This window comes from Leiobunum rupestre, chromosome 3, assembly GCF_980474605.1.
Source record: "Leiobunum rupestre chromosome 3, qqLeiRupe1.1.hap1, whole genome shotgun sequence".
Taxonomy (NCBI): Eukaryota; Metazoa; Arthropoda; class Arachnida; order Opiliones; family Sclerosomatidae; genus Leiobunum; species Leiobunum rupestre.
This window is the reverse complement of record NC_143386.1, coordinates 43,526,275-43,587,222: the sequence shown is the minus strand read 5'-3', so window position 1 is coordinate 43,587,222 and position 60,948 is coordinate 43,526,275. Positions and strand designations below refer to the sequence as shown.

The following is a 60,948-nucleotide window of genomic DNA, read 5'->3' as shown; positions in this document are numbered from 1 at the left end:
TCGTGAGACTAATGGCCGTGGAAGGCGGGACTCCCAGGATGACTCGGAAGAGCCATGTTCTGAACCTTGTCGAGCTTGGCAAGCGTAGTGGAGGAGGCCGACGCGTAGAGAGAGAGCGGAATAGAGGGGTGTAGAGCAGCCTAAGTACTGCATGGTCTGTTCCCCAGTGCCTTTCAGAAAATTCCCTCAAAAGATCGTCTATAATGGCTTCTAGATATCTGTATGACTTGACCCTAGACAGGACAGTGCGACCTAGTTTGAGAGCTAGAGCGTTCGGGATCAGATTAACCTTGGAAATAACCAAGTAATGGAACTTTAACGGCTGGAAGTCAGGCTCCATGATCCCATCGTACGCCATAGTTAGAGATGTTGGCCAGGGTGACCAGCATAGTCGAAAAGAGGTGCCTCATGTCCCGCTTGAAAAGAGTGAGAATGACTCCAAGGATTATCACTTGGTTCGAGGGTTTCCCGTTAGCTGCCATTTTGAGAAGAATGAATTACCATTTCACAGTTTTTTCTCACGGGGAGACAAATTCTTCCGAAGAACCATGGAAGAACTAGTTCTTAGAATTTTGACACACCACGGCAGCTAGGAGTAACAAACACAAGGAGAACGCAGCTAGCCTATAAACACGCTAACGCAGTGTTGTGTACAAATTTCATTGAACGAGCCTTTACGCTGCACGTTTTACGGGCGGGGGGGGGGGGAGATAATTTCCGAATTTTCCCCTTCCGACGGCAGCAGGCGCTAAATCGTCTAACCAATGAAGAATGTACACAATAAAATCTTGGAAGATAAAAGTGTTTCTGGAGGGGAAAATACGATACCTTTAGCATAGGCGGTAATATAAGCAAGCGCGGGACAGGGGGAGTGGCCTATTTGGTCGAACGTACGTTTTTAATGACATCTAGTGGTGTGGAAATTTATTTGGAATCGTCTGCTTTTATATATTTTTAAGTTGACACCGGTTGTAAGAGTTAGTCGCGTACGGGTAACGGTTATTAAGGCTTAGAATGATTTTTAGATTTTAAAATTTAACGTTTAATTAAATATTATGTGAAAATATCGTTGTTACGATAAATGTAAAAGTGATTCGCGATATCACAAAAACATAACTTTTTATCCGGTACCTAAGCCTGGGAAGAGAAATGTTAATTTAGAACTCACTCAAAAATGGATTTCAACTGTGTTCATTATAAATAGATTCCAAAAATATTTCGTAAATTTATCTCATTAATTTGGTGTAAAAACCAAGAAAACAGGTTATCTAGTTCTAAATTTGTTTTGGTAGTGGCAGCACTAAACGACGTTCGACCAAAATGAAACTGAGCGTCCCGAGCTGGGGAACCGAAATTTTCCCCTCCAGAAACACTTTTATCCTCCTAGATAAAATCCACGACTTTTGACGCGTTGCGTTCTCCTTGGGTGGGGTGCTGTGTTTGATGCTCCTAAACGGCAGCAACCGATTTTTCGGAGGCCACGTGCCGGAAGTGGGTAATCGCTTCATTTCAAAACTTTCAATCCGAAAGCTGCTCGCAGAATGAGCAATAATATCGGCTGTAAACCACGCCCGTTTCTTTGGGAATCATCATAGCCTTCTTTCAACATTCTAATAGCGTTTTCAATTTGATTGCTCGAGTTTCACTTCGAATTCGTCTCTGAAGTCATAGATCTCGCCCCGATCAACTAGGGTACGTTCAGTAACGCTCATCAAAAACATCGCTAAGTAATCGATGCCAACATTTTGTTACTGTACGATTTTTCACTTTTCCGATTTGACGTCATGATAGGCATCCTATGCTCATCAAAAAACCATATCGGCGAGAAGGTTTTTTTGATGACTTGACGTCAAACGCGTCGGGGTTAACATTTATAGCCGCCGTCTTTAAAAACAGCGTTGACTAAAATAACACCGTTCAGTAACTTCCTACGTCACTATGACGATGAGCGGTCATCAAGCAAACATCAAGGCCGCGTTCAGTGACGCTCAACGGAAAGGAAATTGTGATCTCCGTTGGCAATCGTGACGCCACGTCTGTTGAACGCTTTTTTACGATTGTTGTAAATTTTATAAAATTCGTCTGTCGTGTCGTCTGCAAACTAGCCTTCCCGCGTGCTGTGACGTCACGATTGCGTTTATCAACAAAATAAGCGGCTCTCCCAGCCGCTTATTTCGTTGACTCTCCGTTTGCAAACGAACGTGACGTCAATCCCGGAAGTGAAAAAGGTCGTACAGTAGCGAATGCGCATTCAACGGTCCAACCGTGTGCTCATGTAGGTGGTGGTGGTGGTGGTGAAGCTGAATAATACAGTGTAAGCTAGGATACAGTACAGGCTATAACTCCGTATAGGACCCCGCGAAACGACGAATGCTCTTCAACGGCACTCGATATAAATTTAATTCAGGCGTCATTCGATTGGTATAAGTTCTCTCTATCTAACTATGCCAGTGGTGAGTCGCGGTTTTTCATCTAAGGGGGATATCCCCCCCCCCCGATTGGAAATTACGGCGTATAGGTCCCCGGGAATCGACGAATTCTCTTCAACGTCACTCCATGTACATTTATTTAAGGCGCCATTCGATTGGTATTAGTTATCTCTATCTAACTATGCCAATGCTGAGCCGCGGTTTTTAATCAAAGAGTGCTAGGAGGAAGTGGCTACTATTGTGGCTGTGCCATATTGTTTGTTTTTAGTCGTGTCGCATAAATTGACTCACAAGGAGACCCGAGGTGGTTATCACCGATTTTGTTGAAACTCGGGGGTTAGGTAGACCTTATGGTAGTATGAAAATTGCCAAAGGGAAAAGTTGCAATGGGCAAACGAAAATGTTTTTTACCTCTATTTAAAAAAGCATGGGATTTTCTGGGTTACCCAAATTTTGTAAAAATTTACCCACAATTGATCAATTTTACCCAAAATCCTTGATAAATTTTACCCAAAATCATTGATCAATTTTACCCAAAATATATGAAATTCACCTTTTTGGGTAAGTTTTGAAAATTTCATTTTTTCAAATTTTTTAAATAAGTACCCTGTGAAACCGCGAAAATCCCATGCTTTTTAAAATGGAGTTTTTTTTGTTTTGAGAGGAAAAAAACATTTTCGGTTACCATGGGAAAACTAAAGCCCATTGCAGCTTTTTCGTTGGGCAATTTTCATACTACCATCTTGTCTACCTTTTGAGAAAACTCGCTAGCTCTCTTTCTACCGCGCGAGTGACGTAGCTGGTTGATGGTTTTCCCGTAGACACGGAGTGTAGGGTGTCTTATAAGTACCGTGTAGTTTGTCTGTCATGGGTAAAACAAATCTGTGCAAAAATGTGGTGAAATTGCATAATCTTGGGAGAATGTGAAAGAATATAAATACGTTGGAATTATATTTGGGTTTTTCAATTATTATAAAACTTTTATTAAAATAAAAAATAGGAACATTTTAATATTGAAAAGGCACATTTTGAAATTCATTAAAAAATTATTATATTCTTCCGTTTAAATCTGTCAACTGAACAAAAAGTCAGCTTATTTTTTAAACTTCACTACTTATTTTTTTAGTTTTCTTATCTTTTTTTCCTGTCTTGGGTCTCAGTAATACTTTTTGAATTTAAATATTTATTTCTAGATCTCATTTTTAAATAACAAAAAACAATCTCTCTTGGATATTTTGAAAATTATGGCATACGTTCATTAGTTAGGTTATTGATAAAAATTTAAATCTTAATTTCCTTTACAATTTCACTATTAATTTATAATAATATTAGGCCTAGGCCCTATGCTATAAGCTTATAAAAGTTCTGGGTTTAATGTCAGCTAATACTGGAAGTTTTAATAATTTAGAGAATATAATACTTACAGAAATTTATATGAAGTGCCAAAAACAAGTGTAAAATTGAAGGGAAAACGACCGCACGTATTTATTTTGTATACCGCATTTTTTCTGGTTTCTTTTATTAGGAATTCGACTGATTTCTCTAGTCTCTCCTCTCTTCGCGCTCCACTACCCTCCCCGCGGCTTGTTTCTGGTTTCCTGTCAACCAGCGACGTCACTGAAAGTGGGCCGGTAGTTGCCAAACCCCCCAACGTACCCGCTGAAGCGCTTCTCTACAGACCCCGTCGAAAGAGCTAACCTTATTATACGCAGTATTTTACCAACCTTGCCTTGTCAGTGTCTCGTCCTTGTAAGCCTTGGACTGCCATTTTGGCCAAAAATCTAAAAGGAACAAGCAAAAATTTGCTCCGATCTCGATCCGTTGAAATCGGCAGATCGGTTTTGGGCAATCTCAGAGCACCCAAGAGCGGGAAATGGAAGCCAGAAGCGCAGGACAACGCAAGTGTCCATGTAAAAGTGAACAGTTTCCATTATTTCAACAAGCACTATATAAACAGTAACTTTCAGGTCCTGGTTCTTGGAAATATTACTTCTTGGCGATTTCCTTGTTTTATTGAATAACTAGCTGGGTAGCCCGTCCTCCGGCCGGGCCCCAGCTAGAACTAAAATCCCGTGAAGACTGTTTTGGCCGGGCCCCAGCTAGAATTAAAATCCCGTGAAGATTGTTTCGGCCGGGCCCCAGCTAGAGCTAAAATCCCGTGAAGACTGTTTCGGCCGGGCCCCAGCTAGAGCTAAAATCCCGTGAAGACTGTTTCGGCCGGGCCCCAGCTAGAATTAAAATCCCGTGAAGATTGTTTCGGCCGGGCCCCAGCTAGAGCTAAAATCCCGTGAAGACTGTTTCGGCCGGGCCCCAGCTAGAGCTAAAATCCCGTGAAGACTGTTTCGGCCGGGCCCCAGCTAGAGCTAAAATCCCGTGAAGACTGTTTCGGCCGGGCCCCAGCTAGAACTAAAATCCCGTGAAGACTGTTTCGGCCGGGCCCCAGCTAGAACTAAAATCCCGTGAAGACTGTTTCGGCCGGGCCCCAGCTAGAACTAAAATCCCGTGAAGACTGTTTCGGCCGGGCCCCAGCTAGAGCTAAAATCCCGTGAAGACTGTTTCGGCCGGGCCCCAGCTAGAATTAAAATCCCGTGAAGACTGTTTCGGCCGGGCCCCAGCTAGAGCTAAAATCCCGTGAAGACTGTTTCGGCCGGGCCCCAGCTAGAACTAAAATCCCGTGAAGACTGTTTCGGCCGGGCCCCAGCTAGAACTAAAATCCCGTGAAGACTGTTTCGGCCGGGCCCCAGCTAGAACTAAAATCCCGTGAAGACTGTTTCGGCCGGGCCCCAGCTAGAACTAAAATCCCGTGAAGACTGTTTCGGCCGGGCCCCAGCTAGAACTAAAATCCCGTGAAGACTGTTTCGGCCGGGCCCCAGCTAGAACTAAAATCCCGTGAAGACTGTTTCGGCCGGGCCCCAGCTAGAACTAAAATCCCGTGAAGACTGAGTCATAAACTAAACCTTTCCCCACACCCCAGCGCAGCAACTAAATTGACAGGGCAGAAAAATATTGGTTGTATAGGTGTGTGTAGGTTGCAGGATTCACGGCTCCTTTCCAGGAGCAAAAATACATTATTTAATAAATTAACTTAATTGGAAATCGATGAAAATAGCGCGACTCGCTGGCTTTGCGCCATAAGAATAGCTTAACTCGTTGTTTTACCAGAAATATGGAAGTACATACTGCCTTTAAAGGGAATATAACCTCTCGTATTTCTGTCGCCCTCCGAGGGTTCCAATATTGTCCGCTGCCTCCCATGGCTTTTCACACCTGCGGCGCTGATAATCGCTGATTGTGAAGGGAATAAAGGAAATTGATGGGGTCTTCCATAAAGAACGTGTTGGAGGTTCTATTCCCTTTAAAGGAATATGAAGAATTTAAAGCTTACTCTTTGGTCTTTGGTACACTAAATGTTACAATGGGGAGGGGTCTCTTAAATGTTACGTTACATTACCCCCCCCCCCTCCCAGTCTCCATTCAACCAAGTGACGATGACGCAGCCGCGAAATTGACTGAGGCAAAAAAATATTGGCTGTATAGGTGTATGTAGGTTGCAGGATTCACGGCACCTTTCCAGGGGCAAAAATACACGATTTAATTACTTAACTTAATTGGAAATCGATGAAAATAGCGCGACTCGCTACCTTTGCGCCATAAGAATAGCTGTGCGAAATTTGGCGGTCCTAGGTTGAACGGCTCGGACGTCTATAGAGAAACAGACGCGAGACAGAAGACACTTAGGAATATAGTATAGACGAAATTTGGCGGTCCTAGGTTGAACGGCTCGGACGTCTATAGAGAAACAGACGCGAGACAGAAGACACTTAGGAATATAGTATAGACGAAATTTGGCGGTCCTAGGTTGAACGGCTCGGACGTCTATAGAGAAACAGACGCGAGACAGAAGACACTTAGGAATATAGTATAGACGAAATTTGGCGGTCCTAGGTTGAACGGCTCGGACGTCTATAGAGAAACAGACGCGAGACAGAAGACACTTAGGAATATAGTATAGATATAGATTGAAGCTTCTAGTGGCATATAAAATGTCAATCAGAGCGATTTAAAGTGTATACATTTATAATTTCCAGCTTATGTGCAAAAGTGACATATTATGTTAGGTGGTTATGGCATTTTTTTTTAATAATTCATAGAATTCCAATTATAAGTTATAATATGGATTTCTGATACAGTTCATTACTGTTTCTATGTTATCAGTTTTAATTGTTATATGCGGAAATTTGAAACCGGTCAGGAGAATATCTATCAAAAACAATTCAATCATTTTGAATTATGGAAATCTTACTCAGACTTTTGAACATATGAGGTTAATTAAGAAACGAGTTTATTGTTATTATTACAATAAAATGTATCTATAGTAAAAAATATAAAAGTGAAAGGAATTAAGGGGCCAGAAAAATATTATTCTTCATTTGTCCCAAATCACAATTTTGAAAATGTTGGGGGTTCCTTGGATTTTGATAGAGCACTCCCAGCTGCCTTAAGTATATCTTCACTTTGAAGCATAATCATATTCCAATGGGACTAAGAAAAAGGCATTAACATTATCCACTAAACTAAACAAATAATGTAATTTACCATAAACTGAAGTCCATCTTGTACTGTTCTGTCTCTCGAATAATTAAGACTGATTTTGGACCCTTGGACGGCAACGGGACTTTTAGTGGCAATTAATTTTGCCAACGCTAAGGCACCTTCATTTAAGGCTTCTTGGTTGGGAAAAATACGACTGACCAACCCAAGCTGCGAAATCAGAAATTATCAATATTAAATCGTACATTTGTATTTCTTATTTCAATCATAAACACCATTACCTCTTTGGCCTCATCCGATTTCACTTTTCTGGCAGTATAGACCAATTCACGAACTAAACTGCCGTTACCTGTTATTTTTGGCAATCTTTGTAAAGTACCTAAATCGGCTGCCAATCCAATATCTACTTCCTAGTAATCAATGAAATTAGTACCATAGGTAATGGTAAAGATAACAAAGTTTTCTTGCCTTAATTGAAAACCAAGCGTCTTGAGTGCAATACCTTATATCGCAAGAAGTAATTAAATCCACACCAGCCCCAACACAACCACCGTGAATTGCTGCAATGACTGGTTTATTGCACTAAATAGCAAATATAAAATTATCAATTAATCCAACACTTGCATATATTTATTAGAACATACTTTTTCAATGGCATTAAAAGTTTCTTGGTAAAATGTCACCATGGCTTGTAAAAATTTGGCTTTCCTTGCTACGTCATCATCGTTAGTTACTTGTGAAGCAAGGTCCGACATATCATTATAATCCAGTCCTATTTAAGTACATGCATTAGAATTCCATCCTTCAAATTTTAATTATAGACACCAAAAATTTTTCTAACCTGATGTAAAGAATTTGCCAGCCGCAGTAATAGTTACTGCCCTACAGTTTGTATCATGTTGAATTTCTCTGAAGCATCCGAACAGTTCCCTATAAATTCACAACACTTTTAAATTTTGTATTGGGCTAAATATGGTGCAGTAGCGAGGTTGGCAAATCATATACAAAAACTACTATTACCTCCAAAATTCCTTGTTCATTGAGTTGTACGTTTCAGGTCGATTTAATTCTACGTTGATTATATGCTCAGCAGGTGATCTGACTGATAATGTTTCATAATCATACGTCCCTTTAGTTGGTCTATTTGGTAACATTTTCGAGGATGAAATAGTTAGAGTGCGACAGTTGGTTAATACTGTTCTCCCTAAAGGAAATAAACCATAATCAAGTTCAGGGTTTTGGCCCCATGGGATCATAAAAGATGTCCTTGAAAAGTTGAGAGAGCTAAAGCTGTGTTAAATTGACAGAGAGGAGGTTTGGATTGGGTGTTTTGAACCCACAAACAACCTAGAACAGAAGACTAACAACCAAGAACAATTTAGCCAGTACATTCATAATTTTCAATTATAATTGTTACTGACACTTACATAAAAAATTAAAATACCTAAGTGCAACGCTCCTCTTCCCAGCAGTGAGCACATAATTGGGGTTTTCCTTCAAGGTTTGAAAAAGACTAGTCTAGTGACATGAAACGTTTCGCCTTTATAAAGTATTCTAAATTTGTACCTGTACCCAATCACGTAGGATCACAAAATTTAAAACAAAATTACCAGGAAAATAAACGAAATGAAAGCAGTCTACGGACGAGCTATCACGAACTAAAACTACTAAAGCCGCGTAACTAGACAGTTTTTGCTTTTTCTCCTTTTGTGTTCAAACGATAAAAATTTTAGATAATTTACAAGTAACATAAGTAGATAATAAATTAAACTGTGCCTCTGTATATTCACGGCCAACTTAGATCCACTGTGGTATATTGGAGGCACCGAATAAACACGTGTTTTTTAAAGCCCAATCCGGATCAACACCCACTACCAAAAACAAAATCATTTTTATGATCAATGGTGCTTGATTTGTAGATTTTTTCGCAGAAGAGTCCATTACGTCCAATCAAAATCGTAGCCAAAATCGGGAGCCCGGGGATTTAAAGATGGCGCGTATCCTATGGTTGTCCGTTCCGGTTGTTGTTGCAGTTGGATTAGCATTATTCAGACAATATCGCGTTTATAAATGGGGAAAATGCAGGAGCAAGAAGTCTATGAGAGGGAAAATTGTAATTATAACAGGTGGGAATTCCGGAATCGGAAAAGCTACTGCAATTGAGATGGCTAAACGCGATGCTAGAATCATCCTAGCTTGCAGGGACTTTACCAAAGTCACCTCAACCGTGGAAGAAATTCGCAAAATCACTAACAAAGGAGAATTAGTACCCCGTAGACTAGATCTAGCTTCTATGAAATCAATCAAAAATTTTGCGGAAGATTTCATTAAAACCGAAGGGAAATTGCACATTCTGATAAACAACGCTGGAGTTTTCCAATGCCCTTACACCAAAACAGAAGACGGTTTCGAAATGCAAATGGGAGTTAATCATCTGGGGCACTACCTACTTACTTCATTACTTCTGGAGACACTGAAAAAATCTGCTCCCAGTCGAGTAATTGTAATAACGTCTATGCTGAGCAAACGAGGAAAAATTGATTTAAAAAACCTCAACCCTGTTGAGAAAAATTATGATAAAGGGGCAGCTTATTGCAACAGCAAATTGGCCAACTGCCTTTTTGCTTGGGAATTACATAAGAAAATAGAAGGCACAGGAGTTAATATCTACACAGTCTCCCCTGGTCACGTGTGGACTAATCTTGGACGACATTTGAAGATATCATACCTGACGATGGCTTTATTACTACCAGCAGCTTATTTCTTTGTTCGAACACCTAGTCAAGGATGTCAAACTATTCTTAATTGCGCTATTGAGGAGGAATTGGAGAAAGAATCAGGAAAATTTTATCGCGATTGCAAAGAACAACCATGGCCGCACACGGTTCTATTAAATTGTCACAATTCTCCTAAACTATGGGAAACTAGTCAAATTTTGACTAATGCTCCTAACATTTAAAACATGCACTTCAGACTTTATAAAGCTCAAGCTCTTTTAGTCTCAGGATTTTAGCCAAATTCATAAATTCTAATCTTGTCTGTGATTTTCTGAGCATAATATTGTAGATTTAATAGGAATATAATCTCTAATATTTTTGGCACCCCCAAAGGGTTCCAATAGTGGCTGCTACCTCCTAAGGCTTTTGACATTTTTAGAGCTGCTTAGTGGTTTGTTGCAGAGGTAATTCCTAAAATTGTTGTAAAAATGCATTGGAGATTATATTCCCTATATTTCAGGGTTGCGAAACACAAATTTTGAAATTTCTTTCTAATATGGAATACATTGTCTGTTAATCTTATTGGCAACACCGTAGTTTGTAGAAAAGGAACTGCACATGTGAAAATTGTTTCACCCACAAACCTTTAATAATACATTTTTTATCTTAACATCTATTTCTCAAAATATTATACGTTAACAGTACTGTATAGATTTTAACAAACATTTAAGGGATTCATGTGTTTGTAGACCAAAATTTGATCCAAAGATTTTCAATAATTTAACATTTTTTTCATACATTGTAAGGTGTAAATAAATGGGTGAAATCATTAAAAAATCTTCCTAAACAAATTTGTTGAGCAGCTTATATATTTTGTACAAGGCCTATTAATTCCAAAAGAAAAGCAATGAAAATTGATAAAATATTTTCTTTTGGGATTGTCGTTTATAGGCCTATTCCTTATTTTGGAGGGTTTTCCATTATTTCTATTTATTTGTGCTTTTAAGTACATAAGTAATTTTTTTTAATACGCATTGGAATGCTTGGTATCTAAAAAAAATAAAAGTAAAAAACTATAAAAACTTCTATAAAGCTTTGCTGCTATGATATTGTTTTAAAAGATTTTTAATTTTTAAAAGTCCAACTTGGAGTGATTGTTTAGTTAATAATTTTATAATTTTTTTTATATAGTTTCAAGTTTAAAATATTTTTGTGAATATTTGAGCCAAATTTTTTTTTATAAGGGTTAAGTTTATCTAGTTATTTTTGAAAATAAAGTTTCTAAAATAAAGTAATTTTAAACAAAAAATTGACTTTTAAATAAAAATAAATTATGAAGACTAGAGAATGTACAACTATAACTATTTTCTCTCTAAATGATCACAGGATTATTTATATGGAAGAACACTTATGGTACTTATTTGAAAATGGGTTACTTATTCCTTAACTAATTACTTTTACGGAACTAGTGATAGGATCATAGAGAAAGGGTCAACATGGTTTCTTCATATTAAACATTCAAAAATACAGACACAAAATAATTATAAATCACATTCTCTGTAAAAGTATCTGGCTTTTTTTAATGAGATAAACCATATCGCATAAGCATTAAGATTGCAATTGGTACGTGTTTATTCCTAAACTTGCCAGATACTTTCACTATTATTGTTTGAATAATATGTACACGCATTTACGGTAAAATTATGAAAAACTAGCCTAAAATAACTACACATAAATGAATATTCATCAAGTTAATTTTGTGGTCCCTAAAAACAACTTGTCAGAATTTTACCGTAAGTTTATATATAAAATTAAAAGCAAGCATACCTTAAAGAGCTAGCACAACATATCACAACTTCATTTTTTTGCATCATTTGACCCTGTGTTTTGAAATAACCTTTCTCTACGATCACTAACATGGACTGGGTTTCACTATAAAGTTAAAATGAGCACTGCCTAACGCGGTGTAGGCTAAAATGTGTTTAACTATCACAAGTGCACGTGTTTATTTTTAACAATGCACTTTTCCACGAACCTTTTTAGTGCAAGTTTGATACAGCAGTGATTTAAATTTTAAAAATAACCTTCAGAGTCTATTTAAATTTATGGCACCCGTCTTTAAATATCCCCTTTTAAAGTTACGATGAAAACGTTAAAAAATTGGCAATTTTCAAGATTGAAAAATAAAATATAAAAAAGCAGGCCAAAAACGCTATAGTAAGAATGGATTAAGTTAGGTTTTTCCTTGCATGAGGAAGTACCATATTTCAGCGAAAAAGCAGTAACCATAAAAAGTAGGGTACTTATTTACATAAAATATATTAAAAAATTTCTTCTTTAGGAGCTTTTTTCTGTAGACTAGTTAAGTACCCCTTTATTAGTGTTACTAGTTTTTTGCAAAATTTCACCTTTTACACACAAAATTATATAAATAATTTAATCATTCTTTGATAATTTTTAGGATATATTTTAAAATATAAGGACTAGAAATGAGTAGAAACGTTTGATTCTTGTAACGAATTAAGGGTATTTGTTGAGGGTTTCGCATGATTTAAGAGGGTCTCTTTAGATTCTCGATGAACAACTTTGCTATCCATGGCCCATATTTGAGACCCATCAACCCCAACTGAATCTTTCTTGCTTGATCTTTTACAGTCCCTTTTAGGAAAGCACTTTTCTGGAACTGTAATAGCGAGCCTCCAGAGAACGAGTACTAATATAACAGAGTACGTTGTTAGTATTCCTAACAACGTGGCTACATAGCCATAGGAAAGCAAATAAGCAATGGCACACAGAGATTGCCAGATTACTAGCAAAATTAAAGCAATGTGACGCCACGCATAAATTGCAAAACTGCAAGTAGGGGCGCCTCCTTCTTGTAGGAGCCAGTAATGCCGATGAAGACAACTTGCAATAGTGCACAAGAGAGGTAGATAAAATGTCAAAAGCTGTCAAACAAAGAAAAAAACCTTTTATAAATTTTAAACTAGTATAATACTGCTTATTTTCAAGGGTTAAGTCCTATATTTCAGGGACACCGGCTTGTGGTCCATGGGGAAACATTTAAATCTAATGGTCTAACCTACAGGAAACACTGAAATTTTCAGTTTGAAAGCCAGTGTTGTGATAAATGACGAAAAATAAATTGACTTACATGAACAATCCCAACTACAAATGTAAGACCTCCTGGTATGATAGTACCCTTTACAACAATACCCCAAACGAAAAGAGCTCCCATGTACCCATCGATTAACTCTCCAATAAACCATGGACCTAAAGAAAATAAATTAGTTATTAAAAATCAAATTTACAATTAAATACATATATCCATCGGGTTTAAAATTCCCTCACCAGTAGCGATGTAAAGTAACACTAAAATTAAGGGCCAAAACATCCGATCAACAGTAGCTACTAAGTAAAATTTGAAGATTTGCCTTCTTAACCAATTGTTTCTAGCCTTTCTTCGAATCATTTTATCTAAATGATTAGTTACTCATTAGTATACATTAAAAAATACTGAATTAAAATATCATATTCATTACCTTTTTTAAGATGATATAGAATTCGCAAAATAATCAAGGGCAAACCAAGAGCTACTAATAAACACCCAAACACAACTTGAGCCTAAAAACAAAAATTATTAAAATCGGACGTATTTTCGGATAATTTAGGTGTAATAATACCCCATTAATGTGTCCCATCAAAATAAATCTAGCTAATAATGGAAAAGATGGCCGAGTTCCGTCCAAAGCAAACTGGTGTTTGATAATTGTTTCTGATCCATTTTTTGCCTAAAAAATTAGTTACTTAGTTTTGAGCCAAATAATGAGGGTTGGAAAATTATTACCGTAACGGAAACTTCAATTTTATGTAGACCTGATAAGTATAAATTTGGATCCCAAGGTAAAACATAGAGAGGAGCTTTCACTAAACTCATGTCACTCCATAAACCTTCGTTTATGCGGAGCTTAACAGAATGAACAGGTTGTAGATGATAAACCAAAACTCTAATATGAGTAGAATTTTTAATCCGATGTAATGGTTCCACAGCTGGCATTGTGAATAAAGCATTTTTGGGGTTCGTTACGATCACAATTGGCCAAGTTTTATAAACTAAGTCGGCAAAGGAAAATAGACCATGGTCTACAATACCAAGTCGAAACCTGAAATTTTTTACAAATGTTAACAGACCCATACTTTTAAATTACGTAGTTGTAGCATACTTTCTATTATCTTTCCAATCGGCTAGTTCCAACTCTAAACTTCCAGTTGGCTGTAAAGTGTACATTGCCGGAACTAAGCCACCAACTGTATGAAGATGCCCGCAAAGATAAGGTCCACTTCTGCGCATTAGTTCTCTGACACCAGGTTTCGGAGCAACCATTGTAGATGTGGAGTAATGGCCAAACCAAATGGTCATGTTACTTGCTATACTGTTTTTGGATAGTTTATCCAATTTTGCATATTCTTCCTTAATACATTATTGTAATTACAAAGTGTTTGAGGGCAATATTGATTACTAAAGTAATTATACCTCAGATATAACACCTAAGAAATTAAATGGTCTTTTTGGACCTGGTTCCATACAAGCATCAATACCAATAAATGTATAAGTGTCTCCATTTTGAACAAATGTATAGTTATAGGAACGCAAATGATTCTTCCCTTGAACAGAATATTGTCTGACCAAAAAATGTTATTGATTTCTCAATATTTGTATACCGTATTAAAGGAAATCTTTCATTTACCTAAAATAATTTAAATTACTATTTACACCAGGCACATTGAGATTATCTATCAAAATAATGGCAAAAATTTAATTGTGGTGATTCAATTGATTAAATCATAGATGCACATCTACCATGGTTTCCTCTTATATCAAGCCAAACAGTTTTGTTCAAAACTCCAGAATCATGGATAGCTTTTTGATATATTTTCCATTCCTCAAGGTATTGCCGGGATCCAAAGTGATCAGGTGTTTTACCATCTGTTAGATCGCCTGATGTAGCAAAGATTTAATCAGAATTGAATTATTAAGAATAGAATGGAGCTTTGCGATAACACACCAGATGCTACAATAACAGAAGGCTTGAGAACTGGAACTACTGTAGTACAAAAATCTGTCAAGTCAGTAGATCTAGCTGGATCAGCGAAGATACTTATATGAATATCTGATATCTTAAGTGAGAAAAATGATTTATCTAATTGTGGATAGGTATTTAAAGTATATAAATATCAAATGGACCGACCTGAATAAACGTCATTAAATGATTAAATTTGTCACCGGGTATGGGGTCTAAGTCTTGTAAACTGGTTCTCAATGTTTTGTAGTTGCGCTCCCCGGCGTAACCCTTTTCATTTGGCCGAGGCTTATTAATTTCTTTTGTCACATCATTTTGCGTAGTTAAACTCTCAGAGAAAATTTTATTTTCGTCAATTTTTATCGTATTTTGAATCTTCGAGAGCATGATGGAGAAAAACACAAACGCAATAAAAACGCAAATGGTTACTTTTGATAGTGTCATCGTTAAAAACTTAAAAGCTTTATAAGCATTTAACGGTTTCATAACTGATCCGCCATAGATAATCTCAACTAGTAGTTAAAATACTATATCTGATACTAAAGGAGATCCCAATTTCAACGTTGAAAGGGTGAATAAACTTTCACGAAATAGTATTAAATAGTATCAAAATTCCAAATTGGTTAATCGAGCTTCCGCTTTCGAAAAGCTAGAAACGTATAAAGTTGCTCGAAGTTCTGACAAAATTCTAACTAGATTTACGTCACTTTGTATGGTGAAATTTACGAATATTTCTTGTACAATTTAAAAATCAAGTCGGAAGTTGATCCATGTGTAGCATCAATAGGTTTTCATTGATTGATTTGATGATAAACCGCGTATAACAATTAACTGTATTTAAAATTTGATTTTGCTACAAAAGCTATTAGAAATTCAAAATTTAAGGTCTTAGGACACACAAGTACTTAAATCAGCATAAATATGCCAAGTAAAAAGAAGAAATACAATGCAAGATTTCCACCTGTGAGTATTTTTGTTGGAAACGCATGCTACCTACGAAAGTTTATTGTAACCCACTGTATTTACAACCGTAGGCTCGTATAAAGAAGATAATGCAAACAGACGATGAAGTTGGCAAAGTCGCAGCTCCTGTACCTGTTATAATTTGTATCCTTTAACTCAAATGATCGATGATTTGTCAATATGCAATTTATGAAACCCATGTTTTTACCTTCACATGCATCACAGCTAGAGCGCTAGAGCTCTTTGTAGAATCACTAGTGAAAAATTCTAGTGAAATCACTAAAGCTCGCAATGCCAAAACCTTGACAACTTCACATCTGTAAATATTGACTATAAAAGGAGCAATATTATTACAATTTATGAAAAACTTCCATTTTTTATACAGGAAAACTTGCATTTTAGGCGATAGTCAGTACCAGTTTCTTCACGAGCTAGTAGCTAATGTTCCCGATGTTCAAGGTGAGGATGATGGTACTTTACCGCCATTACCCGTTCAAGAAGGTCAACAAACACAAATAGCGATGAGACATCGTAGTACGAGGTAAGATTAGCATATCCAAAGATTAGCCTAATTACTTACACTTGGCTTTTAAAATTGTAGGGGAAGAAAACCTAAAAATAGGAATGGTGAAAATCACGCAGGGCCAAGTCACTCTACAGCAGAAGAGTCCGAATCCATAGATGACGATGAAGAAGAGGATGAGGACCAAGAAGATTCCGATTGTGCCAGTAGTGAAAATACTTGTGATAATTTAACAAGTATAGATAGGCCTCTCGTTATAAATCATCAGTCTGATACGTATGAAAATTTAAAAAAATTTTAATCCCAGAAAACGTGTAAAAAACTTGTTTTTTCATAGGCCATTTGAAAAAGTGCACAACACACTAAGCAATAACAATGCAGAGGATGATGACTACGATTCTTGAGACAGAACTATATTAGAAACTTTTTACAGATAGCTCAAAAGCCCATCCAACTTGTACAGAATTTTTAAAAAAAACCAACCTCAACAGTTCTTGTACATAAAATTTAAACACCTCCCTCCTCTCCGGAAACTCTTTAACCGCAGACTTTTGTCATTACAAAGTAGACAACTGCCATGCTTTTAAATAATCAAACTCGTAGGTAGGGTCTACAAAGCATCATTCTTACAAAAAAAAATTCTATTTTTTTCCAATGTAACCCCTGAAAGTCAGCTTCGCACGCATGCTTTTAGTTTTACACCAGAAGCTCACATTCAGGGGCTATTTGCAAGAAATAGCCAAATCACCTCTCATGGGCCTTAAAAACGAAACGAAACAAAACATTCCATACGATCGCGTTTGAAAGCCTCATCATTTTTTCCCCAGAAAACCTTCTAAAGGCATTGTACGTCGTTCTTTTAAAAAATACTGTAATATAAGACAAATTTTGTGTTGTCACTTGCGTTGTAATAAAAAAAAACTCTTATACAATTAAATTTGATTATAAATTTAATTTTTTTCTGAGATATTTACAACATTGTTAATCAATATTATTTTATCTTTCTCTTTCCACGGAAACTTTTCCCACCCTTACCAAATTTACCACGCTGACTGTGTTTGCCTTTTTTCTTCCAATCAACATCGCGAACCCATTTATCCCTTGAAAGTTCCCAGTTTAATTGTTTGACATCTAGAGAAAGAAAAAAAAGAGATAAAATAGTTACTTAGAAATTTGATTCTGTCAGCGACAACTCTCATGTAACAATTAACTTACCAGCTTGATCTTTATTAGATAATGCCTGAGAACCAATTGTGTCCAACTTTGAACCAGAGTTTTCTTCAAGTAAATCGGCAAATTCCTCAGCTGCGGCAAACATGTTGCTAGTATCCAATCTAAAGAGGAAGTTTCAGGTTAGTGTAAAGATAAAGATAAATAGGTGATCATAATACTTCGTATGGATTTTGCGTTTCTTTCCAGCTCTTTCTCTCTTCAATGGTTTTCCAGGGATCTTTTTAGAATCAGGTAACTCAAAATCATCGGCACTTCCATCATCCTCTTCACAATTTTCTTCTTCAGACAAGCCATCTTCAAACTTCCCACCAACAAAATCGTCTTCATCTATGCCTATATCCTCCAAATCTTCATCATATTCCTTGAAAGCTTCCTTAAAGTCTTCATCTTCAGCAAAGTCATCTGCGCTAAGTTCGTCATCATCATCCTCGTCTTCATCGTTTGTCTTTTTTCCAGATTTTTGCATATTAGAAGCAAAATCAATATTATCCCAAGAGCCTGGTTCTAATTTATCTAAGAGTTTCTCAAAATCTTCACTAGCAACACTTTCAACATCATCATCTTTATCTTCCTTCCTTTTGCGTTTTCTTTCAGATTGTTTGAGTAAATACTGATACATAAATTTCTCTTCAACAGGTATGTTCTCCTCCTTTTGTTGTAAATAGATGTCGCTTGAAAGAGGCAAAGATCTTGCTCCAGGAGCTGTATAAAATTTACGTCGTCCAAAAACACGCTGATGAAAATCTTCCTTCATTTTCTCATTAGCTTTCTTTGGATTACGGAACACAAAACGGTCGAGAAAATGAATCAGAGTGAAATCTTGTAAAGGGTCCCCGCTGTACCGAATTGATTCCTTCTCAATCAAATTCTTGGCAAACATGGCAACTGATGGATGATAATGATCGAGTAAATGAGTTAGTTCCCAACAAGCTTCATTCTCTGCTCCGCAATACAACGGATTCCAGTATTCAGGATCATATCCCTTCACTTTCTTCAATTTAATTTTTTGGGTCTGTATGTGAACCCACGATGGTTTAGCTTTTTTAGAAACAATTGTGTTGTTCAATTTTTTTTCCATATTATCGTCATCAAGTGGAACATCTTCGTAATGCTCTTCATCATCATCATCATCATCTTCAATTTTATTCACCCTTTCAGTGTGTTCTTGGTTAAATGATAACAAATTTGGTCGCAATTTTAGAGTTTCAGAGATAAGGAATAAAATTCCACACACTAATGATGGAGGCAAATAGTGGCACACTTGCAAAAGTCTTTTATAAAATGCTTTCACCCTTCTTTCAACTGGATCTTTCTTAATAGAACGGAAAAGCAAATTCAGAAACATTGTTTGTCGAGATGAGAAGGCCAAATCAGGATCAAGAGAGGTTTTATACAAGGAAGAGTAAAATCTGTCAGATGGACCATCCGTGGTATCTAATGCCTAAATAAAAATTGAAAAACCAGATGGTTATCGAAAACTTCACATCTCTGAACGAGTCACTTTGATAAATTTACCTGGAAAATTAGCATAAGACACTGAATGCTAGTGTTGTAATTAACCATATGAATAACTTTGAACAACGTATCAAGCTGTTCCATCATTTTGATATTATCTTGTTTAGCAAAAGGAAATGCCCGACTGGTTCCAGTTAAAAGGGCACTCATCATTTTGGAATCCACTTCACCCTTTTTAATGCACACTTTGAAAAAAGCGAAGAACACTTTGATCAAGTGCGCTGCTAATTTAACATCATCGGGACTCAAAATCAACTGATTTAAGAAACAAAGGGCGTAGTACTGAGCTCTAGCCCCAATATTTGGTCTAAAAAGCAAGCGTTCCACTTCTTCGACTACTATCATTTTCATATTAGGATGGCAATCAACAACCTTATTCAGCAAGTGAACCACTTTTCCACAAACACGATTAACAGGATCTCCTATTTTATTCACTAATTTTTGAAGCAGAAACTGAATGAAATTTTTTTTTTTACCAATTAGTGATAGATTAAAAATATTACGGTAGAGATTTCCAATTTACTTGTTCTTGTTCTGGATTGTACATTAACAATTCAGCTAGGACTGAAATGGCCTTTTCCTTGGTTTTTTCTACCTGATCAAAGGTGACAGATTCTAAGGCTTGCAAGAACTGTCGGTATAGATGTTTTAAGCGTTCTTCAAAACACCACAATAATAACTGGCGACTCCTGGTAACTTTATTCCCGCCACTTATTTCATCAAGTTTTGACAGTGCTCTCTATAAATTGGAACCCAATTATTCACGAATTCCACCTAAGAACCAAAAAAACTTTTATACCTTGTCAAATGCCTTTAATTTACGATCTTCAACCAAAAGATTGGAGAGGAATAGATCTCTCAGAGTGTCTGAAACATGAAATATCAGAGACTGAAGTTCAATACTCATTATTTGTTATACATTACCAATAGCTAAAATGCATTCTCTTTTTCCTTTGGTATTGACTAATCCACACAGCATCTCTACACTAGCTAGCGTATGGACAGGTGAGTCTTGTACCAGCATGGTATGAGCAGCCATTTTATCAGCCAATGTTCCAGATTTTAAAACTGTTTGAATCCATTGAAAATCAGACTTTTCTTTTCTTTCTGTTAGAACTGAAACAAAAATTCTTTATAGCGTTGTCAAGTAAAACGTTTTTGGGAAATCTATCTTACACAATTTATAGTTGGTAATATCGTCATCAAGTAACTTTACAGCTTGTTTGCGTAAATTTTCAACCTCCCCCAATGATATTTTTTCAAATGATGATGGATCCATATGAACCTGATAAATATATTTTATAGCATAAATTTCATTATATTTTATAATTTCGGTAAACGCCAAAGTTTTCATACTGATTTTTCATGCCAAATGGTGCCTGGTTTGACAAGCAAAGCTTTGGATTTCGCAACATTTGCTTCACCATCCTCATTTTGATTATGTCTCCATTTAGGTCTTCTACTAATTTTCCTACCAAAACCTTTCTCTAAGTTTTCGTTCGATTTAAATTTGTTTTCACCTTTCATATTGAGATTATTTAGTTTTCATCATTCATACCAACAGCTGAAAGCCCACACGTGCACGATGGTGATACCCGATTTGAAGCAGACGACCCTACCGAAACGAGTCTGCTACAGTTTAACAAATTAAAAAGTCATAAGCAGCCTTGGAAATAAGCTTTTTTTTTACTGGTCCTTATGACCAGTGACCCCTTAGATGATTAATTATTAAACTGGTCTCATGTAAAATGTCCAATGTCATTTTATAAGCCTAAAGAACCTATACTATATGGTTAGAAGTTAGATTATGTTGGTAACATTAATTTTACACGTATTCAAATAGTTAACTTTATTTTATTAGTATCACAATATAGTGATATAGTACTATCTCACCTAAGACTACTGCCATAGCCTAGAAGGCCCTCGTAATTTACCGGATTCTCTCTCTCTACTCTAGGCCCCGTAGCTCCAGAGTCCCCGGTCCGTTACCGGGTAGCCTACCGTTCTCGGGGGAAATTGAACTAGAGGATTGAGGGTTTGAGGGCAGAGGGAGTTCGTCAGTTTCGACTCGTTCGTGGGATGCGAGCGAGGGACTCTGCATAAAGTCTTGACGTGCGGCCGTGGAGGTAGTCCGTGGAGTCGCGGTACATAGAAATCTGGTTTATAGGGAAATCAAAAATAATAGAAACCTTGAATTAATAAACTGGTCATCTCGTATTATTTTATATTATTTCGAATTATTAAACTGGTCACCTTCTTTTTTTTGTTATTATTTCGAATTATTAAACTGGTCACCTTATATTTTTTGTTATTATTTCGAATTAATAAACTGGACACCGTGACCAGTGACCCCCCAAATTTTGAATAAATAAACTGGTCTGAGCAATTAATAAGCTGGTCTTTGACCACTTGACCACCGTTATTTCCAAGACTGGTCATAACTTCATAAGAACGTTTTTTCTTAAATTATCTTATCAAATTCAAGTTATAGGCAAACGATGCCAAATTTATATTAAAATGTAAGTATCATTCTTTGTAAAGTCATATTTAAGAATAACGACGAGGAAAAGCTAATAGCGTCTGCTTAGCGATATTTTTGGGAAAGGCTCATTTCCCCAACTTGCCATATCCCCAACCACAAATACTCCATTTTCCCAACTGTTCATATCTCCAACGGTTCATTTCGCCAACTAGTTTTTTTTTACGGAGTTGGTGAAATGAACAGTTGGGGAAATGAATAGGTCATTTTACCAACCGTTCGTTTCTCCAAATACTAGATAGGGTTGGCGAAATGAACAGTTGGGGAATGTCCTAAACTATGCAAGTAGCTAGGAAACTTGCCGTGACCACTGAGAACTTGCGTTGAGAAGTGATTATGGTTGATCGCATTGTCACCCACCCTAGGAATAAAATTCCTCGTAACATTGCCTTTATTGCTGTCGCTTCAACTACTCTGCCAATGCCTCTTTGTAATGCCCCTCAAAATATTTATAATGCTACAATTATCGGGTTTTATAGAATGGACCACCTGATTTATTAATGCACTATTAGCCAGAGCATCCGCTCTCTCGTTACCTAGAATACCACTGTGTGCTTTAACCCAGTTAAGGGTGATTCTAGCGCCATGATTATTAATCAACTCCCTAATGTTAGCACACATTCCATTAAGGTTGGAAGGATTTCCAATGGCTCGTAGAGAAGATAAACTATCACTAAAGATAGATACCTCTTCATCGTGGGGTTGCTCCCCAGCGAACCACTTAATGCTCTACAATATGGAGTAAAGCTCAATATAATAAATACTAGGATTATAACTCATGTCTAGACGAAATGTCTTTGACACGAGTTCCAATCCGTTTAAGAAGACCACAAATGCCGCAGAAGCGGCATTCTCCGATAGCGAAACATCGGAGAAGATCCCTAAACCTGCATTAGTGGGAAGAGCGTCTCCACTTGAAATCTCTACACGAGAGGCTGGGTGCCTTGCCCAAGGGTCGCCCGGATAAAGAAAATTTCTACCTGTTACATTGTAATCACAGTGTTTAGCGCACATCTGTTGGTAAAACGACCTAAAGATGGTTGCTTCCTCACTTACAACGCTTTCTATCGGGGTTAAGTTGGTAATTACCAATAACGCATCGGTAGATAACGTACGATAAGCACAGCAGACTCGAAGAGCCGATACCCGTTGGTTTGACCTGAGCTTTCGAACCATTAAAGAGTTCTGAATCTCGCGCCAGCACCGTATAGGTGACAATACGCTCAATGCAACCTTTATATACCACTCTCAATGCCCTATAATCCAGACCCGACTCGATCTTTGCAAAGCAAGCAATGGATTGGACGAGACGAGTAACCTTATTCTTAACCTCCTCTAGTGAGGCAAGAAACACAACGTTTGATCCAAGGCAACGCCCAAAACCTTAACGGTTTTGACATTAAGGATTCTCTCATTACTAAGAGAAAAAATAGGAAGCCGATTCATCACCTTTGTTTTTGCAAAGGTGATTACAACGGACTTCCTAGTGCAGAATTTCAATTTATAAATTGAACTCCACTTATTGAGAGTATCCAGAACTTTGTTACCGAGGACCTCAAGGCCACGCCTCGAAGAACTCCAGACCATCGCCTGTAGGTCATCTGCAAAGGCCTGAATAGCACTCGCAGCCGGGTAAACCCGACTAAGATCGAGCGCCATCCATGACTAAATTGAAAAGTAAAGGTCCGCTACAAGAACCCTGCGGACACCCCTTGGTAAGTGACTTGCTAAGAACACTACCGCCTACATCAATCGAAGCAATTCTGTTGCTAAGAAAACTTTTGTATAAGTAATACAAGTTTCTTGGACAAGCAACTTGCTGGAGTCTTGAAAGGACCCCCGGAACCCAGACATTGTCATAGGCCCCCTCTATGTCAAGGGAGATTAGACTAGTGTGTATATCACTCTCTTTGTTATGCTTGACACCTTCGACGAAGTTATAAAGAGCATGCGTCGTAGAGCGGCCATGCTGGAGCCCATATTGGGCTGAATTCATGAGACCTCTCTTATGAAGAGAGTAGTACAGTCTTCTTGACAAGAGTTTGTCAAGAACCTTACCCACTACTGACAATAGAGAGATCGGACGGTATGATCGAGCATTCCACCTAACTCTCCCTTCCTTATAAATCAATGCAATCCTTGCAACTTTCCTAAGTTTTGGAAAGTGACCAAGACTCAAACATGCATTGTAGAGTCGCACGAAAACCAAAGGACAGACCAAGAACATAATCTTAAAAAATTCGATAGTAATGCGATCGAAACCCAGAGCTTTGCCCCTTTTGAAGGAATCAATGACATTTAGTACTTCATCTTCTTTAAACTCTACATCGTCCGACTTGACGTAAGGAGCTTCGACTGACTCTCTGATTTCCTTGGGTACTTCAAGGTCATCTTCCTGCGGGTCGTCTAAAAAAGAGAATTAAGAATAGTTTCATATGTTTCGGTAAGTCCCTCTCTCAGCGTGCCATCCTCTCGTTCCACACAGGAGACACCCGTGGCGGAAGTAATCCGACCACCCGTTGGGGGATTGGTGGTCGTCCTCACACGGCCATCCTCAAATTCTGCCTCCCAGACACTTGGGATTACAGGAGTGAGCATAGAAATCGGATAACAAACGTGCTGAAGAAAATCGTATAATTTTTAATTTGGGTACTGGGTTTCCCTCCGGTTTGAATGATAAGTTGATTTTTAGGTAGTTCGTTTTTCCTGTGGTGTTTCGCGTGCAGTCATCCCGGTGGCGTGTTTTTCCGCTAGCGTTCGACATTTTTACGTTTTCGTCTCTTTCGATCGGCAGTGGTTTTTGGTAGCTGGTTTGGAGTTTTGTTTGCAAGCATTTGATGTTTTTTGCCTCCCCCTTTTTGGTATTTGCCTTCCCCCTTCAGTTTTCCCTCGTTCCCTTTTTTCATCAAACTTATTGTGAACATCCTCCTTTTTGACAGTCTTTTTTTGTGTGTCGCGTGGTCGTTTTCGCGTTTTTCTTGTCTCGTTTTTTATTTTTAATATTCCGTTAGTCTTAACTTGTAACTTCACCTTGAAGGCCTATCGGCCGAAGTACCGCGTATTGATTCAAATAAATAAATAAATAAATAAATATATTTTAATTTCCCCAAACGTTGTTGGTCTTTTTTACCTATTCGACGTTGTTCAATGTTATATTTAGACTGACGGTGGTTTTTGTTTTCTTGCATTTGCTATAATTTATCCCATTTAGTAAGCCGAAGCATCGTAATAGTAACTCTAACCACCGCTCTGCCAGCTAAATCTATTGCCTGGTGTCACCTAAATCAATCTAAAAAACGACACGCTTCCCAGTCAGTTATCTCTGGACATGTTGCCTCTTATCGTAAGGCTCGCAACGGCCACACTAACCACTCGCGTAATTTGAGGATCGGAAAATCTGAGGCATCTCTTTCCAGTCTCACGTCTGGCTAGCCCGTGTTTTCAAAACGCCGGCAGCACCGTCGATATTAAGAGAGTCTCTAAACGTGGGACGTCTTGTTTCTATTCCCTCAAGGACAAATTTGGCGGTGTTTCCTCCATGTTTTATCCTTGACGGAATCTAAAGATGAATTCTCTATCGCGCATGGCCCACCGACGGCGCTGCCATTTTTCGTCCCTCACCTCATATCCTTCTAACATATAGGATCTTTGGCTATACAACCTCAGCCCTTTGTCCCGTCTCCATCTTGTACTTCCCCTCTCTCTACTTTTGACAATTTTACCTGTACGCCAAATTATTTTACTACTCAATAAAATTGAAAAATTGAAATTAAAAATTGAAAATTGAAAAATTGAAATTGAAAATTGAAAATTGAAATTGATATTAGTCGTCTTCTCAGGAAGCTAAAAATTGACAAGTCTCCGGGTTCCGACGGTATTCACTCACTCTTATTACGCAATTGCGCCCCTTCCCTTGTTTTTCCCCTTTACCTTCTTATTTCGTTCTCCTTCTCGAATTGTTCGTTGCCTCCTTCTTGGAAAGAGGCAAATGTCACTCCAATTCACAAAAAGGGTCCCCGCGATCTTCATCTAACTTTCGCCCCATTTGCGTTTAAAACCATGTTCTTAAATTGTCTGAAACCTTGGCTTTTGAACAGCTGCTTAGCTTCCTCTCTTCCCCAAAATGTTTCAATAATGCCCAACATGGCTTTCTACCTAAACGATCCTGTCTCTTTAACCTCCTGTCTGCTTCTAACCGTTGGTCAAGTTGGCTTGATCAGGGCTTCGCCGTTGACGTAATTCTTCTGGATTTTAGAAAGGCGTTCGACTCCCTCCCCCACGCCGCTATTCTTTCCGCCCTTCAAGACGCCGGTGTTTGTGGTGATGCGCTTGCTTGGCTCGCGGATGACCTTTCTTCTCGTAAACAGCGTGTTGTGACTCACGGTGAAGTCTCTGATCGGGCTGATGTCCATTGTGGTGTCCCCCAGCCCCAGGGTTCTGTCCTTGGTCCCCTTCTGTTTAACGTCTTAATTAACTCCCTCCCTGATGTTGTTCGTGATGCGCTCATTGAGCTCTTTGCGGATGACACTAAATTATTTCATTGTATCAAATCCTCTCCTGACTCTCTGCGTCTTCAATCTAACCTTAACCATAGACTAAGAAAGGTTTCTTAGTCTATGCCTTAACGCTGTTGTTCTCTGGGCTGACTCGAAGGGGTTATCTTTTAACACCGACAAATGCCCCGTCTTACACTTAGGAAGGAATAACCCCAATCACATATATTTTATTAGGGATGCCCCAATTAACACCACTCTCTCTGAGCGCGATTTAGGCATTATTGTGGATCCTTCTCTAAAATTCTCGATTCACGCTAACAAAATTTCTAAGAAAATTCGCTCTATTACTGGTGTTGTCCGTCGCAATATTTTCTTCCGCTCTCCTAGGCTAATTCGTACCCTATATAATTCCCTTATTCTCCCCCCACTTGGATTTCTGTTCCCCAATCTGGTGCCCTCGTCTCCAATCGGATATCCTTGCTCTCCAAAAAGCTCAAAATGCCTTCGCTAAGCTTCCCCACAAAATTTCGTCTCTCCCTGCCGCCTCTCGCTCGCAGTACCTTCGCATCGATCCTGTACATCTTCGACACCGTGTTAATGATCTCTGTTTGCTTCACGATTTTTTTTATAATAACTTAAATCTAAATTTGGACGATTTCTTCTCTCTTAGTTCCTCCCAAACTCGGGGCCATTCACTCAAACTCTCCAAGCCCCGAGTTCGTACCGCTCAGCGTCTTAATCATTTTTCCTGTAGTGTGATTAATGATTGGAATTCCCTTCCCCAAGAGATTGTTTCTATCCCCAATCGCCACACGTTTCGCCGCCATGTCTCTGCCTTTTTTAGTTTTACACGAGCCTAGTATAGGCTAGAGTAAAACTCCCGTAGCCGCTACAGTCCCCGCCGCCGCCGCCGCCGTTCGCAAGCACGCCGTTTTCTAACGCCACGGTAGGATTCTCACCGTCCGCAATAACGTCGTTCTCTTACGCCACGGTAGAATCCTCCTACGCTCGCGTTTTAAACCAGAGAGGGAAAGGCCGTAGAAAGCTAGCCATATTCGCCTATAGTTAAACCAGATCTTCGTCTCTAAAATTCACGCGCGTTCGACAACCAACAACCTAGCAAGTCGTTCAATCGGGTTTCGGCGATCATCTGGCGTTTCCGTCTCTGGCGTTTTGGCGTTTTCGTTCGCACACGGTTTCCGCAACAGCGCTTGCCTCTCGCTTCCATTCGGGGGGGGGGGGGGGTAAGATATGGCGTCTCTCCCACCGAGCGCTCCTTTCTATTGTTGGCCAAGCTTGGTAAAAGTTGGCGACTCTTCGGTGCCCAGCCATTCTGTGGAATTTGGGAACTATCACCTTCCCAGAGCCCCAAGGTGTAAAGGGAGGGGAGGGGGCGCCATGGGTTTTCGTAAGTGCATCTCTAAACGTGATGAAATCGCTTCTGATTGTTTTTTAACCCTTTAGCCCAACCACTATGGGTAATTTTTGAAATTGTCACCCCTATATTTCCCACAACCATATTTCGACCGGTTCCCATATTTCCCGCAAAAATATTTCGAGCGGTTTTTCTCGACCGTTTATTTTATCTGTCCATGTTTCCGTTACCGGTTATACTACTATTCGTTGTGTTCGTAAAGCTTGGCTCGTGTGAAACTATTATTTGGGACTGCCGGGCCCACTTGTTTAGTCTTACACGAGCCGTATAGGCTCTTAGTAAGACTCCTGGTCTCGCTCCGTTGTCCGGCGTCCGCCGCCGCCGCCGTAGGCATGACACGGCACGGTAGAAATCATACTAAACTTAGAAGAATCCTCGCACGCGATTGCGAATAACAGCCACGCGAGGAAATCAGCCTCTAGAAGTAACAATCAAAAGCTAGAAGAATCTTCCTACAACTCTTAGAGAAAGAGACACGGGAGAGTCACGTGACACACAAGAGAGGACGCAGGAATCGTCACTACGTCTAGACTGGCGCTGGGGTAGAGCTGTACCGCGAAATGGCTGGGGAGAGGACGCGGGAATCGTCACTACGTTTAGACTGGCGCTGGGGAATAATAGTTTAATAAATATATGTACACTCAAATAAATCGTCGTGCTTATTTATTTTTGGCTTAGTTTAACTCACAAACTCTATACAGTAAGCTCGTGTAAGACTATTATTTGGGTCACGTATGCTGAGCTCCGGCCCTGTGTAAGAGCCGTCATGTTATAAAAGGGTGTGTAACTACGGCAACTAATAAACGTGTAAACCTGTAAACAAACCGGTTTGAACAACCAAGGCTTGGGAGCTAATAGGAACTACAATATAGTGTCAAGTTGTTGTTAATGTAATTAATTTGCAAATTAATAAAGTTCTCGGAGACTCACGTTCTAAAATAAATTTGCATTGCCAAATAAAAGAAGCAGGTTTATTGGAAAAAATAGTTGAAATTCAGGTTGAGCTTTTCTGGCGCATCTATAAGGTTGGAGTCTGCAGATTCTTTTGAGCCTAGGCCTAACTCTTCTAAGCTTGGTATGTTTTTTAATAACGCTGGTGGAATATCCCACTTCGACTTATTGGTAATTTTTCCCAACCTTTTATTTTTCTAAATAACTCACTATTTAACTTCATCCGCACAAACCGAGCGAGTTTATAAATTTCAATAAAGCTACATTGGACTGACTAAAATTCCGACACCGAAAATTCCTTCTCAATTTAAAGGTTTTCCATTGGCTTAAATACATATGTTGGTAGCCAGTAGTGTGACTCCCAAAATTACTAGGATGAATAAAAAGGTTAAAATCTAACGTATTCCACCTATTTACTGGTTCGTGGTGAAACAAACCGTTTAGGAAGATATTTGAATGGAATAAATGTACAGTGGCATACTTATGAGTAATTATGTTACATATGATATAAGTATTATCGAAGTTTTTAAATACGAATTTTACTTTCCTGAGTCCGGCGGCGACTAAAGTAGTAATAACCGTAGATAAATGTTGGTCGAAGTTTTAGCCGATCGTGCAGGGGCGTACGAACCAGGGGGGGGGGGGGGCAGGAGGGCAATGCCCCTCCCTAGAATTTTGCTGGGAGGGGCAGCTAGTGTTATTGCCCCCTCCAACTTTTTGGTCGGTGGAAATCTTCAAAAGGCTGAAATTCTCATTTTAAAAGCATATAAAGCTTATAGAACCTCAACTCTGTTTAGATTTCAGTCTTTTCCCGTCAATTTTCGCAGTAGTAAAAAGTAAACATGCATTCGTAGAAGCTACACCATTGAGTTGGGAATATTAATCTAGAGGTCCAATCAAAACGTCGGATTTCAGTATTTCGCGAAACAAGTTATTAAAAAATAAGAATACTGTGTCTGCTCCCAAATGACGAGAAAACTTTATCATTCTACCCGTGGCGCCGCGCCGTCTATCTCTCAATGGTTCGTTCAAATAAGACAAGTTTTCCGGCTAAAAGATTTTTTTTTCAAAAATAATGGATGGCGCCACGGGTCATATGATAACGTTTTCTCGTCAGTTTAGAGGAGACGGCACATTCGTAATTTTCAAAAACTTGTTTCGCGGGGAGCAGATTTGATTGGATCTCTAGATCAAAACCATTCTCCAGACCCCTTTTCGTTTCACTTGGCCCCCTCCAACTTCTAGAACTTTCCTACGCCCCTGCGATCGTGTTCAGTTTTTGGATTAACGGAAACGGATTATACCAAAAGTGTGTCAGAACGGTATAGTAGTTAATGAGAGTTTGTCGCAAAGTAAAAAAGGGAAACGATGGGGGGTTGGAAAGGGTATGACTCTTTACCTACGTAGGTAGAAGTTACTATAGCATCCACTCTTAATCCCACTGTTGTGTGCTAAGTGGGGATTGGTCGTCCCATTGCTGCACCTTCGGCTGGGTTGAGTGGCTTGCATCGACGGTGCGACAATCAGGGCCGCCGAAAGCGGGCCCGGGCCCCGGTAAAATATAATTTCCGGGCCCCAAAGAGAGCCTTTGCTATTGGAGATAGCAGGAATCCATAACGCTACTTGGAATGAATAACGGTTTCGATTCCCCGCCGTTGTGGCGGAACATAGTACGCGGAGCTTATAAGCCTTTGTTTGTCACTGAATTTGACGTCATTTAAGGCGGTATAAGCGTTCTAGCCCCTCCCACAATGTTCCGCCACAAAATACCACAGGGGATATGGGGAGATACTCATTCCAAGTAGCGTTATGGATTCCTGGAGATAGCTATACTCTTTCTGAGATAAATGAGGGTTAAGTTTACCTCTATTGTTCAAACCCGGGCCCCCTAGCCATTCACGGGCCCCGGTAATATGTACCGGCTTCCCCCCTCTCTTGTCGGGCCTGGCGACAATCAGTAGTAGGGCACCACTACCCATGCTGGTTTTGACACGTGTCCGGGCTGTGGATGATAGACCTCCGGTGGTATGGTCTCTGTTACTAGGTATACCGGGCTATAAATTCTGACACACTGTCAACTGCGGTCACTGTATAGAACCCCTCTTATAAATATATCAAGGTTGTTCAAAAGGAAATAACGGAATGTGATATTAACAAATTATAATTTATAACGTGTACAATTTTCACAACAGTACTACCATATGTAACATAATTACTCATAAGTATGCCACTGTACATTTATTCCATTCAAAAATCTTCCTAAACGGTTTGTTTCACCACGAACCAGTAAATAGGTGGAATACGTTAGATTTTAACCTTTTTATTCATCCTAGTAATTTTGGGAGTCACACTACTGGCTACCAACATATGTATTTAAGCCAATGGAAAACCTTTAAATTGAGAAGGAATTTTCGGTGTCGGAATTTTAGTAGCTTTATTGAAATTTATAAACTCGCTCGGTTTGTGCGGATGAAGTTAAATTATGAGTAATTTAGAAAAATAAAAGGTTGGGGAAAATGTAGATGCGCCAGAAAAGCTGAACCTGAATTTCAACTATTTTTTCCAATAAACTTGCTTCTTTTATTTGACAATGCAAATTTATTTTAGAACGTGAGTCTCCGAGAAATTCATTAATTTGCAAATTAATTACATTCACAGAACTTGACACTATATTGTAGTTCATTTTAGCTCCTAAGCCTTGGTTGTTCAAACCGGTTTTTTACTAAAATAATGGCCGTCGGTTTATCAGACGTAGAGCTAATTATACGACGGCATTATCGGCATTTGAGATTCGATGACGTCAAAAATGACATCAAATATGACGTCAAATATTACGTAGGGTACGGATGACGCAATATCTGTGAAACAAACCGTTAGTGAAGAAATAGAGCTAGTGGCATACTTATGAGTAATTATGTAACATATGGTACTATGAATATTTTGGGATTATTTTCCGAATAGATCTCATTAGAACAAGTATAGGTCACATTCGTGGTGGACTGACGTTATTAGACATACTGGGAATAATGGCGAGGGTGGAGCTGAATTCTTGGCAACGGACGCTGATAGTCAAGTTGGGAACATTGGAGCCTATGACTTGACCTTCTATTCGCAAGTTTGAAAAGAGTTCAGGTCGCATTCGTTGTGGATTGGTGCACATGTTGCTGAGCAAACTGGGAAAATTAGTGAAGGTTCGTTACGTGAAGATTGGCCATAGCATTTTTGAGAGCAACTTTAGTTCCTGAAAATACGCTTGACTGGGCTGAAGACGTTTTTGTTATCCGGCTTGCCAACGATTCAGTAGTAAGAGGCTGCTGAAGGCCTCTTCTTGGATGCAATTTGACTGCTTAACACTTTAGATCCAGAAAACTTGGTGATTTGGCTTTAGGAATGCGTCTAGAAACCACTTTGGTCTAGTTCTTTGACGCAATCTGGATAACAACAGTTTTTTTGAAGGAAGATGAACTTTTCTTGGTCGTGGGAGCTTTCGCAATTCGAATGCTTAACACTTTAGATCCAGAAAAACTTGGTGATTTGGCTTTAGGAATGCGTCTAGAAACCACTTTGGTCGAGTTCTTTGACGCAATCTGGATAACAACAGTTTTTTTTAACGGTAGATGAACTTTTCTTGGTCGTGGGAGCTTTCGCAATTCGATGCTTAACACTTTAGATCCAGAAAAACTTGGTGATTTGGCTTTAGGAATGCGTAAAGAAACCACTTTGGTCGAGTTCTTTGACGCAATCTGGATAACAACAGTTTTTTTGACGGTAGATGAACTTTTCTTGGTCGTGGGAGCTTTCGCAATTCGACTGCTTAACACTTTAGATCCAGAAAAACTTGGTGATTTGGCTTTAGGAATGCGTCTAGAAACCACTTTGGTCGAGTTCTTTGACGCAATCTGGATAACAACAGTTTTTTTGACGGTAGATGAACTTTTCTTGGTCGTGGGAGCTTTCGCAATTCGAATGCTTAACACTTTAGATCCAGAAAAACTTGGTGATTTGGCTTTAGGAATGCGTCTAGAAACCACTTTGGTCGAGTTCTTTGACGCAATCTGGATAACAACAGTTTTTTTGAAGGAAGATGAACTTTTCTTGGTCGTGGGAGCTTTCGCAATTCGAATGCTTAACACTTTAGATCCAGAAAAACTTGGTGATTTGGCTTTAGGAATGCGTCTAGAAACCACTTTGGTCGAGTTCTTTGACGCAATCTGGATAACAACAGTTTTTTTGACGGTAGATGAACTTTTCTTGGTCGTGGGAGCTTTCGCAAATCGATGCTTAACACTTTAGATCCAGAAAAACTTGGTGATTTGGCTTTAGGAATGCGTCTAGAAACCACTTTGGTCGAGTTCTTTGACGCAATCTGGATAACAACAGTTTTTTTGAAGGAAGATGAACTTTTCTTGGTCGTGGGAGCTTTCGCAATTCGAATGCTTAACACTTTAGATCCAGAAAAACTTGGTGATTTGGCTTTAGGAATGCGTCTAGAAACGACTTTGGTCGAGTTCTTTGACGCAATCTGGATAACAACAGTTTTTTTGAAGGAAGATGAACTTTTCTTGGTCGTGGGAGCTTTCGCAATTCGAATGCTTAACACTTTAGATCCAGAAAAACTTGGTGATTTGGCTTTAGGAATGCGTCTAGAAACGACTTTGGTCGAGTTCTTTGACGCAATCTGGATAACAACAGTTTTTTTGAAGGAAGATGAACTTTTCTTGGTCGTGGGAGCTTTCGCAATTCGAATGCTTAACACTTTAGATCCAGAAAAACTTGGTGATTTGGCTTTAGGAATGCGTCTAGAAACCACTTTGGTCGAGTTCTTTGACGCAATCTGGATAACAACAGTTTTTTTGAAGGAAGATGAACTTTTCTTGGTCGTGGGAGCTTTCGCAATTCGAATGCTTAACACTTTAGATCCAGAAAAACTTGGTGATTTGGCTTTAGGAATGCGTCTAGAAACGACTTTGGTCGAGTTCTTTGACGCAATCTGGATAACAACAGTTTTTTTGAAGGAAGATGAACTTTTCTTGGTCGTGGGAGCTTTCGCAATTCGACTGCTTAACACTTTAGATCCAGAAAAACTTGGTGATTTGGCTTTAGGAATGCGTCTAGAAACCACTTTGGTCGAGTTCTTTGACGCAATCTGGATAACAACAGTTTTTTTGAGAGAAGATGAACTTTTCTTGGTCGTGGGAGCTTTCGCAATTCGAATGCTTAACACTTTAGATCCAGAAAAACTTGGTGATTTGGCTTTAGGAATGCGTCTAGAAACCACTTTGGTCGAGTTCTTTGACGCAATCTGGATAACAACAGTTTTTTTGACGGTAGATGAACTTTTCTTGGTCGTGGGAGCTTTCGCAAATCGATGCTTAACACTTTAGATCCAGAAAAACTTGGTGATTTGGCTTTAGGAATGCGTCTAGAAACCACTTTGGTCGAGTTCTTTGACGCAATCTGGATAACAACAGTTTTTTTGAAGGAAGATGAACTTTTCTTGGTCGTGGGAGCTTTCGCAATTCGAATGCTTAACACTTTAGATCCAGAAAAACTTGGTGATTTGGCTTTAGGAATGCGTCTAGAAACGACTTTGGTCGAGTTCTTTGACGCAATCTGGATAACAACAGTTTTTTTGAAGGAAGATGAACTTTTCTTGGTCGTGGGAGCTTTCGCAATTCGAATGCTTAACACTTTAGATCCAGAAAAACTTGGTGATTTGGCTTTAGGAATGCGTCTAGAAACGACTTTGGTCGAGTTCTTTGACGCAATCTGGATAACAACAGTTTTTTTGAAGGAAGATGAACTTTTCTTGGTCGTGGGAGCTTTCGCAATTCGAATGCTTAACACTTTAGATCCAGAAAAACTTGGTGATTTGGCTTTAGGAATGCGTCTAGAAACCACTTTGGTCGAGTTCTTTGACGCAATCTGGATAACAACAGTTTTTTTGAAGGAAGATGAACTTTTCTTGGTCGTGGGAGCTTTCGCAATTCGAATGCTTAACACTTTAAATCCAGAAAAACTTGGTGATTTGGCTTTAGGAATGCGTCTAGAAACCACTTTGGTCGAGTTCTTTGACGCAATCTGGATAACAACAGTTTTTTTGAAGGAAGATGAACTTTTCTTGGTCGTGGGAGCTTTCGCAATTCGAATGCTTAACACTTTAAATCCAGAAAAACTTGGTGATTTGGCTTTAGGAATGCGTCTAGAAACCACTTTGGTCGAGTTCTTTGACGCAATCTGGATAACAACAGTTTTTTTGAAGGAAGATGAACTTTTCTTGGTCGTGGGAGCTTTCGCAATTCGAATGCTTAACACTTTAAATCCAGAAAAACTTGGTGATTTGGCTTTAGGAATGCGTAAAGAAACCACTTTGGTCGAGTTCTTTGACGCAATCTGGATAACAACAGTTTTTTTGACGGTAGATGAACTTTTCTTGGTCGTGGGAGCTTTCGCAATTCGACTGCTTAACACTTTAGATCCAGAAAAACTTGGTGATTTGGCTTTAGGAATGCGTCTAGAAACCACTTTGGTCAGAAGCTGAACCAACAGTAACTCTTGGGGAGAGGCAATGTTTGAGGCTGTTGCTGTCGGGGGTGTCGCTGGTGATGGTAAGTTCACCGCGAAATGTATGTTTATCCTCAACGGTACTTGATAGGTATCTCATTGAGACGTAGTTCACATTGCAATTCTTTTCCTCTATCTAATCATGCCAGTGCCTTAATTCGACCTCAGTTGCAAAACTTGCAATTAATTTTGACAATCGGGGGCTAGAAAGTTGGGCCTTGGTGAGGGTAAAATAAATTATCCTGGTCTCGTAAGGGTTTTTGAAGTTGGGGGTAGGAAAAAAGGGGGTACATTTCATGACGGCATGGCTGGGGTGGGTGCATTGGCCGACTCCTCATATGTTCGAATGCCCATTTGGCCGACTACTCTTTTCGCCGAAATTCTGGTCGGCCAAATGAGCAGCCCATTTGACCGACTGCTCATTTGGCCGACTGTTTGTTTGGCCGACTCCTCATTTGACCGACTACTGGCTAAATGAACGGCTCATTTGCCTTGTCACGCCACCTTTTCTATAAGATTCGGACAGCTAGATTTGTTTCGAGAACCACGGAAGCGAACGAGAATCACAGAAGCGAACGAGAAACATGGAAGCGAACGACAATCACGGAATATTAAAGAATCATGGCGGAATAGTCTAATCTATATCTACTGGATTACGTGCAATATTACTGTTTCTGCTACAGCTAAAACTTTCAACTTCAAATGGTGGAAATGATACTAGGATAATAAAGCAAGGTACACCAAAATAAATAACATAGTTTGGACTTAACTTTTTTTTTACTTCGATATTTTTCTAGGGACACAATGCTATTTTTAAGGGGGCACTCTCAGATTTTTTAGAGGGGGTAAAAATTATTTTTGTAGTGCCCCCTCACTGGTTACGGCCTGAAAATGGCCACACAGTTGATTACGACAACTCTTTTTTTATGTTCTTTGGTTTAAACAAGGAACTCTTTTAAACCGCATTTACAGCAAACGATCGAATGTTCATCTTCACATGTGGCAAGCTTTTAATAACGAAAATCCAATTGTTAAATGCTATTTAATGGCTTCAAAAGTCGCTGGATGACTTGGGCCTAAGGTGGTGCCTTGAGTATTAGCCTAGCTGATTATTGTTATTATACTTATTATTAAATAAATGAGAAAAAATAGTCAAATACTGACGACCTCTCCACCGGTCGCCATCTAAAGCTGCTACGGCAAAAAAAATAACCTTTCACCTTCCTTCTTACTCCAACTCGTTTTTTTCGTCAAGATAGAATTGGAGTAAAATGACGTCATAGGACTACACTTCATAACCTGCTAAAAAATCCCAGAACAGCAAGTGTTGTCGATACTGTCCAGATAATCGCGTCTGTCTCCGCATTTTTTATGTCCCGGTAAATCCGGGGAACTGAGGTCAAACGTAGCTGACCCAATCGCTGACCAACCGATCCAAAAATTCACAAGTTGTGACGATAGAGATTTACAATTATTTATGATTCACAACGCACGCTACTAAGGAAATGGTTTTATGGCTTATTTTTATGGCTAGGCGTTCGGTAATTGTCCATCGTGACGTCAGAGGATGTTATACGGTCTATTTTTCCCCGATTGCGATTTCTGCGATGTCCATCGTGACGTCAGAGGATGTTATACGGTCTATTTTTCCCCGATCTGGATTTCTGCGATGTCCATCGTGACGTCAGAGGATGTTATACGGTCTATTTTTCCCCGATTGCGATTTCTGCGATGTCCATCGTGACGTCAGAGGATGTTATACGGTCTATTTTTCCCCGATTGCGATTTCTGCGATGTCCATCGTGACGTCAGAGGATGTTATACGGTCTATTTTTCCCCGATCTGGATTTCTGCGATGTCCATCGTGACGTCAGAGGATGTTATACGGTCTATTTTTCCCCGATTGCGATTTCTGCGATGTCCATCGTGACGTCAGAGGATGTTATACGGTCTATTTTTCCCCGATCTGGATTTCTGCGATGTCCATCGTGACGTCAGAGGATGTTATCAGGTCTATTTTTTCCCGATCTGGATTTCTGCGATGTCCATCGTGACGTCAGAGGATGTTATACGGTCTATTTTTCCCCGATCTGGATTTCTGCGATGTCCATCGTGACGTCAGAGGATGTTATACGGTCTATTTTTTCCCGATTGGGATTTCTGCGATGTCCATCGTGACGTCAGAGGATGTTATCAGGTCTATTTTTTCCCGATCTGGATTTCTGCGATGTCCATCGTGACGTCAGAGGATGTTATACGGTCTATTTTTCCCCGATCTGGATTTCTGCGATGTCCATCGTGACGTCAGAGGATGTTATACGGTCTATTTTTCCCCGATTGCGATTTCTGCGATGTCCATCGTGACGTCAGAGGATGTTATACGGTCTATTTTTTCCCGATTGGGATTTCTGCGATGTCCATCGTGACGTCAGAGGATGTTATACGGTCTATTTTTCCCCGATTGCGATTTCTGCGATGTCCATCGTGACGTCAGAGGATGTTATACGGTCTATTTTTCCCCGATTGCGATTTCTGCGATGTCCATCGTGACGTCAGAGGATGTTATACGGTCTATTTTTCCCCGATCTGGATTTCTGCGATGTCCATCGTGACGTCAGAGGATGTTATACGGTCTATTTTTCCCCGATTGCGATTTCTGCGATGTCCATCGTGACGTCAGAGGATGTTATACGGTCTATTTTTCCCCGATTGCGATTTCTGCGATGTCAATCGTGACGTCAGAGGATGTTATACGGTCTATTTTTTCCCGATTGGGATTTCTGCGATGTCCATCGTGACGTCAGAGGATGTTATACGGTCTATTTTTCCCCGATTGCGATTTCTGCGATGTCCATCGTGACGTCAGAGGATGTTATACGGTCTATTTTTTCCCGATTGGGATTTCTGCGATGTCCATCGTGACGTCAGAGGATGTTATACGGTCTATTTTTCCCCGATTGCGATTTCTGCGATGTCCATCGTGACGTCAGAGGATGTTATACGGTCTATTTTTCCCCGATTGCGATTTCTGCGATGTCCATCGTGACGTCAGAGGATGTTATACGGTCTATTTTTTCCCGATTGGGATTTCTGCGATGTCCATCGTGACGTCAGAGAATGTTATACGGTCTATTTTTCCCCGATTGCGATTTCTGCGATGTCCATCGTGACGTCAGAGGATGTTATACGGTCTATTTTTTCCCGATTGGGATTTCTGCGATGTCCATCGTGACGTCAGAGGATGTTATACGGTCTATTTTTCCCCGATTGCGATTTCTGCGATGTCCATCGTGACGTCAGAGGATGTTATACGGTCTATTTTTCCCCGATTGCGATTTCTGAGATGTCCATCGTGACGTCAGAGGATGTTATACGGTCTATTTTTTCCCGATTGGGATTTCTGCGATGTCCATCGTGACGTCAGAGGATGTTATACGGTCTATTTTTTCCCGATTGGGATTTCTGCGATGTCCATCGTGACGTCAGAGGATGTTATACGGTCTATTTTTCCCCGATTGCGATTTCTGCGATGTCCATCGTGACGTCAGAGGATGTTATACGGTCTATTTTTCCCCGATTGCGATTTCTGCGATGTCAATCGTGACGTCAGAGGATGTTATACGGTCTATTTTTCCCCGATTGGGATTTCTGCGATGTCCATCGTGACGTCAGAGGATGTTATACGGTCTATTTTTTCCCGATTGGGATTTCTACGATGTCCATCGTGACGTCAGAGGATGTTATACGGTCTATTTTTCCCCGATTGCGATTATTGCGATGTCCATCGTGACGTCAGAGGATGTTATACGGTCTATTTTTCCCCGATTGCGATTTCTGCGATGTCCATCGTGACGTCAGAGGATGTTATACGGTCTATTTTTTCCCGATTGGGATTTCTGCGATGTCCATCGTGACGTCAGAGGATGTTATACGGTCTATTTTTCCCCGATTGCGATTTCTGCGATGTCCATCGTGACGTCAGAGGATGTTATACGGTCTATTTTTTCCCGATTGGGATTTCTGCGATGTCCATCGTGACGTCAGAGGATGTTATACGGTCTATTTTTCCCCGATTGCGATTTCTGCGATGTCCATCGTGACGTCAGAGGATGTTATACGGTCTATTTTTCCCCGATTGGGATTTCTGCGATGTCCATCGTGACGTCAGAGGATGTTATACGGTCTATTTTTCCCCGATCTGGATTTCTGCGATGTCCATCGTGACGTCAGAGGATGTTATACGGTCTATTTTTCCCCGATTGCGATTTCTGCGATGTCCATCGTGACGTCAGAGGATGTTATACGGTCTATTTTTCCCCGATTGCGATTTCTGCGATGTCCATCGTGACGTCAGAGGATGTTATACGGTCTATTTTTCCCCGATTGCGATTTCTGCGATGTCCATCGTGACGTCAGAGGATGTTATACGGTCTATTTTTTCCCGATTGGGATTTCTGCGATGTCCATCGTGACGTCAGAGGATGTTATACGGTCTATTTTTCCCCGATTGCGATTTCTGCGATGTCCATCGTGACGTCAGAGGATGTTATACGGTCTATTTTTCCCCGATTGCGATTTCTGCGATGTCCATCGTGACGTCAGAGGATGTTATACGGTCTATTTTTCCCCGATTGCGATTTCTGCGATGTCCATCGTGACGTCAGAGGATGTTATACGGTCTATTTTTCCCCGATTGCGATTTCTGCGATGTCCATCGTGACGTCAGAGGATGTTATACGGTCTATTTTTCCCCGATTGCGATTTCTGCGATGTCAATCGTGACGTCAGAGGATGTTATACGGTCTATTTTTTCCCGATTGGGATTTCTGCGATGTCCATCGTGACGTCAGAGGATGTTATACGGTCTATTTTTCCCCGATTGCGATTTCTGCGATGTCCATCGTGACGCCAGAGGATGTTATACGGTCTATTTTTTCCCGATTGGGATTTCTGCGATGTCCATCGTGACGTCAGAGGATGTTATACGGTCTATTTTTCCCCGATTGCGATTTCTGCGATGTCCATCGTGACGTCAGAGGATGTTATACGGTCTATTTTTCCCCGATTGCGATTTCTGCGATGTCCATCGTGACGTCAGAGGATGTTATACGGTCTATTTTTTCCCGATTGGGATTTCTGCGATGTCCATCGTGACGTCAGAGGATGTTATACGGTCTATTTTTCCCCGATTGCGATTTCTGCGATGTCCATCGTGACGTCAGAGGATGTTATACGGTCTATTTTTTCCCGATTGGGATTTCTGCGATGTCCATCGTGACGTCAGAGGATGTTATACGGTCTATTTTTCCCCGATTGCGATTTCTGCGATGTCCATCGTGACGTCAGAGGATGTTATACGGTCTATTTTTCCCCGATTGCGATTTCTGCGATGTCCATCGTGACGTCAGAGGATGTTATACGGTCTATTTTTCCCCGATTGCGATTTCTGCGATGTCCATCGTGACGTCAGAGGATGTTATACGGTCTATTTTTTCCCGATTGGGATTTCTGCGATGTCCATCGTGACGTCAGAGGATGTTATACGGTCTATTTTTCCCCGATTGCGATTTCTGCGATGTCCATCGTGACGTCAGAGGATGTTATACGGTCTATTTTTCCCCGATTGCGATTTCTGCGATGTCCATCGTGACGTCAGAGGATGTTATACGGTCTATTTTTCCCCGATTGCGATTTCTGCGATGTCCATCGTGACGTCAGAGGATGTTATACGGTCTATTTTTCCCCGATTGCGATTTCTGCGATGTCCATCGTGACGTCAGAGGATGTTATACGGTCTATTTTTCCCCGATTGCGATTTCTGCGATGTCAATCGTGACGTCAGAGGATGTTATACGGTCTATTTTTTCCCGATTGGGATTTCTGCGATGTCCATCGTGACGTCAGAGGATGTTATACGGTCTATTTTTCCCCGATTGCGATTTCTGCGATGTCCATCGTGACGTCAGAGGATGTTATACGGTCTATTTTTTCCCGATTGGGATTTCTGCGATGTCCATCGTGACGTCAGAGGATGTTATACGGTCTATTTTTCCCCGATTGCGATTTCTGCGATGTCCATCGTGACGTCAGAGGATGTTATACGGTCTATTTTTCCCCGATTGCGATTTCTGCGATGTCCATCGTGACGTCAGAGGATGTTATACGGTCTATTTTTTCCCGATTGGGATTTCTGCGATGTCCATCGTGACGTCAGAGAATGTTATACGGTCTATTTTTCCCCGATTGCGATTTCTGCGATGTCCATCGTGACGTCAGAGGATGTTATACGGTCTATTTTTTCCCGATTGGGATTTCTGCGATGTCCATCGTGACGTCAGAGGATGTTATACGGTCTATTTTTCCCCGATTGCGATTTCTGCGATGTCCATCGTGACGTCAGAGGATGTTATACGGTCTATTTTTCCCCGATTGCGATTTCTTCGATGTCCATCGTGACGTCAGAGGATGTTATACGGTCTATTTTTTCCCGATTGGGATTTCTGCGATGTCCATCGTGACGTCAGAGGATGTTATACGGTCTATTTTTTCCCGATTGGGATTTCTGCGATGTCCATCGTGACGTCAGAGGATGTTATACGGTCTATTTTTCCCCGATTGCGATTTCTGCGATGTCCATCGTGACGTCAGAGGATGTTATACGGTCTATTTTTCCCCGATTGCGATTTCTGCGATGTCAATCGTGACGTCAGAGGATGTTATACGGTCTATTTTTCCCCGATTGGGATTTCTGCGATGTCCATCGTGACGTCAGAGGATGTTATACGGTTTTTTTTTCCCGATTGGGATTTCTACGATGTCCATCGTGACGTCAGAGGATGTTATACGGTCTATTTTTCCCCGATTGCGATTTCTGCGATGTCCATCGTGACGTCAGAGGATGTTATACGGTCTATTTTTCCCCGATTGCGATTTCTGCGATGTCCATCGTGACGTCAGAGGATGTTATACGGTCTATTTTTTCCCGATTGGGATTTCTGCGATGTCCATCGTGACGTCAGAGGATGTTATACGGTCTATTTTTCCCCGATTGCGATTTCTGCGATGTCCATCGTGACGTCAGAGGATGTTATACGGTCTATTTTTTCCCGATTGGGATTTCTGCGATGTCCATCGTGACGTCAGAGGATGTTATACGGTCTATTTTTCCCCGATTGCGATTTCTGCGATGTCCATCGTGACGTCAGAGGATGTTATACGGTCTATTTTTCCCCGATTGCGATTTCTGCGATGTCCATCGTGACGTCAGAGGATGTTATACGGTCTATTTTTCCCCGATTGCGATTTCTGCGATGTCCATCGTGACGTCAGAGGATGTTATACGGTCTATTTTTCCCCGATTGCGATTTCTGCGATGTCCATCGTGACGTCAGAGGATGTTATACGGTCTATTTTTCCCCGATTGCGATTTCTGCGATGTCAATCGTGACGTCAGAGGATGTTATACGGTCTATTTTTTCCCGATTGGGATTTCTGCGATGTCCATCGTGACGTCAGAGGATGTTATACGGTCTATTTTTCCCCGATTGCGATTTCTGCGATGTCCATCGTGACGTCAGAGGATGTTATACGGTCTATTTTTTCCCGATTGGGATTTCTGCGATGTCCATCGTGACGTCAGAGGATGTTATACGGTCTATTTTTCCCCGATTGCGATTTCTGCGATGTCCATCGTGACGTCAGAGGATGTTATACGGTCTATTTTTCCCCGATTGCGATTTCTGCGATGTCCATCGTGACGTCAGAGGATGTTATACGGTCTATTTTTATCCGATTGGGATTTCTACGATGTCCATCGTGACGTCAGAGGATGTTATACGGTCTATTTTTCTCCGATTGCGATTTCTGCGATGTCCATCGTGACGTCAGAGGATGTTATACGGTCTATTTTTTCCCGATTGGGATTTCTGCGATGTCCATCGTGACGTCAGAGGATGTTATACGGTCTATTTTTCCCCGATTGCGATTTCTGCGATGTCCATCGTGACGTCAGAGGATGTTATACGGTCTATTTTTCCCCGATTGCGATTTCTGCGATGTCCATCGTGACGTCAGAGGATGTTATACGGTCTATTTTTTCCCGATTGGGATTTCTGCGATGTCCATCGTGACGTCAGAGGATGTTATACGGTCTATTTTTCCCCGATTGCGATTTCTGCGATGTCCATCGTGACGTCAGAGGATGTTATACGGTCTATTTTTCCCCGATTGCGATTTCTGCGATGTCCATCGTGACGTCAGAGGATGTTATACGGTCTATTTTTTCCCGATTGGGATTTCTGCGATGTCCATCGTGACGTCAGAGGATGTTATACGGTCTATTTTTTCCCGATTGGGATTTCTGCGATGTCCATCGTGACGTCAGAGGATGTTATACGGTCTATTTTTCCCCGATTGCGATTTCTGCGATGTCCATCGTGACGTCAGAGGATGTTATACGGTCTATTTTTCCCCGATTGCGATTTCTGCGATGTCCATCGTGACGTCAGAGGATGTTATACGGTCTATTTTTTCCCGATTGGGATTTCTGCGATGTCCATCGTGACGTCAGAGGATGTTATACGGTCTATTTTTCCCCGATTGCGATTTCTGCGATGTCCATCGTGACGTCAGAGGATGTTATACGGTCTATTTTTCCCCGATTGCGATTTCTGCGATGTCCATCGTGACGTCAGAGGATGTTATACGGTCTATTTTTCCCCGATTGCGATTTCTGCGATGTCCATCGTGACGTCAGAGGATGTTATACGGTCTATTTTTTCCCGATTGGGATTTCTGCGATGTCCATCGTGACGTCAGAGGATGTTATACGGTCTATTTTTCCCCGATTGCGATTTCTGCGATGTCCATCGTGACGTCAGAGGATGTTATACGGTCTATTTTTTCCCGATTGGGATTTCTGCGATGTCCATCGTGACGTCAGAGGATGTTATACGGTCTATTTTTCCCCGATTGCGATTTCTGCGATGTCCATCGTGACGTCAGAGGATGTTATACGGTCTATTTTTTCCCGATTGGGATTTCTGCGATGTCCATCGTGACGTCAGAGGATGTTATACGGTCTATTTTTTCCCGATTGGGATTTCTGCGATGTCCATCGTGACGTCAGAGGATGTTATACGGTCTATTTTTCCCCGATTGCGATTTCTGCGATGTCCATCGTGACGTCAGAGGATGTTATACGGTCTATTTTTCCCCGATTGCGATTTCTGCGATGTCCATCGTGACGTCAGAGGATGTTATACGGTCTATTTTTTCCCGATTGGGATTTCTGCGATGTCCATCGTGACGTCAGAGGATGTTATACGGTCTATTTTTCCCCGATTGCGATTTCTGCGATGTCCATCGTGACGTCAGAGGATGTTATACGGTCTATTTTTTCCCGATTGGGATTTCTGCGATGTCCATCGTGACGTCAGAGGATGTTATACGGTCTATTTTTCCCCGATTGCGATTTCTGCGATGTCCATCGTGACGTCAGAGGATGTTATACGGTCTATTTTTCCCCGATTGCGATTTCTGCGATGTCCATCGTGACGTCAGAGGATGTTATACGGTCTATTTTTTCCCGATTGGGATTTCTGCGATGTCCATCGTGACGTCAGAGGATGTTATACGGTCTATTTTTCCCCGATTGCGATTTCTGCGATGTCCATCGTGACGTCAGAGGATGTTATACGGTCTATTTTTCCCCGATTGCGATTTCTGCGATGTCCATCGTGACGTCAGAGGATGTTATACGGTCTATTTTTTCCCGATTGGGATTTCTGCGATGTCCATCGTGACGTCAGAGGATGTTATACGGTCTATTTTTTCCCGATTGGGATTTCTGCGATGTCCATCGTGACGTCAGAGGATGTTATACGGTCTATTTTTCCCCGATTGCGATTTCTGCGATGTCCATCGTGACGTCAGAGGATGTTATACGGTCTATTTTTCCCCGATTGCGATTTCTGCGATGTCCATCGTGACGTCAGAGGATGTTATACGGTCTATTTTTTCCCGATTGGGATTTCTGCGATGTCCATCGTGACGTCAGAGGATGTTATACGGTCTATTTTTCCCCGATTGCGATTTCTGCGATGTCCATCGTGACGTCAGAGGATGTTATACGGTCTATTTTTCCCCGATTGCGATTTCTGCGATGTCCATCGTGACGTCAGAGGATGTTATACGGTCTATTTTTCCCTGATTGCGATTTCTGCGTTGTCCATCGTGACGTCAGAGGATGTTATACGGTCTATTTTTTCCCGATTGGGATTTCTGCGATGTCCATCGTGACGTCAGAGGATGTTATACGGTCTATTTTTCCCCGATTGCGATTTCTGCGATGTCCATCGTGACGTCAGAGGATGTTATACGGTCTATTTTTTCCCGATTGGGATTTCTGCGATGTCCATCGTGACGTCAGAGGATGTTATACGGTCTATTTTTCCCCGATTGCGATTTCTGCGATGTCCATCGTGACGTCAGAGGATGTTATACGGTCTATTTTTCCCCGATTGCGATTTCTGCGATGTCCATCGTGACGTCAGAGGATGTTATACGGTCTATTTTTTCCCGATTGGGATTTCTGCGATGTCCATCGTGACGTCAGAGGATGTTATACGGTCTATTTTTCCCCGATTGCGATTTCTGCGATGTCCATCGTGACGTCAGAGGATGTTATACGGTCTATTTTTCCCCGATTGCGATTTCTGCGATGTCCATCGTGACGTCAGAGGATGTTATACGGTCTATTTTTTCCCGATTGGGATTTCTGCGATGTCCATCGTGACGTCAGAGGATGTTATACGGTCTATTTTTTCCCGATTGGGATTTCTGCGATGTCCATCGTGACGTCAGAGGATGTTATACGGTCTATTTTTCCCCGATTGCGATTTCTGCGATGTCCATCGTGACGTCAGAGGATGTTATACGGTCTATTTTTCCCCGATTGCGATTTCTGCGATGTCAATCGTGACGTCAGAGGATGTTATACGGTCTATTTTTTCCCGATTGGGATTTCTGCGATGTCCATCGTGACGTCAGAGGATGTTATACGGTCTATTTTTCCCCGATTGCGATTTCTGCGATGTCCATCGTGACGTCAGAGGATGTTATACGGTCTATTTTTTCCCGATTGGGATTTCTGCGATGTCCATCGTGACGTCAGAGGATGTTATACGGTCTATTTTTCCCCGATTGCGATTTCTGCGATGTCCATCGTGACGTCAGAGGATGTTATACGGTCTATTTTTCCCCGATTGCGATTTCTGCGATGTCCATCGTGACGTCAGAGGATGTTATACGGTCTATTTTTCCCCGATTGCGATTTCTGCGATGTCCATCGTGACGTCAGAGGATGTTATACGGTCTATTTTTCCCCGATTGCGATTTCTGCGATGTCCATCGTGACGTCAGAGGATGTTATACGGTCTATTTTTTCCCGATTGGGATTTCTGCGATGTCCATCGTGACGTCAGAGGATGTTATACGGTCTATTTTTCTCCGATTGCGATTTCTGCGATGTCCATCGTGACGTCAGAGGATGTTAAACGGTCTATTTTTTCCCGATTGGGATTTCTGCGATGTCCATCGTGACGTCAGAGGATGTTATACGGTCTATTTTTCCCCGATTGTGATTTCTGCGATGTCCATCGTGACGTCAGAGGATGTTATACGGTCTATTTTTCCCCGATTGCGATTTCTGCGATGTCCATCGTGACGTCAGAGGATGTTATACGGTCTATTTTTTCCCGATTGGGATTTCTGCGATGTCCATCGTGACGTCAGAGGATGTTATAGGTCTATTTTTCCCCGATTGCGATTTCTGCGATGTCCATCGTGACGTCAGAGGATGTTATACGGTCTATTTTTCCCCGATTGCGATTTCTGCGATGTCCATCGTGACGTCAGAGGATGTTATACGGTCTATTTTTTCCCGATTGGGATTTCTGCGATGTCCATCGTGACGTCAGAGGATGTTATACGGTCTATTTTTTCCCGATTGGGATTTCTGCGATGTCCATCGTGACGTCAGAGGATGTTATACGGTCTATTTTTCCCCGATTGCGATTTCTGCGATGTCCATCGTGACGTCAGAGGATGTTATACGGTCTATTTTTCCCCGATTGCGATTTCTGCGATGTCCATCGTGACGTCAGAGGATGTTATACGGTCTATTTTTTCCCGATTGGGATTTCTGCGATGTCCATCGTGACGTCAGAGGATGTTATACGGTCTATTTTTCCCCGATTGCGATTTCTGCGATGTCCATCGTGACGTCAGAGGATGTTATACGGTCTATTTTTCCCCGATTGCGATTTCTGCGATGTCCATCGTGACGTCAGAGGATGTTATACGGTCTATTTTTCCCCGATTGCGATTTCTGCGATGTCCATCGTGACGTCAGAGGATGTTATACGGTCTATTTTTTCCCGATTGGGATTTCTGCGATGTCCATCGTGACGTCAGAGGATGTTATACGGTCTATTTTTCCCCGATTGCGATTTCTGCGATGTCCATCGTGACGTCAGAGGATGTTATACGGTCTATTTTTTCCCGATTGGGATTTCTGCGATGTCCATCGTGACGTCAGAGGATGTTATACGGTCTATTTTTCCCCGATTGCGATTTCTGCGATGTCCATCGTGACGTCAGAGGATGTTATACGGTCTATTTTTTCCCGATTGGGATTTCTGCGATGTCCATCGTGACGTCAGAGGATGTTATACGGTCTATTTTTTCCCGATTGGGATTTCTGCGATGTCCATCGTGACGTCAGAGGATGTTATACGGTCTATTTTTCCCCGATTGCGATTTCTGCGATGTCCATCGTGACGTCAGAGGATGTTATACGGTCTATTTTTTCCCGATTGGGATTTCTGCGATGTCCATCGTGACGTCAGAGGATGTTATACGGTCTATTTTTTCCCGATTGGGATTTCTGCGATGTCCATCGTGACGTCAGAGGATGTTATACGGTCTATTTTTCCCCGATTGCGATTTCTGCGATGTCCATCGTGACGTCAGAGGATGTTATACGGTCTATTTTTCCCCGATTGCGATTTCTGCGATGTCCATCGTGACGTCAGAGGATGTTATACGGTCTATTTTTTCCCGATTGGGATTTCTGCGATGTCCATCGTGACGTCAGAGGATGTTATACGGTCTATTTTTCCCCGATTGCGATTTCTGCGATGTCCATCGTGACGTCAGAGGATGTTATACGGTCTATTTTTCCCCGATTGCGATTTCTGCGATGTCCATCGTGACGTCAGAGGATGTTATACGGTCTATTTTTCCCCGATTGCGATTTCTGCGATGTCCATCGTGACGTCAGAGGATGTTATACGGTCTATTTTTTCCCGATTGGGATTTCTGCGATGTCCATCGTGACGTCAGAGGATGTTATACGGTCTATTTTTCCCCGATTGCGATTTCTGCGATGTCCATCGTGACGTCAGAGGATGTTATACGGTCTATTTTTTCCCGATTGGGATTTCTGCGATGTCCATCGTGACGTCAGAGGATGTTATACGGTCTATTTTTCCCCGATTGCGATTTCTGCGATGTCCATCGTGACGTCAGAGGATGTTATACGGTCTATTTTTTCCCGATTGGGATTTCTGCGATGTCCATCGTGACGTCAGAGGATGTTATACGGTCTATTTTTTCCCGATTGGGATTTCTGCGATGTCCATCGTGACGTCAGAGGATGTTATACGGTCTATTTTTCCCCGATTGCGATTTCTGCGATGTCCATCGTGACGTCAGAGGATGTTATACGGTCTATTTTTCCCCGATTGCGATTTCTGCGATGTCCATCGTGACGTCAGAGGATGTTATACGGTCTATTTTTTCCCGATTGGGATTTCTGCGATGTCCATCGTGACGTCAGAGGATGTTATACGGTCTATTTTTCCCCGATTGCGATTTCTGCGATGTCCATCGTGACGTCAGAGGATGTTATACGGTCTATTTTTTCCCGATTGGGATTTCTGCGATGTCCATCGTGACGTCAGAGGATGTTATACGGTCTATTTTTCCCCGATTGCGATTTCTGCGATGTCCATCGTGACGTCAGAGGATGTTATACGGTCTATTTTTCCCCGATTGCGATTTCTGCGATGTCCATCGTGACGTCAGAGGATGTTATACGGTCTATTTTTTCCCGATTGGGATTTCTGCGATGTCCATCGTGACGTCAGAGGATGTTATACGGTCTATTTTTCCCCGATTGCGATTTCTGCGATGTCCATCGTGACGTCAGAGGATGTTATACGGTCTATTTTTCCCCGATTGCGATTTCTGCGATGTCCATCGTGACGTCAGAGGATGTTATACGGTCTATTTTTTCCCGATTGGGATTTCTGCGATGTCCATCGTGACGTCAGAGGATGTTATACGGTCTATTTTTTCCCGATTGGGATTTCTGCGATGTCCATCGTGACGTCAGAGGATGTTATACGGTCTATTTTTCCCCGATTGCGATTTCTGCGATGTCCATCGTGACGTCAGAGGATGTTATACGGTCTATTTTTCCCCGATTGCGATTTCTGCGATGTCCATCGTGACGTCAGAGGATGTTATACGGTCTATTTTTTCCCGATTGGGATTTCTGCGATGTCCATCGTGACGTCAGAGGATGTTATACGGTCTATTTTTCCCCGATTGCGATTTCTGCGATGTCCATCGTGACGTCAGAGGATGTTATACGGTCTATTTTTCCCCGATTGCGATTTCTGCGATGTCCATCGTGACGTCAGAGGATGTTATACGGTCTATTTTTCCCTGATTGCGATTTCTGCGTTGTCCATCGTGACGTCAGAGGATGTTATACGGTCTATTTTTTCCCGATTGGGATTTCTGCGATGTCCATCGTGACGTCAGAGGATGTTATACGGTCTATTTTTCCCCGATTGCGATTTCTGCGATGTCCATCGTGACGTCAGAGGATGTTATACGGTCTATTTTTTCCCGATTGGGATTTCTGCGATGTCCATCGTGACGTCAGAGGATGTTATACGGTCTATTTTTCCCCGATTGCGATTTCTGCGATGTCCATCGTGACGTCAGAGGATGTTATACGGTCTATTTTTCCCCGATTGCGATTTCTGCGATGTCCATCGTGACGTCAGAGGATGTTATACGGTCTATTTTTTCCCGATTGGGATTTCTGCGATGTCCATCGTGACGTCAGAGGATGTTATACGGTCTATTTTTCCCCGATTGCGATTTCTGCGATGTCCATCGTGACGTCAGAGGATGTTATACGGTCTATTTTTCCCCGATTGCGATTTCTGCGATGTCCATCGTGACGTCAGAGGATGTTATACGGTCTATTTTTTCCCGATTGGGATTTCTGCGATGTCCATCGTGACGTCAGAGGATGTTATACGGTCTATTTTTTCCCGATTGGGATTTCTGCGATGTCCATCGTGACGTCAGAGGATGTTATACGGTCTATTTTTCCCCGATTGCGATTTCTGCGATGTCCATCGTGACGTCAGAGGATGTTATACGGTCTATTTTTCCCCGATTGCGATTTCTGCGATGTCAATCGTGACGTCAGAGGATGTTATACGGTCTATTTTTTCCCGATTGGGATTTCTGCGATGTCCATCGTGACGTCAGAGGATGTTATACGGTCTATTTTTCCCCGATTGCGATTTCTGCGATGTCCATCGTGACGTCAGAGGATGTTATACGGTCTATTTTTTCCCGATTGGGATTTCTGCGATGTCCATCGTGACGTCAGAGGATGTTATACGGTCTATTTTTCCCCGATTGCGATTTCTGCGATGTCCATCGTGACGTCAGAGGATGTTATACGGTCTATTTTTCCCCGATTGCGATTTCTGCGATGTCCATCGTGACGTCAGAGGATGTTATACGGTCTATTTTTCCCCGATTGCGATTTCTGCGATGTCCATCGTGACGTCAGAGGATGTTATACGGTCTATTTTTCCCCGATTGCGATTTCTGCGATGTCCATCGTGACGTCAGAGGATGTTATACGGTCTATTTTTTCCCGATTGGGATTTCTGCGATGTCCATCGTGACGTCAGAGGATGTTATACGGTCTATTTTTCTCCGATTGCGATTTCTGCGATGTCCATCGTGACGTCAGAGGATGTTAAACGGTCTATTTTTTCCCGATTGGGATTTCTGCGATGTCCATCGTGACGTCAGAGGATGTTATACGGTCTATTTTTCCCCGATTGTGATTTCTGCGATGTCCATCGTGACGTCAGAGGATGTTATACGGTCTATTTTTCCCCGATTGCGATTTCTGCGATGTCCATCGTGACGTCAGAGGATGTTATACGGTCTATTTTTTCCCGATTGGGATTTCTGCGATGTCCATCGTGACGTCAGAGGATGTTATAGGTCTATTTTTCCCCGATTGCGATTTCTGCGATGTCCATCGTGACGTCAGAGGATGTTATACGGTCTATTTTTCCCCGATTGCGATTTCTGCGATGTCCATCGTGACGTCAGAGGATGTTATACGGTCTATTTTTTCCCGATTGGGATTTCTGCGATGTCCATCGTGACGTCAGAGGATGTTATACGGTCTATTTTTTCCCGATTGGGATTTCTGCGATGTCCATCGTGACGTCAGAGGATGTTATACGGTCTATTTTTCCCCGATTGCGATTTCTGCGATGTCCATCGTGACGTCAGAGGATGTTATACGGTCTATTTTTCCCCGATTGCGATTTCTGCGATGTCCATCGTGACGTCAGAGGATGTTATACGGTCTATTTTTTCCCGATTGGGATTTCTGCGATGTCCATCGTGACGTCAGAGGATGTTATACGGTCTATTTTTCCCCGATTGCGATTTCTGCGATGTCCATCGTGACGTCAGAGGATGTTATACGGTCTATTTTTCCCCGATTGCGATTTCTGCGATGTCCATCGTGACGTCAGAGGATGTTATACGGTCTATTTTTTCCCGATTGGGATTTCTGCGATGTCCATCGTGACGTCAGAGGATGTTATACGGTCTATTTTTCCCCGATTGCGATTTCTGCGATGTCCATCGTGACGTCAGAGGATGTTATACGGTCTATTTTTTCCCGATTGGGATTTCTGCGATGTCCATCGTGACGTCAGAGGATGTTATACGGTCTATTTTTCCCCGATTGCGATTTCTGCGATGTCCATCGTGACGTCAGAGGATGTTATACGGTCTATTTTTCCCCGATTGCGATTTCTGCGATGTCCATCGTGACGTCAGAGGATGTTATACGGTCTATTTTTCCCCGATTGCGATTTCTGCGATGTCCATCGTGACGTCAGAGGATGTTATACGGTCTATTTTTCCCCGATTGCGATTTCTGCGATGTCCATCGTGACGTCAGAGGATGTTATACGGTCTATTTTTTCCCGATTGGGATTTCTGCGATGTCCATCGTGACGTCAGAGGATGTTATACGGTCTATTTTTCTCCGATTGCGATTTCTGCGATGTCCATCGTGACGTCAGAGGATGTTAAACGGTCTATTTTTTCCCGATTGGGATTTCTGCGATGTCCATCGTGACGTCAGAGGATGTTATACGGTCTATTTTTCCCCGATTGTGATTTCTGCGATGTCCATCGTGACGTCAGAGGATGTTATACGGTCTATTTTTCCCCGATTGCGATTTCTGCGATGTCCATCGTGACGTCAGAGGATGTTATACGGTCTATTTTTTCCCGATTGGGATTTCTGCGATGTCCATCGTGACGTCAGAGGATGTTATAGGTCTATTTTTCCCCGATTGCGATTTCTGCGATGTCCATCGTGACGTCAGAGGATGTTATACGGTCTATTTTTCCCCGATTGCGATTTCTGCGATGTCCATCGTGACGTCAGAGGATGTTATACGGTCTATTTTTTCCCGATTGGGATTTCTGCGATGTCCATCGTGACGTCAGAGGATGTTATACGGTCTATTTTTTCCCGATTGGGATTTCTGCGATGTCCATCGTGACGTCAGAGGATGTTATACGGTCTATTTTTCCCCGATTGCGATTTCTGCGATGTCCATCGTGACGTCAGAGGATGTTATACGGTCTATTTTTCCCCGATTGCGATTTCTGCGATGTCCATCGTGACGTCAGAGGATGTTATACGGTCTATTTTTTCCCGATTGGGATTTCTGCGATGTCCATCGTGACGTCAGAGGATGTTATACGGTCTATTTTTCCCCGATTGCGATTTCTGCGATGTCCATCGTGACGTCAGAGGATGTTATACGGTCTATTTTTCCCCGATTGCGATTTCTGCGATGTCCATCGTGACGTCAGAGGATGTTATACGGTCTATTTTTCCCCGATTGCGATTTCTGCGATGTCCATCGTGACGTCAGAGGATGTTATACGGTCTATTTTTTCCCGATTGGGATTTCTGCGATGTCCATCGTGACGTCAGAGGATGTTATACGGTCTATTTTTCCCCGATTGCGATTTCTGCGATGTCCATCGTGACGTCAGAGGATGTTATACGGTCTATTTTTTCCCGATTGGGATTTCTGCGATGTCCATCGTGACGTCAGAGGATGTTATACGGTCTATTTTTCCCCGATTGCGATTTCTGCGATGTCCATCGTGACGTCAGAGGATGTTATACGGTCTATTTTTTCCCGATTGGGATTTCTGCGATGTCCATCGTGACGTCAGAGGATGTTATACGGTCTATTTTTTCCCGATTGGGATTTCTGCGATGTCCATCGTGACGTCAGAGGATGTTATACGGTCTATTTTTCCCCGATTGCGATTTCTGCGATGTCCATCGTGACGTCAGAGGATGTTATACGGTCTATTTTTCCCCGATTGCGATTTCTGCGATGTCCATCGTGACGTCAGAGGATGTTATACGGTCTATTTTTCCCCGATTGCGATTTCTGCGATGTCCATCGTGACGTCAGAGGATGTTATACGGTCTATTTTTCCCCGATTGCGATTTCTGCGATGTCCATCGTGACGTCAGAGGATGTTATACGGTCTATTTTTTCCCGATTGGGATTTCTGCGATGTCCATCGTGACGTCAGAGGATGTTATACGGTCTATTTTTCTCCGATTGCGATTTCTGCGATGCCCATCGTGACGTCAGAGGATGTTATACGGTCTATTTTTTCCCGATTGGGATTTCTGCGATGTCCATCGTGACGTCAGAGGATGTTATACGGTCTATTTTTCCCCGATTGTGATTTCTGCGATGTCCATCGTGACGTCAGAGGATGTTATACGGTCTATTTTTCCCCGATTGCGATTTCTGCGATGTCCATCGTGACGTCAGAGGATGTTATACGGTCTATTTTTTCCCGATTGGGATTTCTGCGATGTCCATCGTGACGTCAGAGGATGTTATAGGTCTATTTTTCCCCGATTGCGATTTCTGCGATGTCCATCGTGACGTCAGGGGATGTTATACGGTCTATTTTTCCCCGATTGCGATTTCTGCGATGTCCATCGTGACGTCAGAGGATGTTATACGGTCTATTTTTTCCCGATTGGGATTTCTGCGATGTCCATCGTGACGTCAGAGGATGTTATACGGTCTATTTTTTCCCGATTGGGATTTCTGCGATGTCCATCGTGACGTCAGAGGATGTTATACGGTCTATTTTTCCCCGATTGCGATTTCTGCGATGTCCATCGTGACGTCAGAGGATGTTATACGGTCTATTTTTCCCCGATTGCGATTTCTGCGATGTCCATCGTGACGTCAGAGGATGTTATACGGTCTATTTTTTCCCGATTGGGATTTCTGCGATGTCCATCGTGACGTCAGAGGATGTTATACGGTCTATTTTTCCCCGATTGCGATTTCTGCGATGTCCATCGTGACGTCAGAGGATGTTATACGGTCTATTTTTCCCCGATTGCGATTTCTGCGATGTCCATCGTGACGTCAGAGGATGTTATACGGTCTATTTTTCCCCGATTGCGATTTCTGCGATGTCCATCGTGACGTCAGAGGATGTTATACGGTCTATTTTTTCCCGATTGGGATTTCTGCGATGTCCATCGTGACGTCAGAGGATGTTATACGGTCTATTTTTCCCCGATTGCGATTTCTGCGATGTCCATCGTGACGTCAGAGGATGTTATACGGTCTATTTTTTCCCGATTGGGATTTCTGCGATGTCCATCGTGACGTCAGAGGATGTTATACGGTCTATTTTTCCCCGATTGCGATTTCTGCGATGTCCATCGTGACGTCAGAGGATGTTATACGGTCTATTTTTTCCCGATTGGGATTTCTGCGATGTCCATCGTGACGTCAGAGGATGTTATACGGTCTATTTTTTCCCGATTGGGATTTCTGCGATGTCCATCGTGACGTCAGAGGATGTTATACGGTCTATTTTTCTCCGATTGCGATTTCTGCGATGTCCATCGTGACGTCAGAGGATGTTATACGGTCTATTTTTTCCCGATTGGGATTTCTGCGATGTCCATCGTGACGTCAGAGGATGTTATACGGTCTATTTTTTCCCGATTGGGATTTCTGCGATGTCCATCGTGACGTCAGAGGATGTTATACGGTCTATTTTTCCCCGATTGCGATTTCTGCGATGTCCATCGTGACGTCAGAGGATGTTATACGGTCTATTTTTCCCCGATTGCGATTTCTGCGATGTCCATCGTGACGTCAGAGGATGTTATACGGTCTATTTTTTCCCGATTGGGATTTCTGCGATGTCCATCGTGACGTCAGAGGATGTTATACGGTCTATTTTTCCCCGATTGCGATTTCTGCGATGTCCATCGTGACGTCAGAGGATGTTATACGGTCTATTTTTCCCCGATTGCGATTTCTGCGATGTCCATCGTGACGTCAGAGGATGTTATACGGTCTATTTTTCCCCGATTGCGATTTCTGCGATGTCCATCGTGACGTCAGAGGATGTTATACGGTCTATTTTTTCCCGATTGGGATTTCTGCGATGTCCATCGTGACGTCAGAGGATGTTATACGGTCTATTTTTCCCCGATTGCGATTTCTGCGATGTCCATCGTGACGTCAGAGGATGTTATACGGTCTATTTTTTCCCGATTGGGATTTCTGCGATGTCCATCGTGACGTCAGAGGATGTTATACGGTCTATTTTTCCCCGATTGCGATTTCTGCGATGTCCATCGTGACGTCAGAGGATGTTATACGGTCTATTTTTCCCCGATTGCGATTTCTGCGATGTCCATCGTGACGTCAGAGGATGTTATACGGTCTATTTTTTCCCGATTGGGATTTCTGCGATGTCCATCGTGACGTCAGAGGATGTTATACGGTCTATTTTTCCCCGATTGCGATTTCTGCGATGTCCATCGTGACGTCAGAGGATGTTATACGGTCTATTTTTCCCCGATTGCGATTTCTGCGATGTCCATCGTGACGTCAGAGGATGTTATACGGTCTATTTTTTCCCGATTGGGATTTCTGCGATGTCCATCGTGACGTCAGAGGATGTTATACGGTCTATTTTTTCCCGATTGGGATTTCTGCGATGTCCATCGTGACGTCAGAGGATGTTATACGGTCTATTTTTCCCCGATTGCGATTTCTGCGATGTCCATCGTGACGTCAGAGGATGTTATACGGTCTATTTTTCCCCGATTGCGATTTCTGCGATGTCAATCGTGACGTCAGAGGATGTTATACGGTCTATTTTTTCCCGATTGGGATTTCTGCGATGTCCATCGTGACGTCAGAGGATGTTATACGGTCTATTTTTCCCCGATTGCGATTTCTGCGATGTCCATCGTGACGTCAGAGGATGTTATACGGTCTATTTTTTCCCGATTGGGATTTCTGCGATGTCCATCGTGACGTCAGAGGATGTTATACGGTCTATTTTTCCCCGATTGCGATTTCTGCGATGTCCATCGTGACGTCAGAGGATGTTATACGGTCTATTTTTCCCCGATTGCGATTTCTGCGATGTCCATCGTGACGTCAGAGGATGTTATACGGTCTATTTTTCCCCGATTGCGATTTCTGCGATGTCCATCGTGACGTCAGAGGATGTTATACGGTCTATTTTTTCCCGATTGGGATTTCTGCGATGTCCATCGTGACGTCAGAGGATGTTATACGGTCTATTTTTCCCCGATTGCGATTTCTGCGATGTCCATCGTGACGTTAGAGGATGTTATACGGTCTATTTTTCCCCGATTGCGATTTCTGCGATGTCCATCGTGACGTCAGAGGATGTTATACGGTCTATTTTTTCCCGATTGGGATTTCTGCGATGTCCATCGTGACGTCAGAGGATGTTATACGGTCTATTTTTCCCCGATTGCGATTTCTGCGATGTCCATCGTGACGTCAGAGGATGTTATACGGTCTATTTTTCCCCGATTGCGATTTCTGCGATGTCCATCGTGACGTCAGAGGATGTTATACGGTCTATTTTTTCCCGATTGCGATTTCTGCGATGTCCATCGTGACGTCAGAGGATGTTATACGGTCTACTTTTCCCCGATTGCGATTTCTGCGATGTCCATCGTGACGTCAGAGGATGTTATACGGTCTATTTTTTCCCGATTGGGATTTCTGCGATGTCCATCGTGACGTCAGAGGATGTTATACGGTCTATTTTTTCCCGATTGGGATTTCTGCGATGTCCATCGTGACGTCAGAGGATGTTATACGGTCTATTTTTCCCCGATTGCGATTTCTGCGATGTCCATCGTGACGTCAGAGGATGTTATACGGTCTATTTTTCCCCGATTGCGATTTCTGCGATGTCCATCGTGACGTCAGAGGATGTTATACGGTCTATTTTTTCCCGATTGGGATTTCTGCGATGTCCATCGTGACGTCAGAGGATGTTATACGGTCTATTTTTCCCCGATTGCGATTTCTGCGATGTCCATCGTGACGTCAGAGGATGTTATACGGTCTATTTTTCCCCGATTGCGATTTCTGCGATGTCCATCGTGACGTCAGAGGATGTTATACGGTCTATTTTTCCCCGATTGCGATTTCTGCGATGTCCATCGTGACGTCAGAGGATGTTATACGGTCTATTTTTTCCCGATTGGGATTTCTGCGATGTCCATCGTGACGTCAGAGGATGTTATACGGTCTATTTTTCCCCGATTGCGATTTCTGCGATGTCCATCGTGACGTCAGAGGATGTTATACGGTCTATTTTTTCCCGATTGGGATTTCTGCGATGTCCATCGTGACGTCAGAGGATGTTATACGGTCTATTTTTCCCCGATTGCGATTTCTGCGATGTCCATCGTGACGTCAGAGGATGTTATACGGTCTATTTTTTCCCGATTGGGATTTCTGCGATGTCCATCGTGACGTCAGAGGATGTTATACGGTCTATTTTTTCCCGATTGGGATTTCTGCGATGTCCATCGTGACGTCAGAGGATGTTATACGGTCTATTTTTCTCCGATTGCGATTTCTGCGATGTCCATCGTGACGTCAGAGGATGTTATACGGTCTATTTTTCCCCGATTGCGATTTCTGCGATGTCCATCGTGACGTCAGAGGATGTTATACGGTCTATTTTTTCCCGATTGGGATTTCTGCGATGTCCATCGTGACGTCAGAGGATGTTATACGGTCTATTTTTCCCCGATTGCGATTTCTGCGATGTCCATCGTGACGTCAGAGGATGTTATACGGTCTATTTTTTCCCGATTGGGATTTCTGCGATGTCCATCGTGACGTCAGAGGATGTTATACGGTCTATTTTTCCCCGATTGCGATTTCTGCGATGTCCATCGTGACGTCAGAGGATGTTATACGGTCTATTTTTCCCCGATTGCGATTTCTGCGATGTCCATCGTGACGTCAGAGGATGTTATACGGTCTATTTTTTCCCGATTGGGATTTCTGCGATGTCCATCGTGACGTCAGAGGATGTTATACGGTCTATTTTTCCCCGATTGCGATTTCTGCGATGTCCATCGTGACGTCAGAGGATGTTATACGGTCTATTTTTCCCCGATTGCGATTTCTGCGATGTCCATCGTGACGTCAGAGGATGTTATACGGTCTATTTTTCCCCGATTGCGATTTCTGCGATGTCCATCGTGACGTCAGAGGATGTTATACGGTCTATTTTTTCCCGATTGGGATTTCTGCGATGTCCATCGTGACGTCAGAGGATGTTATACGGTCTATTTTTCCCCGATTGCGATTTCTGCGATGTCCATCGTGACGTCAGAGGATGTTATACGGTCTATTTTTTCCCGATTGGGATTTCTGCGATGTCCATCGTGACGTCAGAGGATGTTATACGGTCTATTTTTCCCCGATTGCGATTTCTGCGATGTCCATCGTGACGTCAGAGGATGTTATACGGTCTATTTTTTCCCGATTGGGATTTCTGCGATGTCCATCGTGACGTCAGAGAATGTTATACGGTCTATTTTTCCCCGATTGCGATTTCTGCGATGTCCATCGTGACGTCAGAGGATGTTATACGGTCTATTTTTTCCCGATTGGGATTTCTGCGATGTCCATCGTGACGTCAGAGGATGTTATACGGTCTATTTTTCCCCGATTGCGATTTCTGCGATGTCCATCGTGACGTCAGAGGATGTTATACGGTCTATTTTTCCCCGATTGCGATTTCTTCGATGTCCATCGTGACGTCAGAGGATGTTATACGGTCTATTTTTTCCCGATTGGGATTTCTGCGATGTCCATCGTGACGTCAGAGGATGTTATACGGTCTATTTTTTCCCGATTGGGATTTCTGCGATGTCCATCGTGACGTCAGAGGATGTTATACGGTCTATTTTTCCCCGATTGCGATTTCTGCGATGTCCATCGTGACGTCAGAGGATGTTATACGGTCTATTTTTCCCCGATTGCGATTTCTGCGATGTCAATCGTGACGTCAGAGGATGTTATACGGTCTATTTTTCCCCGATTGGGATTTCTGCGATGTCCATCGTGACGTCAGAGGATGTTATACGGTTTTTTTTTCCCGATTGGGATTTCTACGATGTCCATCGTGACGTCAGAGGATGTTATACGGTCTATTTTTCCCCGATTGCGATTTCTGCGATGTCCATCGTGACGTCAGAGGATGTTATACGGTCTATTTTTCCCCGATTGCGATTTCTGCGATGTCCATCGTGACGTCAGAGGATGTTATACGGTCTATTTTTTCCCGATTGGGATTTCTGCGATGTCCATCGTGACGTCAGAGGATGTTATACGGTCTATTTTTCCCCGATTGCGATTTCTGCGATGTCCATCGTGACGTCAGAGGATGTTATACGGTCTATTTTTTCCCGATTGGGATTTCTGCGATGTCCATCGTGACGTCAGAGGATGTTATACGGTCTATTTTTCCCCGATTGCGATTTCTGCGATGTCCATCGTGACGTCAGAGGATGTTATACGGTCTATTTTTCCCCGATTGCGATTTCTGCGATGTCCATCGTGACGTCAGAGGATGTTATACGGTCTATTTTTCCCCGATTGCGATTTCTGCGATGTCCATCGTGACGTCAGAGGATGTTATACGGTCTATTTTTCCCCGATTGCGATTTCTGCGATGTCCATCGTGACGTCAGAGGATGTTATACGGTCTATTTTTCCCCGATTGCGATTTCTGCGATGTCAATCGTGACGTCAGAGGATGTTATACGGTCTATTTTTTCCCGATTGGGATTTCTGCGATGTCCATCGTGACGTCAGAGGATGTTATACGGTCTATTTTTCCCCGATTGCGATTTCTGCGATGTCCATCGTGACGTCAGAGGATGTTATACGGTCTATTTTTTCCCGATTGGGATTTCTGCGATGTCCATCGTGACGTCAGAGGATGTTATACGGTCTATTTTTCCCCGATTGCGATTTCTGCGATGTCCATCGTGACGTCAGAGGATGTTATACGGTCTATTTTTCCCCGATTGCGATTTCTGCGATGTCCATCGTGACGTCAGAGGATGTTATACGGTCTATTTTTTCCC

The 60,948-nt window shown here is 41.8% G+C and overlaps 4 protein-coding genes and 1 pseudogene across 7 annotated transcripts; 2 read left to right on the top strand and 3 right to left on the bottom strand.

The window, feature by feature from the left end:
* Window positions 1-6,749: 6,749 nt before the first annotated feature.
* LOC149951849 (delta(3,5)-Delta(2,4)-dienoyl-CoA isomerase, mitochondrial) lies at window positions 6,750-8,739 on the bottom strand. Of its 3 annotated transcripts, none has more exons than XM_090168294.1 (9): window positions 8,591-8,739; window positions 8,425-8,498; window positions 8,001-8,184; window positions 7,822-7,910; window positions 7,625-7,752; window positions 7,449-7,562; window positions 7,262-7,390; window positions 7,026-7,190; window positions 6,750-6,971 (listed from the first exon to the last, which is right to left on the bottom strand). In XM_090168294.1, the coding sequence occupies exons 2-9, from the start codon at window positions 8,459-8,461 to the stop codon at window positions 6,870-6,872; spliced, it is 948 nt and encodes a 315-aa protein (XP_090024420.1). In that variant the 5' UTR covers window positions 8,462-8,498; window positions 8,591-8,739; the 3' UTR covers window positions 6,750-6,869. The 3 variants fall into 3 exon arrangements, with proteins under 3 accessions (XP_090024420.1, XP_090024419.1, XP_090024418.1); XM_090168293.1 differs by having other exon boundaries at window positions 8,425-8,520; window positions 8,591-8,722; XM_090168292.1 differs by lacking the exon at window positions 8,591-8,739 and having other exon boundaries at window positions 8,425-8,579.
* Window positions 8,740-8,817: 78 nt separating this feature from the next.
* LOC149951848 (retinol dehydrogenase 12 pseudogene) lies at window positions 8,818-10,543 on the top strand (annotated as a pseudogene). The gene is made up of 2 exons (XR_016479873.1): window positions 8,818-10,161; window positions 10,218-10,543. The product of XR_016479873.1 is annotated as a retinol dehydrogenase 12 pseudogene (transcript).
* On the bottom strand, window positions 10,447-15,268 carry LOC149951847 (transmembrane protein 62-like). The gene is made up of 12 exons (XM_090168290.1): window positions 14,947-15,268; window positions 14,764-14,875; window positions 14,559-14,696; window positions 14,446-14,491; window positions 14,232-14,379; window positions 13,921-14,168; window positions 13,545-13,860; window positions 13,381-13,488; window positions 13,240-13,321; window positions 13,049-13,174; window positions 12,852-12,970; window positions 10,447-12,645 (listed from the first exon to the last, which is right to left on the bottom strand). Exons 1-12 carry the CDS (start codon window positions 15,262-15,264, stop codon window positions 12,181-12,183), a joined length of 2,226 nt encoding a protein of 741 aa, XP_090024416.1. The 5' UTR covers window positions 15,265-15,268; the 3' UTR covers window positions 10,447-12,180.
* Window positions 15,269-15,487: 219 nt separating this feature from the next.
* Window positions 15,488-17,192, top strand: NC2alpha (negative cofactor 2 alpha). Its single transcript, XM_090168289.1, has 6 exons — window positions 15,488-15,741; window positions 15,813-15,885; window positions 15,967-16,060; window positions 16,127-16,282; window positions 16,343-16,540; window positions 16,602-17,192. Exons 1-6 carry the CDS (start codon window positions 15,700-15,702, stop codon window positions 16,666-16,668), a joined length of 630 nt encoding a protein of 209 aa, XP_090024415.1. The 5' UTR covers window positions 15,488-15,699; the 3' UTR covers window positions 16,669-17,192.
* A 10-nt stretch (window positions 17,193-17,202) lies between these two features.
* Window positions 17,203-20,597, bottom strand: Noc1 (Nucleolar complex protein 1). The gene is made up of 9 exons (XM_090168288.1): window positions 20,369-20,597; window positions 20,189-20,297; window positions 19,937-20,128; window positions 19,812-19,879; window positions 19,536-19,751; window positions 19,013-19,465; window positions 17,656-18,938; window positions 17,480-17,598; window positions 17,203-17,395 (listed from the first exon to the last, which is right to left on the bottom strand). The coding sequence occupies exons 1-9, from the start codon at window positions 20,537-20,539 to the stop codon at window positions 17,256-17,258; spliced, it is 2,751 nt and encodes a 916-aa protein (XP_090024414.1). The 5' UTR covers window positions 20,540-20,597; the 3' UTR covers window positions 17,203-17,255.
* Between the last annotated feature and the right edge of the window lie 40,351 nt (window positions 20,598-60,948).

Coding starts and splice junctions, on each gene's coding strand:
- LOC149951849 (XM_090168294.1), bottom strand. CDS start 8,461: ATGTGCTCACTGCTGGGAAGAGGAGCGTTGCACTTAG. Junction 8,185..8,424: donor AAGAGGAGCGTTGCACTTAG/GTATTTTAATTT, acceptor TATTTCCTTTAG/GGAGAACAGTATTAACCAAC. Junction 6,972..7,025: donor AAGATGGACTTCAGTTTATG/GTAAATTACATT, acceptor CCTTTTTCTTAG/TCCCATTGGAATATGATTAT.
- LOC149951847 (XM_090168290.1), bottom strand. CDS start 15,264: ATGAAACCGTTAAATGCTTATAAAGCTTTTAAGTTTTTAACGATGACA. Junction 13,861..13,920: donor GATTGGAAAGATAATAGAAA/GTATGCTACAAC, acceptor AAAAAATTTCAG/GTTTCGACTTGGTATTGTAG. Junction 13,489..13,544: donor AAATTGAAGTTTCCGTTACG/GTAATAATTTTC, acceptor CTAATTTTTTAG/GCAAAAAATGGATCAGAAAC.
- NC2alpha (XM_090168289.1), top strand. CDS start 15,700: ATGCCAAGTAAAAAGAAGAAATACAATGCAAGATTTCCACCT. Junction 15,886..15,966: donor TCCTGTACCTGTTATAATTT/GTATCCTTTAAC, acceptor CATGCATCACAG/CTAGAGCGCTAGAGCTCTTT. Junction 16,061..16,126: donor ACCTTGACAACTTCACATCT/GTAAATATTGAC, acceptor TTTTTTATACAG/GAAAACTTGCATTTTAGGCG.
- Noc1 (XM_090168288.1), bottom strand. CDS start 20,539: ATGAAAGGTGAAAACAAATTTAAATCGAACGAAAACTTAGAGAAAGGT. Junction 20,298..20,368: donor CCATTTGGCATGAAAAATCA/GTATGAAAACTT, acceptor TATATTTATCAG/GTTCATATGGATCCATCATC. Junction 20,129..20,188: donor TATTACCAACTATAAATTGT/GTAAGATAGATT, acceptor TTTTTGTTTCAG/TTCTAACAGAAAGAAAAGAA.